At 38.1% G+C, this 53557-nt stretch overlaps 4 protein-coding genes and 1 pseudogene across 4 annotated transcripts; all 5 read right to left on the bottom strand.

Annotated features, from left to right (window-relative positions):
- Positions 1-1453: 1453 nt before the first annotated feature.
- LOC134324893 (E3 ubiquitin-protein ligase TRIM39-like) lies at positions 1454-7388 on the bottom strand. The gene is made up of 7 exons (XM_063006793.1): positions 7328-7388; positions 5844-6400; positions 5089-5184; positions 4776-5009; positions 2459-2621; positions 2281-2316; positions 1454-2001 (listed from the first exon to the last, which is right to left on the bottom strand). Exons 1-7 carry the CDS (start codon positions 7386-7388, stop codon positions 1454-1456), a joined length of 1695 nt encoding a protein of 564 aa, XP_062862863.1.
- A 4386-nt stretch (positions 7389-11774) lies between these two features.
- Positions 11775-15545, bottom strand: LOC134324892 (E3 ubiquitin-protein ligase TRIM39-like; annotated as a pseudogene).
- A 3739-nt stretch (positions 15546-19284) lies between these two features.
- Positions 19285-23921, bottom strand: LOC134325313 (E3 ubiquitin-protein ligase TRIM39-like). Its single transcript, XM_063007459.1, has 7 exons — positions 23858-23921; positions 21802-22358; positions 21022-21117; positions 20707-20940; positions 20430-20592; positions 20252-20278; positions 19285-19918 (listed from the first exon to the last, which is right to left on the bottom strand). Exons 1-7 carry the CDS (start codon positions 23919-23921, stop codon positions 19371-19373), a joined length of 1689 nt encoding a protein of 562 aa, XP_062863529.1. The 3' UTR covers positions 19285-19370.
- Positions 23922-31823: 7902 nt separating this feature from the next.
- Positions 31824-35714, bottom strand: LOC134325600 (E3 ubiquitin-protein ligase TRIM39-like). Its single transcript, XM_063007849.1, has 7 exons — positions 35654-35714; positions 34287-34843; positions 33516-33611; positions 33201-33434; positions 32970-33104; positions 32716-32746; positions 31824-32371 (listed from the first exon to the last, which is right to left on the bottom strand). Exons 1-7 carry the CDS (start codon positions 35712-35714, stop codon positions 31824-31826), a joined length of 1662 nt encoding a protein of 553 aa, XP_062863919.1.
- Positions 35715-44191: 8477 nt separating this feature from the next.
- LOC134325169 (E3 ubiquitin-protein ligase TRIM21-like) lies at positions 44192-48077 on the bottom strand. The gene is made up of 7 exons (XM_063007253.1): positions 48014-48077; positions 46653-47209; positions 45882-45977; positions 45567-45800; positions 45230-45470; positions 45082-45108; positions 44192-44739 (listed from the first exon to the last, which is right to left on the bottom strand). Exons 1-7 carry the CDS (start codon positions 48075-48077, stop codon positions 44192-44194), a joined length of 1767 nt encoding a protein of 588 aa, XP_062863323.1.
- Between the last annotated feature and the right edge of the window lie 5480 nt (positions 48078-53557).

Here is a 53557-nt window from a genome sequence, read left to right as displayed (position 1 = left end):
ATTAGAATATGACTTAAGACCAGAACAAAAAAAGGATTTTTAGAAATGTTGGCCAACTGAAAAGTATGAAGATGAAAAGTATGAGCATGTACAGAACTCAATACTTAGTTGGGGCTCCTTTTGCCTGGATTACTGCAGCAATGCGGCGTGGCATGGAGTCCATCAGTCTGTGGCACTGCTCAGGTGATAGGAGAGCCCAGGTTGCTCTGATAGTGGCCTTCAGCTCTTCTGAATTGTTGGGTCTGGCGTATCGCATCTTCCTCTTCACAATAACCCATAGATTTTCTATGGGGTTAAGGTCAGGCGAGTTTGCTGGCCAGTTAAGAACAGGGATACCATGGTCCTTAAACCAGGTACTGGTAGCTTTGGCACTGTGTGCAGGTGCCAAGTCCTGTTGGAAAATGAAATCTGCATCTCCATAAAGTTGGTCAGCAGCAGGAAGCATGAAGTGCTCTAAAACTTCCTGGTAGACGGCTGCGTTGACCTTGGACCTCAGAAAACACAGTGGACCAACACCAGCAGACATGGCACTCCAAACCATCACTGACTGTGGAAACTTTACACTGGACCTCAAACAACGTGGATTCTGTGCCTCTCCTCTCTTCCTCCAGACTCTGGGACCTTGATTTCCAAAGGTAATGCAAAATTTACTTTCATCAGAGAACATAACTTTGGAGCACTCAGCAGCAGTCCAGTCCTTTTTGTCTTTAGCCCAGGCGAGACGCTTCTGACGCTGTCTCTTGTTCAAGAGTGGCTTGGCACAAGGAATGCGACAGCTGAAACCCATGTCTTGCATACGTCTGTGCGTGGTGGTTCTTGAAGCACTGACTCCAGCTGCAGTCCACTCTTTGTGAATCTCCCCCACATTTTTGAATGGGTTTTGTTTCACAATCCTCTCCAGGGTGCGGTTATCCCTACTGCTTGTACACTTTTTTCTACCACATCTTTTCCTTCCCTTCGCCTCTCTATTAATGTGCTTGGACACAGAGCTCTGTGAACAGCCAGCCTCTTTAGCAATGACCTTTTGTGTCTTGCCCTCCTTGTGCAAGGTGTCGATGGTCGTCTTTTGGACAACTGTCAAGTCAGCAGTCTTCCCCATGATTGTGTAGCCTACAGAACTAGACTGAGAGACCATTTAAAGGCCTTTGCAGGTGTTTTGAGTTAATTAGCTGATTAGCGTGTGGCACCAGGTGTCTTCAATATTGCACCTTGTCACAATATTCTAATTTTCTGTGATACTGAATTTGGGGTTTTCATTAGTTGTCAGTTATAATCATCAACATTAAAAGAAATAAACATTTGAAATATATCAGTCTGTGTGTAATGAATGAATATAAAATACAAGTTTCACTTTTTGAATGGAATTACTGAAATAAATCAACTTTTTCATGATATTCTAATTTTATGACCAGCACCTGTATATTCTGTCTTATAAGTCAATGATTAATTAATTTTATTCTGTCTTTATTACAGGAGTGATGATGAGTGGTGCTGAGTTTTTACCTCCATCATTATTACTAGGACAGAAATATGGATAGAGTTTCTCAGTGAACATCTGACCAGTATAAGAGTAGATATGAACCCTGTTCTCCACATCATAAAACGAGACCAGACCCTCCTCATAATCCACAAACACTCCGACCTTCTGAAGTTTCTCTTTCAGAGAGAGGAGGACAGAGGGACCAGCACAAGCACTATATTCATTCCCATTCCTCAGAATTACAATCCAGAATCCATCTTGAGGTTTTAGTGTAATCTTATCTTTCCTGTTTACAGACTCTCTGGCGACTCCTAAATTCCACTTGGTCTTCCCACTGACCTGCACCTCATAGTAAAATCTACCTGAGGAGAAACTCTGCTTTCCTAGAATTATGGGATAATAAGTGAATCTTTTTTGGATGTCGGGGAGATTCTGATTTGTGTTTCCACGTGTTACTTGTTTTCCATCAGCAGACAGAACGAGATAAGGAAAAGCTGTATCAGGATCCAGAGTCACGTCCACTGAAATAAACACACAGTATGTGAGATTATAAATAAATGATTTATTGTTTCTGGTATTGTACAGGCCTCATATCTTCCAAAAACATGCAGAAGGTGCATTGGCTATTACAATCTTCCATGGTGTGTGTGTGAGTGAATGTGTAAGTGTGTGTTGCCCCGTGATGGATTGGTACCCTGGTGAATGTTTGCTCCTGTTTAGCCACTGTGACCCTGACCAGGATGAAGTGGTTAGTGAAAATGAATGAATGATTAAAGAGAAGAACAGAAGCTGCTCTGTACCTGCATACTGCTGAATCCTCTTCAGGTCTGTGGAGACTGTTTACAACAAAATCATTGATATGATTATAAAGACGTGATTTTAATGTAAACACAGAATCTACTAAAGCTTTAACATTTAAGACATGAACTACATTTACTGTCCACCAACGTCTAAACACTGGAACATGAAACTGCTCACCGGTTTCTCTCAACTTCTCGTCCAGAGTTTTATTGAGCTTCTCATCCAGAGTTTTCTGAAGCTGAGAGAGAGATGTTCTCAGAGTCTCCACATCTGGATCAGTGTTAATACTAATATCTGTCCAGTTCTTGGTGGTTGGAGGGCTGCAGATTGTTGGATAAACCTACAGCAGGTCAGGAAAGAGGAGAAAGTTCTCAGTATAGTGAAAGATGTTCAGTGTTGTTCTGCAGCAGCATTGAGCAGATAGAGGAACACTGAGCAGATAGAGGAACACTGACGGATAGAGGAACACTGAGCAGATAGAGGAACACTGACAGATAGAGGAGCACTGACAGATAGAGGAACACTGACAGATAGAGGAACACTGATAGATAGAGGAACACTGACAGATAGAGGAACACTGATAGATAGAGGAACACTGACAGATAGAGGAACACTGACAGATAGAGGAACACTGACAGATAGAAGAACACTGACAGATAGAGGAACACTGACAGATAGAGGAACACTGACAGATAGAGGAACACTGAGCAGATAGAGGAACACTGACGGATAGAGGAACACTGAGCAGATAGAGGAACACTGAGCAGATAGAGGAACACTGACATATAGAGGAACACTGACAGATAGAGGAACACTGACAGATAGAGGAACACTGAGCAGATAGAAGAACACTGACAGATAGAGGAACACTGACAGATAGAAGAACACTGACAGATAGAGGAACACTGACAGATAGAGGAACACTGACAGATAGAACAACACTGACGGATAGAGGAACACTGAGCAGATAGAGGAACACTGAGCAGATAGAGGAACACTGACAGATAGAGGAACACTGACAGATAGAGGAACACTGACAGATAGAGGAACACTGACGGATAGAGGAACACTGAGACGAAGGAGATGATCGTGGACTTCAGAAGGAGCAGACACGCCCACCTCCCCCTGCACGTCGGAGGATCTGCGGTGGAAGTGGTCTCCAGCTACAGGTACTTAGGTGTGCACCTGAGTAACAACCTCACCTGGAGCAACAACACTTCCTGTCTGGTCAAGAAGGCACATCAGCGGCTCTACTTCCTCAGGCGGCTGAGGCGAGCCGGACTCGGGAGCTCAGTCCTCACCTCCTTCTATAGATGTGTGGTGGAGAGCGTCCTGTGCTCCAGCATCAACGTGTGGCATGGAAGCTGCTCTGCTGCAGACAGGAAAGCTCTGCAGAGAGTGGTGAAGGCGGCACAGAGGACGGTCGGAGTCAGCCTCCCCACCACCACCGACATCTACACCTCCAGATGCAGGAAAAGGGCCACCTGCATCATGAAGGACCCCACTCACCCAGCACACTCACTTTTTGTCCCGCTCCCCTCAGGCAGGAGGCTGCGGAGCATTAAGTGTAGAACAACAAGACTGAGAAACAGCTTCATTCCCGAAGCTGTAAGACTCTCAAACTCCACCTCGCCAAACACTCTGCATTGACACTTTCAGAGAACACTTGGACACCTTACACTTACGCACAATAAGACACTGTCTTTGCACCTTGCACTTGGACACTTCATTATGCTGCTACTCAGTTCTACTACCCATGCTTATAAGTTAAATGCACTCTTATTGTTCATGTTGCTGCTACATTTCTACATTTTTACATTTTTACATTTCTACATTTTTATATTTCTACATTTTTACATTGCTACATTTACTTCTACTTTTTATATTTGTAAATATTTTTCATATTCATGATTATTCTTTTGTATTGTATATATTAGATTATTTTATTGGGTGTAACTGGGACCTTGGGTCATAATTTCGTTCCACCTCATGTACCACATGTGATGTGAATGACAATAAACCCTCCTTGAATCCTTGAGCAGATAGAGGAACACTGAGCAGATAGAGGAACACTGACAGATAGAGGAACACTGACAGATAGAGGAACACTGACAGATAGAGGAACACTGAGCAGAGGAACACTGAGCAGATAGAGGAACACTGAGCAGATAGAGGAACACTGAGCAGATAGAGGAACACTGACGGATAGAGGAACACTGAGCAGAGGAACACTGAGCAGATAGAGGAACACTGAGCAGATAGAGGAACACTGAGCAGATAGAGGAACGCTGACAGATAGAAGAACACTGACAGATAGAGGAACACTGACAGATAGAGGAACACTGACGGATAGAAGAACACTGACAGATAGAAGAACACTGACGGATAGAGGAACACTGAGCAGATAGAGGAACACTGAGCAGATAGAGGAACACTGAGCAGATAGAGGAACACTGACAGATAGAGGAACACTGACAGATAGAGGAACACTGACCTGTAGAAGGTTGAGATATTCCTCAGTGTTCAGAAGCTTCTCCAGTTCAGTTTCTCTCCTCTGTAGTTCAGTGATTTCCTGCTCCAGATCTTTAATGAATCGTTCAGCCTGATTCTCTACGACTTTCTGCTTCTCTTCCATCATCTTCAGCATCTCAGTCTGACTCTTCTCAATGGAGTGAATCAGATCAGTGAAGGTTTTAATGCTGTCAGATTTTTCTTTCTCTGTGTTTTTCTGTAGGAAGAAGAATTTTATTTTAACTATTATTATTTTAATGTTCTTTGTTAAAGTGTACTACATTATATTTACTCACTTTGCTGAGCTCTACTGAGTGGTTGATCTCTTTAATCTTCTTCAGTCGATCCTGGATCATCTGCTGCACCTCCGTCTGTGTCTGACCCAGCTGAGTCTGAGGAGATAATATCATTTTAAAGATTAAATTCCTTCCTCAAGTTTCATATAGACTTGATTATTTCTGATATTATTTGTTTTACAAATTGTACTCAAACATCCAGTTTTAATGAATTATTGCACTGTTTTATTGTTCAGTTTCACATGATTTAAGTCAAAGAAAAAGAACAACTTTTAGGTCAGAAACCTGGGTAATCAGGTTCAGGGAATCAGATTTGAATCCCTGCTGGTGCTGTCAACCAGTCAGGCATACAAAAAGACGTGATTGGCTGTGTCATGGGTGGAAAGACCACACAAAGGATTGGTGTCCTGTTCACTACTGTACTGAAGGCTGTAGGCATTCACTGATTTTTTTTAATGAAAACCAGTAAACAAGAGAGAAGGTGAGCAAGACTGAAACAGTTATCTCCTCATACTTTCCTTTAATCTGGTATATCTGTGTCCACTAACAAACACTGGAGACACCATAAACTGACCAGAATTAGCCATGAGAAGTTATTTTCTGCAGGTTAAGCTGAGGACAGCAAGTTGTTGATGGTGTCTCATCAAATGGCCCTGAGTGGTGGTCATTGTTCTGATATTTTAAAGCTTGCTGCATTTATAAAGAGGCTTTTTGTCATGACACGGGCATGTAGATGAAGCTTTAGTGTTTCTTACCTTCTTATGATTAATCTCCTCCTCTATAGGAATGATGTTGTGGTTCTTGTGATCTGCCTCGATACACCACTGACAGACACAGGTCTGATCATCTCTACAGAACCGTTCTAAAGGTTTCTCATGTTTCTGACATATGTAGTCCTCCAGGTTCTTCACAGGATTTATGAGTTTGTGTTTCTTATATATTGGGACGTTAATGTGAAGCTCTAAATGAGACTCACAGAAAGTCACACCACAATCCAGACATGATCTCAGAGCTTTCTGTTTCATTCCAGTGCAGGCATCACAAAGAACCTCAGGTTTATCATCTTCACTCTTCTTCTTGAAGTGATCAGCAACCTCCCTCAGTGTTGTATTGATCTTGAGTTCAGGTCTCTTGATGAATTTCTCTTTACATAATGGACAGTGACATTGTGGACCTTTATTCCAGTATTGTGTAAGACAGTTAATGCAGAAGTTGTGTCCACATGAGGTGGTGACTGGATCAGTAAACACATCCATACAGATGAGACACAGCAGCTGATTTTCAGACAGGATGGTGCTGGAATCACGTGTGACTGACAGATTTAACAGAAATAGAAAAGAATCAAAAGATCATTTATACACTTTATACAACTGTAGACTTTCACCTCAACATCCAGAAAGCAGAAATTTAGCTTTTCATTTATATTAAAATGATAAATATTATCATTTATATTACAAACCCCATTTCCAGAAAAGATCACAGGGTCATTTTGTAAAATGCAGTGAGAAGAATCTGTGATTTCATTCTCTTAACATTTTTATTTAACCTTAAAAAGTGGCAAAAAAAGATTTCCAGTGTTTTTACTGACAAACTTTATTGTGTTTTGTTAATTTGAAAAAATTATTTCATGCCTGTAACACACTCAGAAAAGTTTGGACAGATGCATGTTAATAACTGTTTAACACATTTACTATGAATTATTAACTTTTTAATGGTTCGAGAACTGAGGAAACTAATTGTTGCAGTTTTTGCTTGATGTGACTTTAGCTGCTCAACAGTTCGTGTTCGCAGTCGCTGGACGTTTCAAAATACAGTTGAAATGAAGATACAAAAAAGCTTTATGAACATAAATGAAATGACCTGAATTATTGCATTACTCACATGATCTGATATTCAGCATTTTAGTTCATCAGCAATTGTCAGATTTGACTAAGATTCACTTTCTTCTGGTGATGCCACAGCAACTCATTTAGGTTCTAATTTGGACTCTGACCTGTTTTACAAAACACTTTTTCTTTTAATGATTCTGTTGTAGTTCTGATGTTTAGTATAATTATGAGTGAATAAGTTTAAGTAGATTAAATATTTGGATGAAGATCAGACCAGATTTTATGATGAATTAATGCAGGTTGATTCTGAACCAATCTTTACATTTTTGTCCAACTGTCTGAAAGACAAGGAACTAAAAAGAAGATAAACTCTGAATCTAAATGTCTTGTACATGAACAGTGAAACTTACACTCAGGTGGATCATCCATGCTTTCTGTGCGGCGTCTTTTTAGTCGTGATGATTCTGCCATTTTTTGTCCTCCTGCTTTTTAATCCTTAAATCAGAAAAACACATCACTTAGTTCCCACAATATCGATATAAAACTTTTATGTTCCACTCAGTAATAAAATTCATACTTTTACAGACAGAATAAAACACTAAAGCTGCTTTTAAATGAGCTGCACAAATGAATCTCTACTGGAGCGCTACTGATCATGTCATTGTTTTTTTATGGATATAAAACCTTAAATTGATAAAACTTATTTTCTGTTTCTCTTAACCTGAACATCACCAAGCAAATAAAAGAACTGACTTAGTCATGAACAGTCACTGCTTGTACAGACAAGAACTGCGGGGAGAGAAAAGTGGAAAATCCGGGTTCAGCATTGTGACGAGCAAAGTGCAAAACATTATTAAAGTAACTTATAATGTTCAGTGTTTTAAATGTTCAGGATTTAATATTCTGTTTCTCTAAACTAATGTACAGGTTTGGTTACTGAGGTTAAATTTCTCTTTTTAAAGGACGAGTTAAAAACAAAGTTATATAATCAAGTTCCTTCTGCTACAGAAGTGTATGAAATGACACCGTTCATACTTTACCTGTACAAAGACTCACCTGTACACATTCTACACTATAAATCAGTAGTAATTAAGGTACGTACCCTTTTCTCTCTTGTTGGGGTGTCAGAACTGGCTGTTTTATGCTGTTTTATCTGCTGAAACTGTAATTAAATTCAGTACAGATTAAGGAGAAGTGTTCCTGGTTGAAACGTGTTCTGACTGATCCAGGTTCACTTTTATTTACCAGTGGGATGTCACCTCCTCCCTGTAGTTAGTAGATCTACTGAAGAGCAGTTTTATTATTATTATTATTATTATTATTATTAATATTATTATTATATTAATGGCACTTTGTTTAAGCGAGCATATATAAAATGTATGGACACTCAGGGATCCCTAATTTGCCAAAATCTCTTCAAATTTTAAGGTTTTAATGCTGTCAGATTTTTCTGTCGCTGTGTTTTTCTGTAGGAAAAAGAATTTTATTTTAATAATTATTTATTTAAATGTTTCTTTGTTAAAGTGTACTATATTATATTTACTCACTTTGCTGAGCTCTACTGAGTGGTTGATCTCTTTGATCTTCTTCAGTCGATCCTGGATCATCTGCTGCACCTCCGTCTGTGTCTGACCCAGCTGAGTCTGAGAAGATAATAGTAAATGTTCAATTGCTTCCTTGTGTTTCATAAAGACTGATTTACACTATTTTACTAGTGTTTCTTACCTTCTTCTTATCAATCTCCTCCTCTATAGGAATAATGTTGTGGTTCTTGTGATCATCTAAAGTGCAGAACTGACAGACACAGATCTGACCATCTCTACAGAAACGTTCTAAAGGTTTCTCATGTTTCTGACATATGTAGTCCTCCAGGTTCTTCACAGGATTTATGAGTTTGTGTTTCTTATATTTTGGGACATTAATGTGAAGCTCTAGATGAGACTCACAGAAAGTCACACCACAATCCAGACATGATCTCAAAGCTTTCTGTTTCATTCCAGTGCAGACATCACAAAGAACTGCAGGTTCATCAACTTCACTTTTCTTCTTGAAGTGATCAGCAACCTCCCTCAGTGTTGTATTGATCTTGAGTTCAGGTCTCTTGGTGAATTTCTCTTTACATAATGGACAGTGACATTGTGGACTCTTTTTTCAGCATTGTGTAAGGCAGCTCCTGCAGAAGTTGTGTCCACATGAGGTGGAGACTGGATCAGTAAACACATCCAGACAGATGGAACACTGTAGCTGATCTACAGACAGATTTAACAGAAAAATAAAAGAAGCGTAAGATCTTTTATACACTTTATAAAACTGTGTAACTGAAGACATTTACCTCAACATTCAGCAGAAACTACATACTGTATATTTATATATATTTAATTCCATTATGAAGTTTTATATTACAAACACCATTTCCAAAAAAGTTTGGACATTTTGTAAAATGCAGAGAAAGGAACCTGTGATTTGTTAATTCTCTTGAATCTGTATTAAATTGATTTCCAGTGTTTTACTGACCAACCTAATTGTATTTTGTTTATATACAAAAAATTCATCCTCACATCTCTAGTACATGAACAGTGGAACTTACACTTAGGTGGTACATCCATGCTGTTTGTGCTGCCTCTCCTTAGTCGTGGTGGTGAAGATTCTGCCATTCTGCTTTTTAATCCTTAGATTAAGAAAACCACATCACTTAGTTCCAATAAAATCAATATAAAACATGAAGGGTGTGTTCGAAAACCTAGTGAGCTCTCTACATAGACAGCATTTTTTGTCATCCTCTGCGCGCTCCTGAGAAAAAGGCTGTTCGAAATCCTAGATGCCTTAATATGCTGCCTATTAAGGTATTTTAAAATTTCAACGTAATTTTAACTCAAGAACGAGTGTTTTTGCTCCGCTCAATATTAAAATTCATACTTTTACATTATTATTATTATTATCATCGTTATTATTATCATCATTATTATTATTATTATTCATTATTATTATTATTAATGTATTATTATAAATATTATTTATATTATCATTATTATTATTATTTTTTTTTTAATTATTATTATTATTATCATTATCATCATTATCATTATCATTATCATTATCATTATCATTATTATTATTATTACTATTATAATTATTATTATTATCATTATCATTATTATTATTATTATATTAATGGCACTGTGTTTAAGCTGGTGTGTGGTATATATAACATACAGACACACTCAGGGATCCCAAATTTGCTCTACATTATTATAACTGTACTTTCTCTACATTTTTAAGGTAAAACTCTTAATTAAACACTTTAATTAGACATATTGGAAATAAATACAAACCCGAATTTAAAGAAAATATGACAGGATGTGAATTAGGAAATAAAACTTAAAGCATTGATTTGTAAATAAAAACAATAAAGTAGAAAATCAAACATCAAACACGACTTTTATTAAAACAATGAAATATTTGTTTTTGAACATCTTAAAAAAAAAAGTTGGGACAGCAGCATCACATTTTCACCTCTGTTACATCATGAATTTATGATGTGTTTGTCATGACGAATATACTGAACAAAAACATTTTTGTTTATGCTCCCATTTTTTATGAGCTAAACTCAAAAATCTAAGACTTTGTCTATGTACACAAAAGGCCTTTTTCTCTCAAATATTGTTCACAAATTTGTCTAAATCTGTGTTAGTGAGCACTTCTCCTTTGCCGAGATAATCCATCCACCTCACAGGTGTGGCATATCAAGATACTGATTAGACAGCATGATTATTGCACAGGTGTGTTAAGCTGGCCACAATAAAAGGCCACTCTAAAATGTGCAGTTTTACTGTATTGGGGGGGTCCGGGGGGTCAGTATCTGGTGTGACCACTATTTGCCTCACGCAGTGCAACACATCTCCTTCACATAGAGTTGATCAGGTTGTTGATTGTGGCCTGTGGAATGTTGGTCCACTCCTCTTCAATGGTTGTGTGAAGTTGCTGGATATCGGCAGGAACTGGAACACGCCATCGTATACGCCGATCCAGAGCATCCCAAACATGCTCAATAGGTGACATGTCCGGTGAGTATGCTGACCATGCAAGAACTGGGATGTTTTCAGTTTCCAGGAATTGTGTCCAGATCCTTGCAACATGAGGTGGTGCATTATCATGCAGCAACATGAGGTGATGGTCGTGGATGAACGGCACAACAGCGGGCATCAGGATTTGGTCACGGTATCTCTGTGCATTCAAAATGCCATCAATAAAATGCACCTGTGTTCATCGTCCATAACATACGCTCACCCATACCATGACCCCACCGCCACCATGGGCCACTCGATTCACACCGCTGACATCAGCAAACCGCTCACCCACACGATGCCATACACGCCATCTGCCTTGTACAGTGAAAACCGGGATTCATACGTGAAGAGAACACCTCTCCGACATGCCAGACACCATCGGATGTGAGCATTTGCCCACTCAAGTCGGTTACGACGATGAACTGCAGTCAGGTGGAGACCCCGATGAGGACGACGAGCATGCAGATGAGCTTCCCTGAGACGATCTTGCAGGTGAAGATGCTGGATGTGGAGGTCCTGGGCTGGTGTGGTTACACGTGGTCTGCGATTGTGAGGCCAGCTCTGGTGGACATTCCTGCGGTCAGCATGCCAACCGCACGCTCCCTCAAAACTTGCGACATCTGTGTCATTGTGCTGTGTGATAAAACTGCACATTTTAGAGTGGCCTTTTATTGTGGCAAGCCTAAGGCACATCTGTGCAATAATCATGCTGTCTAATCAGCATCTTGATATGCCACACCTGTGAGGTGGATGGATTATCTCGGCAAAGGAGATTAATGATTAATACATTTTATTCAGTGTTTATTACAGGATTGATGATGAGTGGTGCTGAGTTTTTACCTCCATCATTATTACATGGACAGAAATATGGATAGAGTTTCTTAGTGAATATCTGACCAGTATAAGAGTAGATATGAACCCTGTTCTCCACATCATAAAATGAGACCAGACCCTCCTCATAATCCACAAACACTCCGACCTTCTGAGGTTTCTTTTTCAGAGTGAGGAGGACAGAGGAACCAGCATAAGCTTTATACTCATCCCTGTTCCTCAGAAACACAGACCAGAATCCATCCTGAGGTCTCAGTGTAATCCTACCTTTCCTGTTTACAGACTTTCTGGCGACTCCTAAACTCCACTCGGTCTTTCCACTGACCTGCACCTCATAGTAAAATCTACCTGAGGAGAAACTCTGCTTTCCTATTATAAGGCAGTAATTAGTGAATCTTTTTGGGGTGTCGGGGAGATTCTGATTTGTGTTTCCACATGTTACTTGTTTTCCATCATCAGACAGAACGAGATAAGGATTTGCTGTATCAGGATCCAGAGTCACGTCCACTGAAATAAACACACAGTATGTGATATGAAAATAAGATCATTAATAAATCATTGATTGTATTGTACTGAATAAAATCTGTTAACAGATTAGTTACATGTCTGTAAGGCATTTTGTATGTTCTCTTTCTGGTATTGTATCTTCCAATAACATGCAGAAGGTGCATTGGCTATTACAATCTTCCATGGTGTGTGAGTGAGTAAATGTGTGAGTGTGTGTTGCCCCGTGATGGATTGGTACCCTGGTGAATGTTTGCTCCTGTTTAGCCACTGTGACCCTGACCAGGATGAAGTGGTTAGTGAAAATGAATGAATGATTAAAGAGAAGAACAGAAGCTGCTCTGTACCTGCATACTGCTGAATCCTCTTCAGTTCTGTGGAGAATGTTTACAACAAAATCATTGATATGATTATAAAGATGTGATTTTAATGTAAACACAGAATCTACTAAAGCTTTATTTAAGACATGAACTACATTTACTGTCCACCAACGTCTAAACACTGGAACATGAAACTGCTCACCGGTTTCTCTCAACTTCTCATCCAGAGTTTTCTGAAGCTGAGAGAGAGATTTTATCAGATTCCCCACATCTGGATCAGTGTTGATACTAATATCGGTCCAGTTCTTGGTGGTTGGAGGGCTGCAGATTGTTGGATAAACCTACAGTAGGTCAGGAAAGAAGAGGAATTTCTCAGTAAAGTGAAGGATGTTCAGTGATGTTCTACAGCAGCTTTGAGGAGATACAGGAGTACTGACCTGTAGAAGGTTGAGATATTCCTCAGTGTTCAGAAGCTTCTCCAGTTCAGTTTCTCTCCTCTGTAGTTCAGTGATTTCCTGCTGCAGATCTTTAATGAATCATTCAGCCTGATTCTGTACGACTTTCTGCTTTTCTTCCATCATCTTCAGCATCTCAGTCTGACTCTTCTCAATGGAGTGAATCAGATCAGTGAAGGTTTTAATGCTGTCAGATTTTTCATTCTCTGTGTTTTTCTGTAGGAAGAAGAATTTTATTTTAACTATTATTTATTTTAATGTTCTTTGTTAAAGTGTACTACATTATATTTACTCACTTTGCTGAGCTCTACTGAGTGGTTGATCTCTTCAATCTTCTTCAGTCGATCCTGGATCATCTGCTGCATCTCCGTCTGTGTCTGACCCAACTGAGTCTGAGAAGAAGAGTCTGAGTCTTAAAGATTAAATTCCTTCCTCAAGTGTCATATAGACTTCATTATTTCTGATATTATTATTTTTTTTTTTTTACAAATTGTACTTAAACATCCAGTTTTAGTGAATTATTTTAGTTTTATTGTTCAGTTTCACATTATTTACTTACATTATTTAAATTAAGAGACAAAGTCAAAGAAAAAAAACAACTTTTAAGTAAGAAACCTGGGTAATCAGGTTCAGGGAGCCAGATTTGAATCCCTACTGGTGCTGTCAACCAGTCAGGCATACAAAAAGACGTGATTGGCTGTGTCATGGGTGGAAAGACCACACAAAGGATTGGTGTCCTGTTCACTACTGTACTGAAGGCTGCAGGCATTCACTGATTCACTGATTTCACTGAGGGTGAGCAGGACTGCGAGTCCATTGAAACAATCTTCTCATATTTTCCTTTAATCTGGTATATCTTTGTCCACTAACAAACACTGGAGACACCATGAACTGACCAGAGTTAGCCATGAGAAGTTATTTTTTGCAGGTTAAGTTGTTGATGGTGTCTCATCAAATGGCCCTGAGTGGTGGTCATTGTTCTGATATTTTAAAGCTTGCTGCATTTATAAAGAGGCTTTTTGTCATGACACGGGCGTGTAGATGAAGCTTTAGTGTTTCTTACCTTCTTATGATTAATCTCCTCCTCTATAGGAATAATGTTGTGGTTCTTGTGATCTGCCTCGATACACCACTGACAGACACAGATCTGATCATCTCTACAGAAACGTTCTAAAGGTTTCTCATGGTTCTGACATCTATAGTCCTCCAGGTTCTTCACAGGATTTATGAGTTTATGTTTCTTATAATTTGGGACATTAATGTGAAGCTCTAGATGAGACTCACAGAAAGTCACAGCACAGTCCAGACATGATCTCAGAGCTTTCTGCTTCTCTCCAGTGCAGGCATCACATGGAACCTCAGGTTTATCAACTTCACTTTTCTTCTTGAAGTGGTCAGCAACCTCCCTCAGTGTTGTATTGATCTTGAGTTCAGGTCTCTTGGTGAATTTCTCTTTACATAATGGACAGTGACATTGTGGACTCTTATCCCAGTGTTGTGTAAGGCAGCTCCTGCAGAAGTTGTGTCCACATGGAGTCGTAACTGGATCAGTAAACACATCCATACAGATGAGACACAGCAGCTGATTTTCAGACAGGATGTTGCTGGAATCACGTGTGACTGACAGATTTAACAGAAACAGAAAAGAACCAAAAGATCATTTATACACTTTATACAACTGTAGACTTTCACCTCAACATTCAGAAAGCAGAAATTTAGCTTTTCATTTATATTACAAACCCCATTTCCAGAAAAAAGAATCTGTGATTTAATTCTCTTAAATCTTTATTTAACTATAAAAAGTAGCAAGAAAAGATTTCCAGTGTTTTTACTGACCAAATTTATTGTAGTTTGTTAATATGAAATAAAAAATTTAACGCCTGCAACACACTAAAAAAAGTTGGGACAGATGTTTAACATATTTACTATGAATGATTAACAGTTTGTGGTCACAGTTGCTGGATGTTTCAAAATACAGTTGAAATGAAGTTACAAAAAAGCTTTTTAAACATAAATGAAATGACCTGAATTATTGCTTTACTCACATGATCTGATATTCAGCATCTTAGTTCATCAGAATTTGTCAGATTTTACTTAGATTCACTTTCTTCTGGTGATGCCACATCAACTCATTTAGGTTCTAATTTGACCTGTTTTACAAAACACTTTTTCTTTTAATGATTCTGTTGTAGTTCTGTTGTTTAGTATAATTATGAGTGAATAAGTTTAAGTAGATTAAATATTTGGATGAAGATCAGACCAGATTTTATGATGAATTAATGCAGGTTGATTCTGAACCAATCTTTACATTTTTGTCCAACTGTCTAAAAGACAAGGAACTAAAAAGAAGATAAACTCTGAATCTAAATGTCTTGTACATGAACAGTGAAACTTACACTCATCCATGCTTTCTGTACGGCGTCTTTTTAGTTGTGATGATGATTCTGCCATTTTTTTCTCCTTCTGCTTTTTAATCCCTAAATCAGGAAAACAATGTAGTAATATATGTATATGTATACAATGTCTAAATAATGTAGTAATGTAGTTATATTTTAATAAGTACAGAATTTTATTCAGAGGTCTCTGATTAGTAGTGAATCAATAATAATTGTTTACTTACTGTTGTGTGTAAGAGTGTTTATGCTCCACTCAATAATAAAATAAATACTTTTACAGACAGAAAAAAAGCTGCTTTTAAATGAGCTGCACAAATTAATCTCTACTGGAGCGCTACTGATCATGTCATTGTTTTTCTATGGCGATAAAAACTTTAAAGTAATAAAAGCTAATATAAAATGTATTTTTCGGTTTCTCTTAACCTGAACATCACCGAGCAAATAAAAGAACTGATTCATTGATCAGCAAGAATTCACTGCTTGTACAGGTAAGAACTGCGGGGAGAGAAAAGTGTAAATACAGGTTCAGCATTGTGATGAGCAAAGTGTAAAACATTATTAAAGTAACTTTTAATGTTCAGTGTTTTAAATGTTTTTAATATTCTGTTTCTCTAAACTAATGTACAGGTTTGGTTACTGAGTTTAAATTTCTCCTTTTAAAGGACGAGTTAAAAACAAAGTTATATAATCAAGTTCCTTCTGCTGCAGAAGTGTATGAAATGACACAGTTCATACTTTACCTGTACAAAGACTCACCTGTACACATTCTACACTATAAATCAGTAGTAATTAAGGTACGTACCCTTTTCTCTCTTGTTGGGGTGTCAGAACTGGCTGTTTTATGCTGTTTTTTCTGCTGAAACTGTAATTAAATTCAGTACAGATTAAGGAGAAGTGTTCCTGGCTGAAACGTGTTCTGACTGATCCAGGTTCACATTCACGTCACTAGTGTGACGTCACTTCCTCCCTGTAGTTAGTACATCTACTGAAGAGCAGTTTTATTTTTATTATTATTATTGTTATTCTATTAATGCCACTTTGTTTAAGCCGGTGTGTTTCATATATTAAATGTATGGACACTCACACTCAGGGATCTTAAATTTGCCAAACTCTCTTCAAATTTGTAAACAAAGTTAAATCACTTATAATGAAATACATACTGACAGAGAAAAAAGCAAAACTCAATATAAAAATGGACACGATCTGAATTACTAATAAAAAGAAGAAAGCATTGAGAGCATTGAGCAGTTTTCTGAGTGTGTTGCAGGTATTTAAGGACGTGTTTATGTTTACAAAATCAAATGATGTTGATCAGTGAAGCATTAAAATACTGATGAGATTTTAGAAACCTTTTCCAAAAATGTGGTTTGTATTTATATTATAATTCTATATTTTTAATATAAACTATTTATCACACAAGAACAAGCATTACTTTTAAATATTCTATTCCTAAATAACATAATAAAAATCATAATATATATAATAAAAAAAGTATTGGGACCTCAAGTAAAAATGCTTTTATTTTGCACTTTTCTTAAAATGTATCATAATGTTTTTATTAGAAATTATATAATCAACAAAAAAATGAAATACACATTTGTTTTAGCCTATAATAGTACCAACACAACTAGAGGTCGTCATGGAAAAATAAGGTCAGATGATCAAAGCAGATTACAGTTGACTGGATTGAAGCATTTATAAGCACCATCGTGGGTTCCTACAGCAGAATATCAGCAGAAGAACAAAGAACAGGACTGTGGGCCTCCCTTTATACTGCTCTAGTCATATTACAGTTTCAGCTCTTTCTCTAAAGCAGGGGTATTCAACTAAAATTTAAAGAGGTCCAGTTAGAGAAAATTTCTTGAAGCAAAGGTCCGGAATGTTTAACTATATACTGTATATATATATATATATATATATAGTTAAAGATATTTATATTTTCAGCATTTAGCAGACGCTTTTATCCAAAGCGACTGACACAATGAGCTGAACACAATGAGTAATTGAGGGTTAAGGGCCTTGCTCAGGGACCCAACAGTGGCAACTGGTGGCTGGGCTTGAACCGGCAACCTTCGGTTTACTAGTCCGGTACCTTAACCACTGAGCTATCACTGCTATATATATTATAACATACATATTATATATAAGTAGCCTAGTGTAACGGGGGGCTAAGGACAGGACAATAGGGGTGGACACACACGCAGAGATGTATATGAAAACAAAGGATATTTATTAATAACAAGACAAAACCAGAACATACAATACCAAACAAAACTAAACACAGCTAACAAAGGCTAAATGGCTAACTAAGGCTAAAATGTGGCTAACAAAGCTAACTAAGGCAAACTAAACAGAAACAGAAACACAACATACCCAGAAACAAGGAACATGGAACATGGCACAAGGAAACATAGAGCAAACATGAACAGAATGAACAATGAGTCATGAACAGAAGACAACGTCTGTGGAGAAGCTGCCTCCTTTTATCAGGAGCAGCTGGAGCTAATTAGAACCAATTGTGAGAGAGGTTGTGGCAGGAGACTCAGTGTGCTCATGGAGAGGGGGGCGTGGCACTTCAGGAGCATCAGAGCACACAGAGGCTTTCAGTGTTACACCTAGTAGTTGTATCAACATCTGCATGTAATCAATAACTGACTGTCAAATCAAATGTCTATTTATTTATTAGGATTATAACGTCATGTTTTACACTTTGGTTCCATTCATGATAGGAACGGTAGTTACTCATTACACAAGATTCATCAGGTCACAAGGTTATATCAAACACAATCATGGACAATTTAGTGTCTCCAATTCACCTCACTTGCACGTCTTTGGACTGTGGGAGAAAACCGGAGCACCGAAAGAAACCCATGCAGACACAGGGAGAACATGCAAACTCCTCACAGAGAGGACCCAGACCGCCCCACCTTATCAAACCTTTCTCTTATCAAATTAAGAGAAAATAAAAATAAATTGTGCTCCAGTGGGAAGTAAGAACAGAAATGAGTCTCTCCATCACGGATTAAATGCTGTATTTTCTCTGTACACGTTTCTTTTTTGGAGAGCGCTATGTCTCCTGTCTCACTCGTCTTTTTCTCAACTTTCTCCTGCACAGTCGTCTGTATCTCTCCCTTCGTTTTTTCTACGTTCGCTATCTTTCTTTTTCTTTCCACCGTCTTTTCACATGTAACTCGCCTCTAACTCTCTCATCTGTCTGCACTGTAGAGTCGCACTGTTTACCGGCTGGAATGCACAGACATGATTGGCTGAGTGGTGTCACGTGATTGGTCGGTGCGTTTTCTCATCCGCTAAACCGCTACCGTAAAGACTACAAAAGCTGCGCCGGTTACAATAGAAGCGCTCCGTCAGGTTTCAAATCATAACTTTCTGTTTTGGCTGTAGGTCCGGGTCCGTATGGGACAGCTTCTGGGTCCGGACCCGGACCGCGGTCCGCCTGTTAGTGACCTCTGCTCTAAAGCTTGGGTGTAAGCCGTTCTGTGGTAATCGTTCTTGATATTCTAACTTTTGCACTAGTTCATTTGTTAGGACTGACTGGTCAGTGAGATCGTCCAGTGCAGCATCGTCCTGTTTGTCTTTGTGTGCAGCAGTGAGAGTGAGCAGCTTCACTCCATTTTTATAATCAAACACAATGAAGTAAACAATTGTTTATTTATTTATGAGATAACGAAGATCGATGAACATTTATTGGAGTAAAAGAAGCAGTTTAATTACACAGATTAATTAATGTACAATAACAAAGTTTATTTATTAAATTACTTTACACATCTGTTAAAAAATAATGGACTTCAAGATGTAACGTTAAGGTTTGTGTTTATCGTGACAAAGATATTTAGTCTCATAATTTAATGATTAATTAATTTTATTCAGTGTTTATTACAGGAGTGATGATGAGTGGTGCTGCGTTTCGACCTTCATCATTCAAACATGGACAGAAATATGGATAGAGTTTCTCAGTGAACATCTGACCAGTATAAGAGTAGATATGAACCCTGTTCTCCACATCATAAAACGAGACCAGACCCTCCTCATAATCCACAAACACTCCGACCTTCTGAGGTTTCTCTTTCAGAGAGAGGAGGACAGAGGGACCAGCATAAACTTTATTCTCATCCCTGTTCGTCAGAACTACAGCCCAGAATCCTTCCTGAGGTCTCAGTGTAATCCTACCTTTCCTGTTTACAGACTCTCTGGCGACTCCTAAACTCCACTCGGTCTTCCCACTGACCTGCACCTCATAGTAAAATCTACCTGAGGAGAAACTCTGCTTTCCCATTATGAAGCAGTAATTAGTGAATCTTTTTGGGATGTCGGGGAGATTCTGCTTTGTGTTTTCATGTGTTATTTGTTTTCCATCATCAGACAGAACGAGAAAAAGATTTGCTGTATCAGGATCCAGAGTCACGTCCACTGAAATAAACACACAGTATGTGAGATCATTAATAAATCATTTATTGTATCACACTGAATAAAATCTGTTAACAGATTAGTTAAATGTCTGTAAGGCATTTGGTATGTTCTCTTTCTGGTACTGTATCTTTCAAAAACATGCAGAAGGTGCATTGGCTATTACAATTTTCCATGGTGTGTGAGTGAGTGAATGTGTGAGTGTGTGTTGCCCCGTGATGGATTGGTACCCTGGTGAATGTTTGCTCCTGTTTAGCCACTGTGACCCTGACCAGGATGAAGTGGTTAGTGAAAATGAATGAATGATTAAAGAGAAGAACAGAAGCTGCTCTGTACCTGCATACTGCTGAATCCTCTTCAGTTCTGTGGAGACTGTTTACAACAAAATCATTGATATGATTATAAAGATGTGATTTTAATGTAAACACAGAATCTACTAAAGCTTTAACATTTAAGACATGAACTACATTTACTGTCCACCAACATCTAAACACTGGAACATGAAACTGCTCACCTGTTTCTATCAACTTCTCATTCAGAGTTTTATTGAGCTTCTTGTCCAGAGTTTTCTGAAGCTGAGAGAGAGATGTTCTCAGAGTCTCCACATCTGGATCAGTGTTAATACTAATATCGGTCCAGTTCTTGGTGGTTGAAGGGCTGCAGATTGTTGGATGAACCTACAGCAGGTCAGGAAAGAGGAGAAAGTTCTCACTATAGTGAAAGATGTTCAGTGATGTTCTGCAGCAGAATTGAGCAGATAGAGGAACACTGACAGATAGAGGAACACTGACCTGTAGAAGGTTGAGATGTTCCTCAGTGTTCAGAAGCTTCTCCAGTTCAGTTTTTCTCCTCTGCAGTTCAGTGATTTCCTGCTGCAGATCTTTAATGAATCGTTCAGCCTGATTCTCTACGACTTTCTGCTTCTCTTCCATCATCTTCAGCATCTCAGTCTGACTCTTCTCAATGGAGTGAATCAGATCAGTGAAAGTTTTAATGCTGTCAGATTTTTCTTTCTCTGTGTTTTTCTGTAAGAAGAAGAATTTTATTTTAATAATTATTTATTTTAATGTTCATTTGTTAAAGTGTACTACATTATATTTACTCACTTTGCTGAGCTCTACTGAGTGGTTGATCTCTTTGATCTTTTTCAGTCGATCCTGGATCATCTGCTGCACCTCCGTCTGTGTCTGACCCAACTGAGTCTGAGGAGAAAATATCATTTTAAAGTTTAAATTCCTTCCTCAAGTTTCATATAGACTTTATTATTTATGATATTATTATTATTTTTTTTTTTTACAGATTGTACTCAAACATCCAGTTTTAATGAATTATTGCACTGTTTTACTGTACAGTTTCACATTATTTACTTAAATTATTTAAATTAAGAGCTAAGGTCATAGAAAAAGAACAACTTTTAAGCCAGAAACCTGGGTAAACCAGATTTGAATCCCTGCTGGTGCTGTCAACCAGTCAGGCATACAAAAAGACGTGATTGGCTGTGTTATGGGTGGAAAGACCACACAAAGGATTGGTGTCCTGTTCACTACTGTACTGAAGACTGTAGGCATTCATTGTTGTTTTTTTTAATGAAAACCAGTTAACAAGAGAGAAGGTGAGTAAGACTGAAACAGTTATCTCCTCATACTTTCTCTTAATCTGGTATATCTGGCACCAGGAACAAACACAGGAGACACCATGAACTGACCAGAGTTAGCCATGAGAAGTTATTTTCTGCAGGTTAAGCTGAGGACAGCAAGTTGTTAATGGTGTCTCATCAAATGGCCCTGAGTGGTGGTCATTGTTCTGATATTTTAAAGCTTGCTGCATTTATAAAGAGGCTTTTTGTCATGACACGGGCATGTAGATGAAGCTTAAGTGTTTCTTACCTTCATATTATTAATCTCCTCCTCTATATGAATAATGTTGTGGTTCCTGTGATCTGCCTCAATACACCACTGACAGCCACAGATCTGATCATCTCTGCAGAACCATTCAAAAGGTTTCTCATGTTTCTGACATCTGTAGTCCTCCAGGTTCTTCACAGGATTTATGAGTTTATGTTTTCTAAGTTTAAGAACATTATGATGAGGCTCTAGATGAGACTCACAGAAAGTCACAGCACAATCCAGACATGATTTCAGAGCTTTCTGTTTCATTCCAGTGCAGGCATCACAAAGAACCTCAGGTTTATCAACTTCACCCTTCTTCTTGAAGTGATCAGCAACCCTCCTCAGTGTTGTATTGATCTTGAGTTCAGGTCTCTTGGTGAATTTCTCTTTACACAATGGACAGTGACATTGTGTACTCTTATCCCAGCAATGTGTAAGGCAGCTCCTGCAGAAGTTGTGTCCACATGAGGTGGTGACTGGATCAGTAAACACATCCATACAGATGGAACACTGTAGCTGATCTTTAGGCAGGATGTTGCTGGAATCACGTGTGACTGACAGATTTAACAGAAACAGAAAAGAATCAAAAGATCATTTATACACTTTATACAACTGTAGACTTTCACCTCAACATTCAGAAAGCAGAAATTTTGCTTTTCATTTATATTAAAATGATAAATATTATCATTTATATCACAAACCCCATTTCCAGAGGTGGAAAGTAACGAATGACATTTACTGGTGTTACTGTAATTGAGGAGTTTTTTTGTGTACTTGTACTTTTTAAAGTAGATTTTACAGCCTGTAATTTTACTTTTACTTAAGTATGTTTTGTATTAAGCTACATTTTAAATAACATCCGTTACTGAGGAAAAAAAAATCGCGTCTGAGAAACTGCTGCAGTGAATTCTGCGATAAGGAGTCGGATCTTTTGGCTCGGTTCCTTTTAAAGAGTCGCTTATATTTAACGGCTCACAGAAGCGCGACTCGGTTCCTTTTAGTTTAAAGGGCCGTTCAATAGAATCGAATCATTCTACGACACATCACTAGTGATTATACAGTTTAAAAATGTTTTATGGTACTAAAATGACACATTACACATCCCTAAATGTTTTAAATGTTGTATCAACATGTTTGTATTATATTTTAATTACAAACAACGATTGTGAGATTCATATCCACTTGTCATGTGTGCATTACACAGAAGAGACACGCCCTCCTGTTAAAAAAGTAACTCAGTAATGTTTACTCTGAGTACATTTTACATAAGTTACTTTTTACTTTTTACTTGAGTAGATTTTTAGACTAGTAACTTTACTCATACTTAAGTAAAAATTCATTAAAGTAATCGTACTTTTACTTGAGTACAATATTTTAGTACTCTTTCCACCTCTGCCCATTTCCAGAAAAGAAGAATCTGTGATTTCATTCTTTTAAATCTTTATTTAACTACAAAAATAAACAAGAAAAGATTTCCAGTGTTTTTACTGACCAACTTTATTGTAGTTTATTAATATGAAAAAAAATGTCATGCTTGCAACACACTAAAAAAAGTTGGGACAGATGTTTAACATATTTACTATGAATGATCAACAGTTTGTGGTCACAGTTGCTGGATGTTTCAAAATACAGTTGAAATGAAGTTACAAAAAAGCTTTATGAACATAAATGAAATGACCTGAATTATTGCATTACTCACATGATCTGATATTCAGCATTTTAGTTTATCAGAATTTGTCAGATTTGACTAAGATTCACTTTCTTCTGGTGATGCCACAGCAACTCATTTAGGTTCTAATTTGGACTCTGACCTGTTTTACAAAAATTTCTTTTAATGATTCTGTTGTAGTTCTGTTGTTTAGTATAATTATGAGTGAATAAGTTTAAGTAGATTAAATATTTGGATGAAGATCAGACCAGATTTTATGATGAATTAATGCAGGTTGATTCTGAACCAATCTTTACATTTTTGTCCAACTGTCTGAAAGAAAAGGAACTAATAAGAAGATAAACTCTGAATCTAAATGTCTTGTACATGAACAGTGAAACTTACACTCAGGTGGTTCATCCATGCTTCTTGTGCGGCGTCTTTTTAGTCGTGATGATGATTCTGCCATTTTTTCTCCTCCTGTTTTTTAATCCTTATATCAGAAAAATACATCACTTAGTTCCCACAATAATAATATAAAACCATCGTTTGTGTTTAAGCCTTGTCTAAATAATGTAGTAATGTAGTTATATTTTAATAAGTACAGATTTTTATTCAGAGGTCTTTGATTAGTAATGAATCAATAATAATTGTTTACTGACTGTTGTGTGTAAGAGTGTTTATGCTCCACTCAATATTAAAATAAATACTTTTACAGACAGAAAAAAAACACTAAAGCTGCTTTTAAATGAGCTGCACAAATTAATCTCTACTGGAGCACTACTGATCATGTCATTGTTTTTCTATGGCGATGAAAACTTTAAATTGATAAAAGCTGATAAAACGTATGTTTTCTCTTAACCTGAACATCACCGAGCAAATAAAAGAACTGATTTATTCATCAACAAGAAATCACTGCTTGTACAGACAAGTAGCGAAAAGTGGAAATACAGGTTCAGCATTGTGACGAGCAAAGTGTAAAACATTATTAAAGTAACTTTTAATGTTCAGTGTTTTAAATGTTCAGGATTTAATATTCTGTTTTTCTAAACTAATGTACAGGTTTGGTTACTGAGGTTAAATTTCTCTTTTTAAAGGATGAGTTAAAAACAAAGTTATATAATCAAGTTCCTTCTGCTACAGAAGTGTATGAAATGACACAGTTCATACTTTACCTGTACAAAGACTCACCTGTACACATTCTACACTATAAATCAGTAGTAATTAAGGTACGTACCCTTTTCTCTCTTGTTGGGGTGTCAGAACTGGCTGTTTTATGCTGTTTTTTCTGCTGAAACTGTAATTAAATTCAGTACAGATTAAGGAGAAGTGTTCCTGGCTGAAACGTGTTCTGACTGATCCAGGTTTACATTCATGTCACTAGTGTGACTGTCACGGGTGACAAATCGTAGGTGTAGCAAGAGGTTGGGAAATGTGATTTGTGGGTTTAATTGGCGACACCTAGATGAGAGTTGACTGCTGAAGGATGATAGGAACGGGCGGATGGTGGAACAATTGAAAAGGGCGTGTGGATGAGCCGGAAGCAGGGGGCAGCAGGACAGCGGAAGCAGGGAGGGGAGCTGCCCCCTAAAGTTTTAGATTTAGGGGGCAGCAGGGGGCAGCAGGACACCGGAAGCAGGGGGCAGCAGGACACCGGAAGCAGGGGGCAGCAGGACACCGGAAGCAGGGAGGGGAGCTGCATGCAGAGTACTACAAACAAACAGTGCTCTCTTAAATGTGTGGAAAATAGGAGCTGTGTTTGTGTAGCATGCCTGAGCTTTCCGTATTTTAAAGTTTTAGATTTAAACCGCCCCACTAGTGACTTGAGTCTTTTTATAAATTAATTTTTAACCATAGTAGAATGTCCTATGACACTTATACTAGTGGATATGTCTTTTTCTCTTTTGGATTGCTTTGTGGTAGTGTAATTTATTATTTTTGGCAGTGTGTATTATCGATTGATTAACTTTGTATATGAATTGAGTGTATTTGTGTGTTACAACACAGGTGCAGTGTCTGTCAAACTAGTATAGGTTTTCATGTGGATTGTTGCTTCTATGTTCGTATTTTAGTCCTTGACCAAAATTGTACTGTAAAGTTCCTCTCTGTGATTGTGGGAAATGTTACCATTAGGGACGTAACTGTCCTTCATTCTCCCCCTCTTCTTTTTTAGTGGCAGTTTTGTGGAATATATTGGACTGGGTCTGTTGTTTCATGAATTTGGACTTTGGAACAAGCCCACCCTCTCCTTCCTCACCCACTGGTATCACCAAGACTCAAGGGACTGTGATGGACTTGATGTTTTAAGTGTTGTCTTTTTATGTGCAATAAAATACTTGTGAAATTCGTAAATTCCTGACTCGGTATTTTACTGACCATTCCGCTGCATCCCCAAGTATAATTATACATCAGTGTTGAAAGGTGACCCGTAGATTTTCCTACCACTGTGGGTTACATGACGTCACTTCCTCCCTGTAGTTAGTAGATCTACTGAAGCAGGTGTATTATTATTATTATATTAATGGCTCTTTGTTTAAGTGGGTGTGTCTCATATATTAAATGTATGGACACTCACACTCAGGGATCTTAAATTTGCCAAACTCTCTTCAAATTTCTAAACAAAGTTAAAGCACTTATAAGGAAATACATACTGACAGAGAAAAAAGCAAAACTCAATATATAAATGGACAAGATCTGCATTAGTAATAAAAAATAAAGCATTGAGAGCATTGAGCAGTTTTCTGAGTGTGTTGCAGGTATTTAAGGACGTGTTTATGTTTACAAAATAAAATGATGTTGATCAGTGAAGCACTAAAATACTGATGAGATTTTAGAAACCTTTTCCAAAAATGTGGTTTGTATTAATATTATAATTATTGGTAAACATTGGCTATTACAATCTTCCATGGTGTGTGAGTGGGTGAATGTGTGAGTGTGTGTTGCCCCGTGATGGATTGGTACCCTGGTGAATGTTTGCTCCTGTTTAGCCACTGTGACCCTGACCAGGATGAAGTGGTTAGTGAAAATGAATGAATGATTAAAGAGAAGAACAGAAGCTGCTCTGTACCTGCATACTGCTGAATCCTCTTCAGTTCTGTGGAGAATGTTTACAACAAAATCATTGATATGATTATAAAGATGTGATTTTAATGTAAACACAGAATCTACTAAAGCTTTAACATTTAAGACATGAACTACATTTACTGTCCACCAACGTCTAAACACTGGAACATGAAACTGCTCACCTGTTTCTCTCAACTTCTCATTCAGAGTTTTATTGAGCTTCTTGTCCAGAGTTTTCTGAAGCTGAGAGAGAGATGTTCTCAGAGTCTCCACATCTGGATCAGTGTTGATACTAATATCGGTCCAGTTCTTGGTGGTTGGAGGGCTGCAGATTAGGAAAGAGGAGAAAGTTCTCAGTATAGTGAAAGATGTTCAGTGATGTCTTACAGCAGCATTGAGCAGATAGAAGAACACTGACAGATAGAGGAACACTGAGCAGATAGTGGAACACTGACAGATAGAGGAACACTGACAGATAGAAGAACACTGACAGATAGAGGAACACTGAGCAGATAGAAGAACACTGAGCAGATAGAAGAACACACAGATAGAAGAACACTGACAGATAAAGAAACACTGAGCAGATAGTGGAACACTGAGTAGATAGAGGAACACTGACAGATAGAGGAACACCGACAGATAGAAGAACACTGACAGATAGAAGAACACTGAGCAGATAGAGGAACACTGACAGATAGAGGAACACCGACAGATAGAGGAACACTGACAGATAGAGGAACACTGACAGATAGAAGAACACTGACAGATAGAGGAACACTGAGCAGATAGTGGAACACTGAGCAGATAGAAGAACACACAGATAGAAGAACACTGACAGATAAAGGAACACTGAGCAGATAGTGGAACACTGAGTAGATAGAGGAACACTGACAGATAGAGGAACACCGACAGATAGAAGAACACTGACAGATAGAAGAACACTGAGCAGATAGAGGAACACTGACAGATAGAGGAACACTGACAGATAGAAGAACACTAACAGATAGAGGAACACTGAGCAGATAGTGGAACACTGAGCAGATAGAAGAACACTGACAGATAGAAGAACACTGACAGATAGAGGAACACTGAGCAGATAGTGGAACACTGAGTAGATAGAGGAACACTGACAGATAGAGGAACACCGACAGATAGAAGAACACTGACAGATAGAAGAACACTGAGCAGATAGAGGAACACTGACAGATAGAGGAACACTGACATATAGAAGAACATTGACAGATAGAGGAACACTGACAGATAGAGGAACACTGAGCAGATAGAGGAACACTGACCTGTAGGAGGTTGAGATGAACACTGACAAATAGAGGAACACTGACAGATAGAGGAACACTGACAGAGGTGGGGAACACTGAGCAGTTAGAGGAACACTGAGCAGACAGAGGAACACTGACAGATAGAGGAACACTGACAGATAGAGAAACACTGACAGATAGAGGAACACTGAGCAGATAGAGGAACACTGACAGATAGAGGAACACTGACATATAGAAGAACATTGACAGATAGAGGAACACTGACAGATAGAGGAACACTGAGCAGATAGAGGAACACTGACCTGTAGGAGGTTGAGATGAACACTGACAGATAGAGGAACACTGACAGATAGAGGAACACTGACAGAGGTGGGGAACACTGAGCATTTAGAGGAACACTGAGCAGACAGAGGAACACTGACAGATAGAGGAACACTGACAGATAGAGGAACACTGAGCAGATAGTGGAACACTGACAGATAGAGGAACACTGACAGATAGAGGAACACTGACAGATAGAGGAACACTGACAGATAGAGGAACACTGAGCAGATAGTGGAACACTGACAGATAGAGGAACACTGACAGATAGAGGAACACTGACAGATAGAGGAACACTGAGCAGATAGAGGAACACTGACAGATAGAGGAACACTGAGCAGATAGAGGAACACTGATAGATAGAGGAACACTGACAGATAGAGGAACACTGACAGATAGAGGAACACTGAGCAGATAGTGGAACACTGACAGATAGAGGAACACTGACAGATAGAGGAACACTGACAGATAGAGGAACACTGAGCAGATAGAAGAACACTGAGCAGATAGAGGAACACTGACCTGTAGGAGGTTGAGATGTTCCTCAGTGTTCAGAAGCTTCTCCAGCTTAGTTTCTCTCCTCTGTAGTTCAGTGATTTCCTGCTCCAGATCTTTAATGAATCGTTCAGCCTGATTCTCTACGACTTTCTGCTTCTCTTCCATCATCTTCAGCGTCTCAGTCTGACTCTTCTCAATGGAGTGAATCAGATCAGTGAAGGTTTTAATGCTGTCAGATTTTTCTTTCTCTGTGTTTTTCTGTAGGAAGAAGAATTTTATTTTAATAATTATTTATTTTAATGTTCTTTGTTAAAGTGTACTACATTATTTTTTACTCACTTTGCTGAGCTCTACTGAGTGGTTGATCTCTTTGATCTTCTTCATTCGATCCTGGATCATCTGCTGCACCTCCGTCTGTGTCTGACCCAGCTGAGTCTGAGGAGATAATAGTAAATGTTCAATTGCTTTCTTCTCTTTCATAAAGACTGATTTACACTATTTTACTAGTGTTTCTTACCTTCTTATTATTAATCTCCTCCTCTATAGGAATAATGTTGTGGTTCTTGTGATCATCTAAAGTGCAGAACTGACAGACACAGATCTGATCATCTCTACAGAACTGTTCGAAAGGTTTCTCATGTTTCTGACATATGTAATTCTCCAGGTTCTTCACAGGATTTATTAGTTTGTGTTTCTTATTTTTTGGGAAATTAATTTGACGCTCTAGATTAAGATGGCGCCGCAGATGGTGACACTGGTTAGGAGCTCTGAAATGCTTTTTTTGTTTTTGTTTGTTTGTTATGGCATGTGTGATCAGTGATGCCAACTCCTCAATAAGGAAAGTAGCTATTGGCTGTCCTAAAAGTCGCTAAAAGTCGCTAAATGACATCATCACCTAATTTGCATAAAATCCATTGCGTGTAATTGTCGCTGTAAAAAATGCTGTTTGTGCTGCCTCTCCCTAGTCGTGGTGGTGAAGATTCGACCATTCTGCTTTTTAATCCTTAGATTAATAAAACCACATCACTTAGTTCCAATAAAATCAATATAAAACATGAGGGGTGTGTTCGAAAACCTAGTGAGCTCTCTACATAGACAGCATTTTTTGTCATCCTCTGCGCGCTCCTGAGAAAAAGGCTGTTCGAAATCCTAGATGCCTTAATATGCTGCCTATTAAGGTATTTCAAAATTTCAACGTAATTTTAACTCAAGAACGAGTGTTTGTGCTCCGCTCAATATTAAAATTCAAACTTTTACATTATTATTATTATTATTATCATTATTATTATTATCATCATCATTAATATTATTATCATTATTGTTTATATATTATTATTATTATTATCATCATCATTATTATTATCATTCATTATTATTATTATTAATGTATTATTATAAATATTATTTATATTATCATTATTATTATTATTATTATTATTATTATCATTAATATTATTATTATCATTATTATTATTATTGTTATTATTATCATTATCATTATTATTATTATTTTTATTATTATTATATTAATGGCACTGTGTTTAAGCTGGTGTGTGGTATATATTATATAGCCACACTCAGGGATCCCAAATTTGCTTTACATTATTATAACTGTACTTTCTCTAAATTTTTAAGGTAAAACTCTTAATTAAACATTTTAATTAGACATATTGGAAATAAATACAAACCTGACTTTAAAGAAAATATGACAGGATGTAAATTAGGAAATAAAACTTAAAGCATTGATTTGTAAATAAAAACAATAAAGTAGAAAATCAAACATCAAACATGACTTTTATTAAAACAATGAAATATTTGTTTTTGAACATCTTCAAAAAAAAAAGTTGGGACAGCAGCATCACATTTCCACCTCTGTTACATCATGAATTTATGATGTGTTTGTCATGACGAATATACTGAACAAAAACATTTTTGTTTTTGCTCCCATTTTTTATGAGCTGAACTCAAAAATCTAAGACTTTGTCTATGTACACAAAAGGCCTTTTTCTCTCAAATATTGTTCACAAATTTGTCTAAATCTGTGTTAGTGAGCACTTCTCCTTTGCCGAGATAATCCATCCACCTCACAGGTGTGGCATATCAAGATACTGATTAGACAGCATGATTATTGCACAGGTGTGTTAAGCTGGCCACAATAAAAGGCCACTCTAAAATGTGCAGTTTTACTGTATTGGGGGGGTCAGTATCTGGTGTGACCACTATTTGCCTCACGCAGTGCAACACATCTCCTTCACATAGAGTTGATCAGGTTGTTGATTGTGGCCTGTGGAATGTTGGTCCACTCCTCTTCAATGGCTGTGTAAAGTTGCTGGATATCGGCAGGAACTGGAACACGCCGTCGTATACGCCGATCCAGAGCATCCCAGACATGCTCAATGGGTGACATGTCCGGTGAGTATGCTGACCATGCAAGAACTGGGATGTTTTCAGTTTCCAGGAATTGTGTCCGGATCCTTGCAACATGGAGCCGTGCATTATCATGCAGCAACATGAGGTGATGGTCGTGGATGAACGGCACAACAGCGGTCATCAGGATTTGGTCACGGTATCTCTGTGCATTCAAAATGCCATCAATAAAATACACCTGTGTTCGTCGTCCATAACATACGCCCACCCATACCATGACCCCACCGCCACCATGGGCCACTCGATTCACACCGCTGACATCAGCAAACCGCTCACCCACACGACGCCATACACACAGTCTGCCATCTTCCCTGTACAGTGAAAACCGGGATTCATACGTGAAGAGAACACCTCTCCAACGTGCCAGACGCCATCGGATGTGAGCATTTGCCCACTCAAGTCGGTTACGACGATGAACTGCAGTCAGGTGGAGACCCCGATGAGGACGACGAGCATGCAGATGAGCTTCCCTGAGACGATCTTGCAGGTGAAGATGCTGGATGTGGAGGTCCTGGGCTGGTGTGGTTACACATGGTCTGCGTTTGTGAGGCCAGCTCTGGTGGACATTCCTGCGGTCAGCATGCCAACCGCACGCTCCCTCAAAACTTGCGACATCTGTGTCATTGTGCTGTGTGATAAAACTGCACATTTTAGAGTGGCCTTTTATTGTGGCCAGCCTAAGGCACATCTATGCAATAATCATGCTGTCTAATCAGCATCTTGATATGCCACACCTGTGAGGTGGATGGATTATTTCGGCAAAGGAGATTAATGATTAATACATTTTATTCAGTGTTTATTACAGGAGTGATGATGAGTGGTGCTGAGTTTTTACCTCCATCTTTATTACTAGGACAGAAATATGGATAGAGTTTCTTAGTGAATATCTGACCAGTATAAGAGTAGATATGAACCCTGTTCTCCACATCATAAAATGAGACCAGACCCTCCTCATAATCCACAAACACTCCGACCTTCTGAGGTTTCTTTTTTAGAGTGAGGAGGACAGAGGAACCAGCATAAGCTTTATACTCATCCCTGTTCCTCAGAAACACAGCCCAGAATCCTTCCTGAGGTCTCAGTGTAATCCTACCTTTCCTGTTTACAGACTCTCTGGCGACTCCTAAACTCCACTCGGTCTTCCCACTGACCTGCACCTCAAAGTAAAATCTACCTGAGGAGAAACTCTGCTTTCCCATTATAAGGCAGTAATTGGTGAATCTTTTTGGGATGTCGGGGAGATTCTGCTCTGTGTTTCCACATGTTACTTGTTTTCCATCATCAGACAGAACGAGATAAGGATTTGCTGTGTCAGGATCCAGAGTCACGTCCACTGAAATAAACACACAGTATGTGATATGAAAATAAGATCATTAATAAATCATTGATTGTATTGTACTGAATAAAATCTGTTAACAGATTAGTTACATGTCTGTAAGGCATTTTGTATGTTCTCTTTCTGGTATTGTATCTTCCAATAACATGCAGAAGGTGCATTGGCTATTACAATCTTCCATGGTGTGTGAGTGAGTGAATGTGTGAGTGTGTGTTGCCCCGTGATGGATTGGTACCCTGGTGAATGTTTGCTCCTGTTTAGCCACTGTGACCCTGACCAGGATGAAGTGGTTAGTGAAAATGAATGAATGATTAAAGAGAAGAACAGAAGCTGCTCTGTACCTGCATACTGCTGAATCCTCTTCAGTTCTGTGGAGACTGTTTACAACAAAATCATTGATATGATTATAAAGACGTGATTTTAATGTAAACACAGAATCTACTAAAGCTTTAACATTTAAGACATGAACTACATTTACTGTCCACCAACGTCTAAACACTGGAACATGAAACTGCTCACCGGTTTCTCTCAACTTCTCATTCAGAGTTTTATTAAGCTTCACATTCAGAGTTTTATTGAGCTTCTCGTCCAGAGTTTTATTGAGTTTCTCGTCCAGAGTTTTCTGAAGCTGAGAGAGAGATGTTATCAGAGTCTCCACATCTGGATCAGTGTTGATACTAATATCGGTCCAGTTCTTGGTGGTTGGAGGGCTGCAGATTGTTGGATAATCCTACAGCAGGTCAGGAAAGAAGAGGAATTTCTCAGTAAAGTGAAAGATGTTCAGTGATGTTCTACAGCAGCTTTGAGGAGATACAGGAGCACTGACCTGTAGAAGGTTGAGGTGTTCCTCAGTGTTCAGAAGCTTCTCCAGTTCAGTTTCTCTCCTCTGTAGTTCAGTGATTTCCTGCTCCAGATCTTTAATGAATCGTTCAGCCTGATTCTCTACGACTTTCTGCTTCTCTTCCATCATCTTCAGCGTCTCAGTCTGACTCTTCTCAATGGAGTGAATAAGATCAGTGAAGGTTTTAATGCTGTCAGATTTTTCTTTCTCTGTGTATTTCTGTAGGAAGAAGAATTTTATTTTAACTATTATTAATTTTAATGTTCCTTTGTTAAAGTGTACTACATTATATTTACTCACTTTGCTGAGCACTACTGAGTGGTTGATCTCTTTGATCTTTTTCAATCGATCCTGGATCATCTGCTGCACCTCCGTCTGTGTCTTACCCAGCTGAGTCTGAGAAGAAGAGTCTGAGTCTTAAAGATTAAATTCCTTCCTCAAGTTTCATATAGACTTCATTATTTCTGATATTATTATTTTTTTTTTTTTTTACAAATTGTACTTAAACATCCAGTTTTAATGAATTATTGCACTGTTTTATTGTTCAGTTTCACATTATTTACTTAAATTATTTAAATTAAGAGACAAAGTCAAAGAAAAAGAACAACTTTTAAGTAAGAAACCTGGGTAATCAGGTTCAGGGAGCCAGATTTGAATCCCTACTGGTGCTGTCAACCAGTCAGGCATACAAAAAGACGTGATTGGCTGTGTCATGGGTGGAAAGACCACACAAAGGATTGGTGTCCTGTTCACTACTGTACTGAAGGCTGTAGGCATTCACTGATTCACTGATTTCACTGAGGGTGAGCAGGACTGCGAGTCCATTGAAACAATCTTCTCATATTTTCCTTTAATCTGGTATATCTTTGTCCACTAACAAACACTGGAGACACCATGAACTGACCAGAGTTAGCCATGAGAAGGTTTTTTTTGCAGGTTAAGTTGTTGATGGTGTCTCATCAAATGGCCCTGAGTGGGGGTCATTGTTCTGATATTTTAAAGCTTGCTGCATTTATTAAGAGGCTTTTTCTCATGACACGGGCGTGTAGATGAAGCTTTAGTGTTTCTTACCTTCTTATGATTAATCTCCTCCTCTATAGGAATGATGTTGTGGTTCTTGTGATCTGCCTCGATACACCACTGACAGACACAGATCTGATCATCTCTACAGAACCATTCTAAAGGTTTCTCATGTTTCTGACATCTATAGTCCTCCAGGTTCTTCACAGGATTTATGAGTTTATGTTTCTTATAATTTGGGACATTAATGTGAAGCTCTAGATGAGACTCACAGAAAGTCACAGCACAGTCCAGACATGATTTCAGAGCTTTCTGCTTCTCTCCAGTGCAGGCATCACATGGAACCTCAGGTTTATCAACTTCACTTTTCTTCTTGAAGTGATCAGCAACCTCCCTCAGTGTTGTATTGATCTTGAGTTCAGGTCTCTTGGTGAATTTCTCTTTACATATTGGACAGTGACATTGTGGACTCTTATCCCAGTGTTGTGTAAGGCAGCTCCTGCAGAAGTTGTGTCCACATGGAGTCGTGACTGGATCAGTAAACACATCCAGACAGATGAGACACAGCAGCTGATTTTCAGACAGGATGTTGCTGGAATCACGTGTGACTGACAGATTTAACAGAAACAGAAAAGAACCAAAAGATCATTTATACACTTTATACAACTGTAGACTTTCACCTCAACACCCAGAAAGTAGAAATTTTGCTTTCATTTATATTAAAATTATAAATATTATCATTTATATCACAAACCCCATTTCCAAAAAAGAAGAATCTGTGATTTAATTCTCTTAAATCTTTATTTAACTATAAAAAGTAGCAAGAAAAGATTTCCAGTATTTTTACTGACGAAATTTATTGTAGTTTGTTAATATGAAAGAAAAAATGTCATGCCTGCAACACACTCAAAAAAGTTGGGACAGATGTTTAACATATTTACTATGAATGATCAACAGTTCGTGGTCGCAGTCGCTGGATGTTTCAAAATACAGTTGAAATGAAGTTACAAAAAAGCTTTTTGAACATATTTGAAATGACCTGAATTATTGCATTACTCACATGATCTGATATTCAGCATTTTAGTTTATCAGAATTTGTCAGATTTGACTAAGATTCACTTTCTTCTGGTGATGCCACAGCAACTCATTTAGGTTCAAATTTGGACTCTGACCTGTTTTACAAAACACTTTTTCTTTTAATGATTCTGTTGTAGTTCTGTTGTTTAGAATAATTATGAGTGAATAAGTTTAAGTAGATTAAATATTTGGATGAAGATCAGACCAGATTTTATGATGAATTAATGCAGGTTGATTCTGAACCAATCTTTACATTTTTGTCCAACTGTCTAAAAGACAAGGAACTAAAAAGAAGATAAACTCTGAATCTAAATGTCTTGTACATGAACAGTGAAACTTACACTCAGGTGGATCATCCATGCTTTCTGTGCGGCGTCTTTTTAGTCGTGATGATTCTGCCATTTTTTTCTCCTTCTGCTTTTTAATCCCTAAATCAGGAAAACACATCACTTAGTTCTCACAATATCGATATAAAACATCATTCGTGTGTTTAAGCCTTGTCTAAATATTTGATGAATCAATAATAATTGTTTACTGACTGTTGTGTGTAAGAGTGTTTATGCTCCACTCAATATTAAAATAAATACTTTTACAGACAGAAAAAAACGCTGAAGCTGCTTTTAAATGAGCTGCACAAATTAATCTCTACTGGAGCACTACTGATCATGTCATTGTTTTTCTATGGCGATGAAAACTTTAAATTGATAAAAGCTGATAAAACTTATTGTTTCTCTTAACCTGAACATCACCGAGCAAATAAAAGAACTGATTTATTCATCAACAAGAAATCACTGCTTGTACAGACAAGTAGCGAAAAGTGGAAATACAGGTTCAGCATTGTGACGAGCAAAGTGTAAAACATTATTAAAGTAACTTTTAATGTTCAGTGTTTTAAATGTTCAGGATTTAATATTCTGTTTCTCTAAACTAATGTACAGGTTTGGTTACTGAGGTAAAATTTCTCTTTTTAAAGGACGAGTTAAAAACAAAGTTATATAATCAAGTTCCTTCTGCTACAGAAGTGTATGAAATGACACAGTTCATACTTTACCTGTACAAAGACTCACCTGTACACATTCTACACTATAAATCAGTAGTAATTAAGGTACGTACCCTTTTCTCTCTTGTTGGGGTGTCAGAACTGGCTGTTTTATGCTGTTTTTTCTGCTGAAACTGTAATTAAATTCAGTACAGATTAAGGAGAAGTGTTCCTGGCTGAAACGTGTTCTGACTGATCCAGGTTTACATTCATGTCACTAGTGTGACTGTCACGGGTGACAAATCGTAGGTGTAGCAAGAGGTTGGGAAATGTGATTTGTGGGTTTAATTGGCGACACCTAGATGAGAGTTGACTGCTGAAGGATGATAGGAACGGGCGGATGGTGGAACAATTGAAAAGGGCGTGTGGATGAGCCGGAAGCAGGGGGCAGCAGGACAGCGGAAGCAGGGAGGGGAGCTGCCCCCTAAAGTTTTAGATTTAGGGGGCAGCAGGGGGCAGCAGGACACCGGAAGCAGGGGGCAGCAGGACACCGGAAGCAGGGGGCAGCAGGACACCGGAAGCAGGGAGGGGAGCTGCATGCAGAGTACTACAAACAAACAGTGCTCTCTTAAATGTGTGGAAAATAGGAGCTGTGTTTGTGTAGCATGCCTGAGCTTTCCGTATTTTAAAGTTTTAGATTTAAACCGCCCCACTAGTGACTTGAGTCTTTTTATAAATTAATTTTTAACCATAGTAGAATGTCCTATGACACTTATACTAGTGGATATGTCTTTTTCTCTTTTGGATTGCTTTGTGGTAGTGTAATTTATTATTTTTGGCAGCGTGTATTATCGATTGATTAACTTTGTATATGAATTGAGTGTATTTGTGTGTTACAACACAGGTGCAGTGTCTGTCAAACTAGTATAGGTTTTCATGTGGATTGTTGCTTCTATGTAACTGTGCTTCATTTTCCCCCTCTTCCTTTTAGTGGCAGTTTTGTGGAATATATTGGACTGGGTCTGTTGTTTCATGAATTTGGACTTTGGAACAAGCCCACCCTCTCCTTCCTCACCCACTGGTATCACCAAGACTCAAGGGACTGTGATGGACTTGATGTTTTAAGTGTTGTCTTTTTATGTGCAATAAAATACTTGTGAAATTCGTAAATTCCTGACTCGGTATTTTACTGACCATTCCGCTGCATCCCCAAGTATAATTATACATCAGTGTTGTAAGGTGACCCGTAGATTTTCCTACCACTGTGGGTTACATGACGTCACTTCCTCCCTGTAGTTAGTAGATCTACTGAAGCAGGTGTATTATTATTATTATATTAATGGCTCTTTGTTTAAGTGGGTGTGTCTCATATATTAAATGTATGGACACTCACACTCAGGGATCTTAAATTTGCCAAACTCTCTTCAAATTTCTAAACAAAGTTAAAGCACTTATAAGGAAATACATACTGACAGAGAAAAAAGCAAAACTCAATATATAAATGGACAAGATCTGCATTATTAATAAAAAAGAAAGCATTGAGAGCATTGAGCAGTTTTCTGAGTGTGTTGCAGGTATTTAAGGACGTGTTTATGTTTACAAAATAAAATGATGTTGATCAGTGAAGCACTAAAATACTGATGAGATTTTAGAAACCTTTTCCAAAAATGTGGTTTGTATTAATATTATAATTATTGGTAAACATTGGCTATTACAATCTTCCATGGTGTGTGAGTGGGTGAATGTGTGAGTGTGTGTTGCCCCGTGATGGATTGGTACCCTGGTGAATGTTTGCTCCTGTTTAGCCACTGTGACCCTGACCAGGATGAAGTGGTTAGTGAAAATGAATGAATGATTAAAGAGAAGAACAGAAGCTGCTCTGTACCTGCATACTGCTGAATCCTCTTCAGTTCTGTGGAGAATGTTTACAACAAAATCATTGATATGATTATAAAGATGTGATTTTAATGTAAACACAGAATCTACTAAAGCTTTAACATTTAAGACATGAACTACATTTACTGTCCACCAACATCTAAACACTGGAACATGAAACTGCTCACCTGTGTCTCTCAACTTCTCATCCAGAGTTTTATTGAATTTCTCGTTCAGAGTTTTCTGAAGCTGAGAGAGAGATGTTCTCAGAGTCTCCACATCTGGATCAGTGTTGATACTAATATCGGTCCAGTTCTTGGTGGTTGGTGGGCTGCAGATTAGGAAAGAGGAGAAAGTTCTCAGTATAGTGAAAGATGTTCAGTGATGTCTTACAGCAGCATTAAGCAGATAGAGGAACACTGACAGATAGAGGAACACTGAGCAGATAGAACAACACTGACAGATAGAGAAACACTGACAGATAGAAGAACACTGAGCAGATAGAGGAACACTGACAGATAGAGGAACACTGACAGATAGAAGAACACTGACAGATAGAGGAACACTGAGCAGATAGTGGAACACTGAGCAGATAGAAGAACACTGACAGATAAAAGAACACTGACAGATAGAGGAACACTGAGCAGATAGTGGAACACTGACAGATAGAGGAACACTGAGCAGATAGAAGAACACTGACAGATAGAGGAACACTGACAGATAGAAGAACACTGACAGATAGAGGAACACTGAGCAGATAGAAGAACACTGACAGATAGAGGAACACTGAGCAGATAGTGGAACACTGACAGATAGAGGAACACTGAGCAGATAGAAGAACACTGACAGATAGAGGAACACTGACAGATAGAAGAACACTGACAGATAGAGGAACACTGACAGATAGAGGAACACTGAGCAGATAGAAGAACACTGACAGATAGAGGAACACTGAGCAGATAGAAGAACACTGACAGATAGAGGAACACTGACAGATAGAAGAACACTGACAGATAGAGGAACACTGAGCAGATAGTGGAACACTGAGCAGATAGAAGAACACACAGATAGAAGAACACTGACAGATAGTGGAACACTGACAGATAGAGGAACACTGAGCAGATAGAAGAACACTGACAGATAGAGGAACACTGACAGATAGAAGAACACTGACAGATAGAGGAACACTGAGCAGATAGTGGAACACTGAGCAGATAGAAGAACACACAGATAGAAGAACACTGACAGATAAAGGAACACTGAGCAGATAGTGGAACACTGACAGATAGAGGAACACCGACAGATAGAAGAACACTGACAGATAGAAGAACACTGAGCAGATAGAGGAACACTGACAGATAGAGGAACACTGACAGATAGAAGAACACTGACAGATAGAGGAACACTGAGTAGATAGAGGAACACTGACAGATAGAGGAACACCGACAGATAGAAGAACACTGACAGATAGAAGAACACTGAGCAGATAGAGGAACACTGACAGATAGAGGAACACTGACAGATAGAAGAACACTGACAGATAGAGGAACACTGAGCAGATAGTGGAACACTGAGCAGATAGTGGAACACTGAGTAGATAGAGGAACACTGACAGATAGAAGAACACTGACAGATAGAGGAACACTGACAGATAGAGGAACACTGAGCAGATAGTGGAACACTGAGTAGATAGAGGAACACTGACAGATAGAGGAACACCGACAGATAGAAGAACACTGACAGATAGAGGAACACTGACAGATAGAGGAACACTGACAGATAGAGGAACACTGAGCAGATAGAGGAACACTGAGCAGATAGAGGAACACTGACAGATAGAGAAACACTGACAGATAGAGGAACACTGACAGATAGAGAAACACTGACAGATAGAGGAACACTGAGCAGATAGAGGAACACTGACAGATAGAGGAACACTGAGCAGATAGTGGAACACTGAGCAGATAGAAGAACACACAGATAGAAGAACACTGACAGATAGTGGAACACTGACAGATAGAGGAACACTGAGCAGATAGAAGAACACTGACAGATAGAGGAACACTGACAGATAGAAGAACACTGACAGATAGAGGAACACTGAGCAGATAGTGGAACACTGAGCAGATAGAAGAACACACAGATAGAAGAACACTGACAGATAAAGGAACACTGAGCAGATAGTGGAACACTGACAGATAGAGGAACACCGACAGATAGAAGAACACTGACAGATAGAAGAACACTGAGCAGATAGAGGAACACTGACAGATAGAGGAACACTGACAGATAGAAGAACACTGACAGATAGAGGAACACTGAGTAGATAGAGGAACACTGACAGATAGAGGAACACCGACAGATAGAAGAACACTGACAGATAGAAGAACACTGAGCAGATAGAGGAACACTGACAGATAGAGGAACACTGACAGATAGAAGAACACTGACAGATAGAGGAACACTGAGCAGATAGTGGAACACTGAGCAGATAGTGGAACACTGAGTAGATAGAGGAACACTGACAGATAGAAGAACACTGACAGATAGAGGAACACTGACAGATAGAGGAACACTGAGCAGATAGTGGAACACTGAGTAGATAGAGGAACACTGACAGATAGAGGAACACCGACAGATAGAAGAACACTGACAGATAGAGGAACACTGACAGATAGAGGAACACTGACAGATAGAGGAACACTGAGCAGATAGAGGAACACTGAGCAGATAGAGGAACACTGACAGATAGAGAAACACTGACAGATAGAGGAACACTGACAGATAGAGAAACACTGACAGATAGAGGAACACTGAGCAGATAGAGGAACACTGAGCAGATAGAGGAACACTGACAGATAGAGAAACACTGACAGATAGAGGAACACTGACAGATAGAGGAACACTGACAGATAGAGGAACACTGAGCAGATAGTGGAACACTGACAGATAGAGGAACACTGACAGATAGAGGAACACTGACAGATAGAGGAACACTGACAGATAGAGGGACACTGAGCAGATAGAGGAACACTGACCTGTAGGAGTTTGAGATGTTCCTCAGTGTTCAGAAGCTTCTCCAGTTCAGTTTCTCTCCTCTGTAGTTCAGTGATTTCCTGCTCCAGATCTTTAATGAATCGTTCAGCCTGATTCTCTACGACTTTCTGCTTCTCTTCCATCATCTTCAGCGTCTCAGTCTGACTCTTCTCAATGGAGTGAATCAGATCAGTGAAGGTTTTAATGCTGTCAGATTTTTCTTTCTCTGTGTTTTTCTGTAGGAAGAAGAATTTTATTTTAATAATTATTTATTTTAATGTTATTTGTTAAAGTGTACTACATTATATTTACTCACTTTGCTGAGCTCTACTGAGTGGTTGATCTCTTTGATCTTCTTCATTCGATCCTGGATCATCTGCTGCACCTCCGTCTGTGTCTGACCCAGCTGAGTCTGAGAAGATAATAGTAAATGTTCAATTGTTTCCTTGTGTTTCATAAAGACTGATTTTACACTATTTTACTAGTGTTTCTTACCTTCTTATTATTAATCTCCTCCTCTATAGGAATAATGTTGTGGTTCTTGTGATCATCTAAAGTGCAGAACTGACAGACACAGATCTGATCATCTCTACAGAACTGTTCGAAAGGTTTCTCATGTTTCTGACATATGTAATTCTCCAGGTTCTTCACAGGATTTATTAGTTTGTGTTTCTTATTTTTTGGGAAATTAATTTGACGCTCTAGATTAAGATGGCGCCGCAGATGGTGACACTGGTTAGGAGCTCTGAAATGCTTTTTTTGTTTTTGTTTGTTTGTTATGGCATGTGTGATCAGTGTTGCCAACTCCTCAATAAGGAAAGTAGCTATTGGCTGTCCTAAAAGTCGCTAAAAGTCGCTAAATGACATCATCACCTAATTTGCATAAAATCCATTGCGTGTAATTGTCGCTGTAAAAAATGCTGTTTGTGCTGCCTCTCCCTAGTCGTGGTGGTGAAGATTTGACCATTCTGCTTTTTAATCCTTAGATTAAGAAAATCCCATCACTTAGTTCCAATAAAATCAATATAAAACATGAGGGGTGTGTTCGAAAACCTAGTGAGCTCTCTACATAGACAGCATTTTTTGTCATCCTATGCGCGCTCCTGAGAAAAAGGCTGTTCAAAATCCTAGATGCCTTAATATGCTGCCTATTAAGGTATTTCAAAATTTCAACGTAATTTTAACTCAAGAACGAGTGTTTTTGCTCCGCTCAATATTAAAATTCAAACTTTTACATTATTATTATTATTATTATCATTGTTATTATTATCATCATCATTAATATTATTATCATTATTGTTTATATATTATTATTATTATTATCATCATCATTATTATTATCATTCATTATTATTATTATTAATGTATTATTATAAATATTATTTATATTATCATTATTATTATTATTATTATTATTATTATTATCATTATTATTATTATTATTATCATTATTATTATTATTGTTATTATTATCATTATCATTATTATTATTATTATTATTATTATTATATTAATGGCACTGTGTTTAAGCTGGTGTGTGGTATATATTATATAGCCACACTCAGGGATCCCAAATTTGCTTTACATTATTATAACTGTACTTTCTCTAAATTTTTAAGGTAAAACTCTTAATTAAACATTTTAATTAGACATATTGGAAATAAATACAAACCTGACTTTAAAGAAAATATGACAGGATGTAAATTAGGAAATAAAACTTAAAGCATTGATTTGTAAATAAAAACAATAAAGTAGAAAATCAAACATCAAACACGACTTTTATTAAAACAATGAAATATTTGTTTTTGAACATCTTCAAAAAAAAAAGTTGGGACAGCAGCATCACATTTCCACCTCTGTTACATCATGAATTTATGATGTGTTTGTCATGATGAATATACTGAACAAAAACATTTTTGTTTTTGCTCCCATTTTTTATGAGCTGAACTCAAAAATCTAAGACTTTGTCTATGTACACAAAAGGCCTTTTTCTCTCAAATATTGTTCACAGATGTGTCTAAATCTGTGTTAGTGAGCACTTCTCCTTTGCTGAGATAATCCATCCACCTCACAGGTGTGGCATATCAAGATACTGATTAGACAGCATGATTATTGCACAGGTGTGTTAAGCTGGCCACAATAAAAGGCCACTCTAAAATGTGCAGTTTTACTGTATTGGGGGGGTCAGTATCTGGTGTGACCACTATTTGCCTCACGCAGTGCAACACATCTCCTTCACATAGAGTTGATCAGGTTGTTGATTGTGGCCTGTGGAATGTTGGTCCACTCCTCTTCAATGGCTGTGTAAAGTTGCTGGATATCGGCAGGAACTGGAACACGCCGTCGTATACGCCGATCCAGAGCATCCCAGACATGCTCAATGGGTGACATGTCCGGTGAGTATGCTGACCATGCAAGAACTGGGATGTTTTCAGCTTCCAGGAATTGTGTCTCGATTCACACCGCTGACATCAGCAAACTGCTCACCCACACGACGCCATACACGCCATCTGCCTTGTACAGTGAAAACCGGGATTCATACGTGAAGAGAACACCTCTCCAACGTGCCAGACGCCATCGGATGTGAGCATTTGCCCACTCAAGTCGGTTACGACGATGAACTGCAGTCAGGTGGAGACCCCGATGAGGACGACGAGCATGCAGATGAGCTTCCCTGAGACGATCTTGCAGGTGAAGATGCTGGATGTGGAGGTCCTGGGCTGGTGTGGTTACACGTGGTCTGCGTTTGTGAGGCCAGCTCTGGTGGACATTCCTGCGGTCAGCATGCCAACCGCACGCTCCCTCAAAACTTGCGACATCTGTGTCATTGTGCTGTGTGATAAAACTGCACATTTTAGAGTGGCCTTTTATTGTGGCCAGCCTAAGGCACATCTGTGCAATAATCATGCTGTCTAATCAGCATCTTGATATGCCACACCTGTGAGGTGGATGGATTATCTCGGCAAAGGAGATTAATGATTAATACATTTTATTCAGTGTTTATTACAGGAGTGATGATGAGTGGTGCTGAGTTTTTACCTCCATCATTATTACATGGACAGAAATATGGATAGAGTTTCTTAGTGAATATCTGACCAGTATAAGAGTAGATATGAACCCTGTTCTCCACATCATAAAACGAGACCAGACCCTCCTCATAATCCACAAACACTCCGACCTTCTGAGGTTTCTTTTTTAGAGTGAGGAGGACAGAGGAACCAGCATAAGCTTTATACTCATCCCTGTTCCTCAGAAACACAGCCCAGAATCCTTCCTGAGGTCTCAGTGTAATCCTACCTTTCCTGTTTACAGACTCTCTGGCGACTCCTAAACTCCACTCGGTCTTCCCACTGACCTGCACCTCAAAGTAAAATCTACCTGAGGAGAAACTCTGCTTTCCTATTATAAGGCAGTAATTGGTGAATCTTTTTGGGATGTCGGGGAGATTCTGCTCTGTGTTTCCACATGTTACTTGTTTTCCATCATCAGACAGAACGAGATAAGGATTTGCTGTGTCAGGATCCAGAGTCACGTCCACTGAAATAAACACACAGTATGTGATATGAAAATAAGATCATTAATAAATCATTGATTGTATTGTACTGAATAAAATCTGTTAACAGGTTAGTTACGTCTGTAAGGCATTTTGTATGTTCTCTTTCTGGTATTGTATCTTCCAATAACATGCAGAAGGTGCATTGGCTATTACAATCTTCCATGGTGTGTGAGTGGGTGAATGTGTGAGTGTGTGTTGCCCCGTGATGGATTGGTACCCTGGTGAATGTTTGCTCCTGTTTAGCCACTGTGACCCTGACCAGGATGAAGTGGTTAGTGAAAATGAATGAATGATTAAAGAGAAGAACAGAAGCTGCTCTGTACCTGCATACTGCTGAATCCTCTTCAGTTCTGTGGAGAATGTTTACAACAAAATCATTGATATGATTATAAAGACGTGATTTTAATGTAAACACAGAATCTACTAAAGCTTTAACATTTAACACATGAACTACATTTACTGTCCACCAACGTCTAAACACTGGAACATGAAACTTCTCACCTGTTTCTCTCAACTTCTCATTCAGAGTTTTATTGAGTTTCTCATCCAGAGTTTTATTGAGCTTCTCGTCCAGAGTTTTATTGAGTTTCTCGTCCAGAGTTTTCTGAAGCTGAGAGAGAGATGTTATCAGAGTCTCCACATCTGGATCAGTGTTGATACTAATATCGGTCCAGTTCTTGGTGGTTGGAGGGCTGCAGATTGTTGGATAATCCTACAGCAGGTCAGGAAAGAAGAGGAATTTCTCAGTAAAGTGAAGGATGTTCAGTGATGTTCTACAGCAGCTTTGAGGAGATACAGGAGTACTGACCTGTAGAAGGTTGAGATATTCCTCAGTGTTCAGAAGCTTCTCCAGTTCAGTTTCTCTCCTCTGTAGTTCAGTAATTTCCTGCTGCAGATCTTTAATGAATCGTTCAGCCTGATTCTCTACGACTTTCTGCTTCTCTTCCATCATCTTCAGCGTCTCAGTCTGACTCTTCTCAATGGAGTGAATCAGATCAGTGAAGGTTTTAATGCTGTCAGATTTTTCTTTCTCTGTGTTTTTCTGTAGGAAGAAGAATTTTATTTTAACTATTATTTATTTAAATTTTCCTTTGATAAAGTGTACTACATTATATTTACTCACTTTGCTGAGCTCTACTGAGTGGTTGATCTCTTTGATCTTTTTCAATCGATCCTGGATCATCTGCTGCACCTCCGTCTGTGTCTTACCCAGCTGAGTCTGAGAAGAAGAGTCTGAGTCTTAAAGATTAAATTCCTTCCTCAAGTTTCATATAGACTTCATTATTTCTGATATTATTATTATTATTTTTTTTTACAAATTGTACTTAAACATCCAGTTTTAATGAATTATTGCACTGTTTTATTGTTCAGTTTCACATTATTTACTTAAATTATTTAAATTAAGAGACAAAGTCAAAGAAAAAGAACAACTTTTAAGTAAGAAACCTGGGTAATCAGGTTCAGGGAGCCAGATTTGAATCCCTACTGGTGCTGTCAACCAGTCAGGCATACAAAAAGACGTGATTGGCTGTGTCATGGGTGGAAAGACCACACAAAGGATTGGTGTCCTGTTCACTACTGTACTGAAGGCTGTAGGCATTCACTGATTCACTGATTTCACTGAGGGTGAGCAGGACTGCGAGTCCATTGAAACAATCTTCTCATATTTTCCTTTAATCTGGTATATCTTTGTCCACTAACAAACACTGGAGACACCATGAACTGACCAGAGTTAGCCATGAGAAGGTTTTTTTTGCAGGTTAAGTTGTTGATGGTGTCTCATCAAATGGCCCTGAGTGGTGGTCATTGTTCTGATATTTTAAAGCTTGCTGCATTTATAAAGAGGCTTTTTGTCATGACACGGGCATGTAGATGAAGCTTTAGTGTTTCTTACCTTCTTATGATTAATCTCCTCCTCTATAGGAATGATGTTGTGGTTCTTGTGATCTGCCTTGATACACCACTGACAGACACAGATCTGATCATCTCTACAGAACCATTCTAAAGGTTTCTCATGGTTCTGACATCTATAGTCCTCCAGGTTCTTCACAGGATTTATGAGTTTATGTTTCTTATAATTTGGGACATTAATGTGAAGCTCTAGATGAGACTCACAGAAAGTCACAGCACAATCCAGACATGATCTCAGAGCTTTCTGCTTCTCTCCAGTGCAGGCATCACATGGAACCTCAGGTTTATCAACTTCACTTTTCTTCTTGAAGTGATCAGCAACCTCCCTCAGTGTTGTATTGATCTTGAGTTCAGGTCTCTTGGTGAATTTCTCTTTACATATTGGACAGTGACATTGTGGACTCTTATCCCAGTGTTGTGTAAGGCAGCTCCTGCAGAAGTTGTGTCCACATGGAGTGGTGACTGGATCAGTAAACACATCCAGACAGATGAGACACAGCAGCTGATTTTCAGACAGGATGTTGCTGGAATCACGTGTGACTGACAGATTTAACAGAAACAGAAAAGAACCAAAAGATCATTTATACACTTTATACAACTGTAGACTTTCACCTCAACACCCAGAAAGTAGAAATTTTGCTTTTCATTTATATTAAAATTATAAATATTATCATTTATATCACAAACCCCATTTCCAAAAAAGAAGAATCTGTGATTTAATTCTCTTAAATCTTTATTTAACTATAAAAAGTAGCAAGAAAAGATTTCCAGTATTTTTACTGACGAAATTTATTGTAGTTTGTTAATATGAAAGAAAAAATGTCATGCCTGCAACACACTCAAAAAAGTTGGGACAGATGTTTAACATATTTACTATGAATGATCAACAGTTCGTGTTCGCAGTCGCTGGATGTTTCAAAATACAGTTGAAATGAAGTTACAAAAAAGCTTTTTGAACATAAATGAAATGACCTGAATTATTGTATTACTCACATGATCTGATATTCAGCATTTTAGTTTATCAGAATTTGTCAGATTTTACTAAGATTCACTTTCTTCTGGTGATGCCACATCAACTCATTTAGGTTCAAATTTGACCTGTTTTACAAAACAATTTTTCTTTTAATGATTCTGTTGTAGTTCTGTTGTTTAGTATAATTATGAGTAAATAAGTTGAAGTAGATTAAATATTTGGATGAAGATCAGACCAGATTTTATGATGAATTAATGCAGGTTGATTCTGAACCAATCTTTACATTTTTGTCCAACTGTCTAAAAGACAAGGAACTAAAAAGAAGATAAACTCTGAATCTAAATGTCTTGTACATGAACAGTGAAACTTACACTCAGGTGGATCATCCATGCTTTCTGTGCGGCGTCTTTTTAGTCGTAATGATGATTCTGCCATTTTTTTCTCCTTCTGCTTTTTAATCCCTAAATCAGGAAAACACATCACTTAGTTCCCACAATATCGATATAAAACATCATTCATGTGTTTAAGCCTTGTCTAAATATTTGATGAATCAATAATAATTGTTTACTTACTGTTGTGTGTAAGAGTGTTTATGCTCCACTCAATATTAAAATAAATACTTTTACAGACAGAAAAAAACGCTGAAGCTGCTTTTAAATGAGCTGCACAAATGAATCTCTACTGGAGCGCTACTGGTCATGTCATTGTTTTTCTATGGCGATGAAAACTTTAAAGTAATAAAAGCTAATATAAAATGTATTTTTCGGTTTCTCTTAACCTAAACATCACTGAGCAAATAAAATAACTGATTCATTCATCAACAAGAATTCACTGCTTGTACAGGCAAGAACTGCGGGGAGAGAAAAGTGGAAATACAGGTTCAGCATTGTGATGAGCAAAGTGTAAAACATTATTAAAGTAACTTTTAATGTTCAGTGTTTTAAATGTTCAGGATTTAATATTCTGTTTCTCTAAACTAATGTACAGGTTTGGTTACTGAGGTTAAATTTCTCTTTTTAAAGGACGAGTTAAAAACAAAGTTATATAATCAAGTTCTTTCTGCTACAGAAGTGTATGAAATGACACCGTTCATACTTTACCTGTACAAAGACTCACCTGTACACATTCTACACTATAACTCAGTAGTAATTAAGGTACGTACCCTTTTCTCTCTTGTTGGGGTGTCAGAACTGGCTGTTTTATGCTGTTTTTTCTGCTGAAACTGTAATTAAATTCAGTACAGATTAAGGAGAAGTGTTCCTGGTTGAAGCGTGTTCTGACTGATCCAGGTTCACATTCACGTCACTAGTGTGACGTCACTTCCTGCCTGTAGTTAGTACATCTACTGAAGAGCAGTTTTATTATTATTATTATTATTCTATTAATGCCACTTTGTTTAAGCCGGTGTGTCTCATATATTAAATGTATGGACACTCACACTCGGGGATCTTAAATTTGCCAAATTCTCTTCAATTTTGTAAACAAAGTTAAATCACTTATAATGTAATACATACTGACAGAGAAAAAGCAAAACTCAATATAAAAATGGACAAGATCCGAATTACTAATAGCAAAGAAAGCATTGAGAGCATTGAGCAGTTTTCTGAGTGTGTTGCAGGTATTTAAGGACGTGTTTATGTTTACAAAATAAAATGATGTTGATCAGTGAAGCACTAAAATACTGATGATATTTTAGAAACCTTTTCCAAAAATGTGGTTTGTATTTAATCTAAATATTTAATATAAACTATTTATCACACAAGAACAAGCATTACTTTTAAATATTCTATTCCTAAACTTAAAATACACTTAATAAAAATTATAACATATATAATAAAAAAGTCTTGGGACCTCAAGTAAAAATGCTTTTATTTTGCACTTTTCTTAAAAGTGTCACAATGTTTTTTATTACAAATTATATAATCAACAAAATAAATATACATTTGTATATATACAATATACAATTTATTAGCACCATCGTGGGTTCCTACAGCAGAATATCAGCAGAAGAACAAAGAACAGGACTGTGTGTCTCCCTTTATACTGCTCTAGTCATATTACAGTTTCAGCTCTTTCTCTAAAGCTTGGGTGTAAGCCGTTCTGTGGTAATCGTTTCTCCTTATTTTCCTCACAACATCCTGCAACAGCCTAAGACAGACAATCCAGCCGCGTTTGCTCGAGTAACAATATGACTATGAGGATTTAATGCACTAACAGTAAAATACTGCTATTCTAACTTTTGCACTAGTTCACTTATTAGGACTGACCGGTCAGTGAGATCGTCCAGTGCAGCATCGTCCTGTTTGTCTTTGTGTGCAGCAGTAAGTAAGTAAGTAAGTAAAGTTTATTTATATAGCGCTTTTCTAGGACCAAGCCACAAAGTGCTTTACAATGCGGTCAAGTATAATACAATAAAAACACAAAAATTAATAATCATAAAAGCTACACAGTGACATAAAAACATTAATACAATAGCACAAATAAAAATTTTTTAAATGCACTTTAACTACACATACATACATATATATACACACATATACATACACAAACACTTTACCAAAGAACGTCAGCCCCATTGCTTAAGATCACTACTCTGAAATGCTAATGAATAAAAATGTGTCTTAAGACCTTTCTTGAAGGTTAATGTAGACTCAGAGAGTCTGATATCGAGTGGGAGACTATTCCATAATTTAGGAGCCTGGACAGAAAAAGCACAGTCCCCTTTCCGCCTCTGTTTGGTACGGGGCACAACCAGAAGCTCTTTATTAGATGACCTCAAAGACCTACAACTTTTGTGAGGAACCAGCAATTCACAAATATAATCAGGTGCTTCCCCATGTAGAGCCTTAAAGGTAAGAACTAAAATTTTAAAATCTATCCTAAATTTTACTGGCAACCAATGAAGTGAGGCCAGCACTGGACTGATGTGGTCTCTACGTCTAGTTTTTGTTAAAAGCCGAGCAGCTGCATTCTGAACCATCTGGAGTCTTGACACAGCTCCTTGACTGAGGCAAGTATACAAAGCATTGCAGTAATCCAGTCGAGATGAAATAAAAGCATGGATGATTTTCTCCAAGTCTTGAAAAGACAAAACCTGTCTAAGCTTTGCAATATTTCTTAGCTGAAGGAAGCAAGACTGAACAAGCGTATTTATATGGGCAGAAAATTGCAAGTGAGAATCAAACACAACACCCAAATTTCTTGGGGAAGTGTTAATTCTTGAAACGAGAGAACCAAGGGCCATCTCCAAATCTCTGGGTATGTTGTCTAGACCAACAACTAGAACTTCGGTTTTGTCCTCATTTAATTTAAGAAAATTATAATTCATCCAATTCTTGATAGCTGCAATGCACTCAGTTAGATTGCCTAATCCACTGAATTCATTTCGTTTAACAGAGAGGTACAGTTGCATATCGTCTGCATAAAAATGAAAAGAAATATTAAAACGTCTAATTAAATTACCCAGGGGGAGCATATATAATAAGAATAAAACAGGGCCAAGAATAGAACCCTGAGGTACCCCACAGGTAAAATCAGCCTTCAAGGACATCTTATCTCCAATGGAAACAGAAAATTTCCTATTGGATAAAAATGACCGAAACCAATCCAGTGCTGATCCTGATATGCCAATCCATTCACTGAGCCTGTTTATTAGGATATCATGATCTACTGTATCAAAGGCTGCACTAAGATCAAGTAAAACCAACACTGTTATTTCCCCTGAATCTGAGTGCATTAAAATATCATTTAAGATTCTCACCAGTGCAGTTTCTGTGCTGTGCTTTTTTCGAAAACCAGACTGAAATTTTTCAAAGACATTATTTTCTTCCAGTGCGTGCAGAAGTTGATCAGACACAACCTTCTCCAAGATTTTTGATAGAAAAGGAAGTTTTGAAATGGGTCTAAAGCTAGCACAATCATTTGGGTCAAGGCCTGGCTTCTTCAAAAGAGGCTGTACACTTGCCACTTTAAAACAGGTTGGTACAATGCCCGAACTAAGAGAAAGGTTCACAATGGCTAGCAAAAGAGGACCCACTGATTTCAAAACTTTTTTAAGAAAGTTAGGAGGAATCACATCAAATGAACTAGAAGATGGTTGCAGGTACTGCACGATTCCCATTAGCTCATCCATAGAAATAGGGGTAAAACAATTTAAAATATCACTGTTATAGCTGACAGGACAAATTTCCACACAATCCGAAGGAGGAAAAATATTGGCTCTAATTTCAGTGATTCTGTTTAAAAAGTACTCTAAAAACTGTTCACATCCAATGTCTGAATCTTGCCTGTTCAACTCAACACCATTAATGAGAGAATCAATGGTAGAAAACAGGAACCTTGGCCTATGCCTATTAACAGTAATTAAGTTATTAAAATATGCAGCTCTTGCATCCTTAACTTTACTGTTGTACACCACCATAAAATCCCTCATATACAGGTAGTGCACCTGAAGCTGGGACTGTTTCCATTTACGCTCCGCCTGTCTACGTTTCCTTTTGAGATCCAGAATTTCACTGTTTAACCAAGGAGATAGAGTTGTTAATTTAGATCTGGTCTTAAATGGAGCTACCTCATCTAAAACTGTTAAACATAAATCATTAAAAGAATCAGCCATAACAGTAAGATCTGCAGACTGCAATAATGGTGCAGATAAATCATTAAATATAGCTGAAAATGTTGCCGCTGTGTCTTCATTAAAAAGCCGAGAGCATCTAATGTGTTTGGAATTTGCAGCTTTAGACTGAAAGATAGACTCAAAGCAAATGCATTTGTGGTCAGAAATTCCCAAATCTTCCGACCACAGAGAATTTAGACTAAGCCCTAAAGTAAAAACCAAATCCAAAGTATGTCCACGAACATGGGTTGGGCCTGACACATGTTGCACAAAATTAAAAGATTCAGCAGTATCTAAGAATTCTTTGGACCATCCACTTGCACTGTCATCTACATGCATGTTAAAATCCCCTAACAATAAAATCTTATCAAAGTCAAGTACAATGGATGACAACAATTCCGAGAATTCTAAAAGAAAATATGCATTTGTCTTAGGTGGCCGATAAATTACAACACAAAGCACTGGGTTATCACTTAAAACTTTAAAAGCCAGCAGTTCAAAACTTTCAAATACCCCCAAAGACACAGGAGAACAATTTAAACTGTTTTTAAAAACAGCAGCAAGTCCACCCCCACGCCCAATTAATTTTGGGCAATTAAAGCATCTATAATCTGGTGGGCACAGTTCGGAGAGTTGACAGCTCTCACCAGGCTTCATCCACGTCTCTACTATAAACATAAAATCAAGATCCTTAGAAGAAATAAAATCATTCAGCATAAAAGTTTTGTTTGAAATTGAACGGGCATTTATAAGTGCCATCTGTACAATAGAGCGATACTCCAGTTCCGACGGAGACGCACAGTATATTTTCTGCAAATTACTGCCTATCACACCTCTGGCTCTGAAAGCAGGCTTCATTGAAGGGATGCATTGAAGTGAGTCTGACTGTACCGCTCCCTCTCTTCTACGGCGAAGTGGGCGTACCCGGACAGGCCAGCTGAGCGCCGATGTGTCAGGCTGAACACACCTGAGATGAATAGGTCTGAACTTCAATGAGTAATTGCGGACAAGATCATGTGCAGAATTCACTCCGCGTTTCCCATCCCACTCCGTGGACAGCGTTGTCATGGAGACGACGCCGCTACTAGTGTGCAAGGCAGCAGTGCTCTGATGACGTGTTTGCGGAGCGACAGTGCGCACGGCTGACCAGAAGGACGGAATAGCGTTACCGTTTCGAAAATAAACAAGCTTTCTCCGGGAGCCCCTGTGAATATAACGAGGCCGGCGAAAGAGTCCAAGCTGTTTGATGACCAGAACGCACGATGGAGTAGTGCAGTTGTTGAACTTCATCAGCTGGTCA

This window comes from Trichomycterus rosablanca, chromosome 13 (assembly GCF_030014385.1).
Source record: "Trichomycterus rosablanca isolate fTriRos1 chromosome 13, fTriRos1.hap1, whole genome shotgun sequence".
NCBI lineage: Eukaryota > Metazoa > Chordata > Actinopteri > Siluriformes > Trichomycteridae > Trichomycterus > Trichomycterus rosablanca.
This window is presented reverse-complemented; position numbering and strand designations above follow the sequence as displayed.

What these genes read in the sequence shown, in the direction of transcription:
- LOC134325313 (XM_063007459.1), bottom strand. Translation starts at nt 23,921, where the DNA reads ATGGCAGAATCATCATCACGACTAAAAAGACGCCGCACAAGAAGCATG. An exon ending in AGGAGATTAATAATATGAAG is followed by an intron (nt 21,118 to 21,801) that starts GTAAGAAACACT and finishes TTTTCTCCTCAG; the next exon opens with ACTCAGTTGGGTCAGACACA. An exon ending in GAGGATTCAGCAGTATGCAG is followed by an intron (nt 19,919 to 20,251) that starts GTACAGAGCAGC and finishes TGTTTATTTCAG; the next exon opens with TGGACGTGACTCTGGATCCT.
- LOC134325169 (XM_063007253.1), bottom strand. Translation starts at nt 48,077, where the DNA reads ATGGCAGAATCATCATTACGACTAAAAAGACGCCGCACAGAAAGCATG. An exon ending in AGGAGATTAATCATAAGAAG is followed by an intron (nt 45,978 to 46,652) that starts GTAAGAAACACT and finishes TCTTCTTCTCAG; the next exon opens with ACTCAGCTGGGTAAGACACA. An exon ending in AATATCTCAACCTTCTACAG is followed by an intron (nt 45,471 to 45,566) that starts GTCAGTACTCCT and finishes GACCTGCTGTAG; the next exon opens with GATTATCCAACAATCTGCAG.
- LOC134325600 (XM_063007849.1), bottom strand. Translation starts at nt 35,714, where the DNA reads ATGGCAGAATCATCACGACTAAAAAGACGCCGCACAGAAAGCATGGAT. An exon ending in AACACCTCAACCTTCTACAG is followed by an intron (nt 33,105 to 33,200) that starts GTCAGTGCTCCT and finishes GACCTGCTGTAG; the next exon opens with GATTATCCAACAATCTGCAG. An exon ending in TGGACGAGAAACTCAATAAA is followed by an intron (nt 32,747 to 32,969) that starts ACTCTGGACGAG and finishes TAAACAGTCTCC; the next exon opens with ACAGAACTGAAGAGGATTCA.
- LOC134324893 (XM_063006793.1), bottom strand. Translation starts at nt 7,388, where the DNA reads ATGGCAGAATCATCACGACTAAAAAGACGCCGCACAGAAAGCATGGAT. An exon ending in ACTCAGTAGAGCTCAGCAAA is followed by an intron (nt 5,010 to 5,088) that starts GTGAGTAAATAT and finishes TTCTTCCTACAG; the next exon opens with AAAAACACAGAGAAAGAAAA. An exon ending in AATATCTCAACCTTCTACAG is followed by an intron (nt 2,622 to 4,775) that starts GTCAGTGTTCCT and finishes GACCTGCTGTAG; the next exon opens with GTTTATCCAACAATCTGCAG.